At 42.4% G+C, this 72,089-nt stretch overlaps 2 protein-coding genes across 4 annotated transcripts; both read right to left on the bottom strand.

Annotated features, from left to right (window-relative positions):
- Nucleotides 1-21,158: 21,158 nt before the first annotated feature.
- On the bottom strand, nt 21,159-29,186 carry LOC143438154 (CD209 antigen-like protein B). Of its 2 annotated transcripts, none has more exons than XM_076923761.1 (10): nt 29,082-29,186; nt 28,894-28,980; nt 28,284-28,373; nt 27,757-27,843; nt 26,619-26,702; nt 25,718-25,804; nt 24,477-24,563; nt 23,834-23,985; nt 22,555-22,664; nt 21,159-21,461 (listed from the first exon to the last, which is right to left on the bottom strand). In XM_076923761.1, the coding sequence occupies exons 1-10, from the start codon at nt 29,125-29,127 to the stop codon at nt 21,311-21,313; spliced, it is 981 nt and encodes a 326-aa protein (XP_076779876.1). In that variant the 5' UTR covers nt 29,128-29,186; the 3' UTR covers nt 21,159-21,310. The 2 variants fall into 2 exon arrangements, with proteins under 2 accessions (XP_076779876.1, XP_076779877.1); XM_076923762.1 differs by having other exon boundaries at nt 28,894-28,977; nt 29,082-29,184.
- An 8,160-nt stretch (nt 29,187-37,346) lies between these two features.
- On the bottom strand, nt 37,347-44,974 carry LOC143438153 (CD209 antigen-like protein C). Of its 2 annotated transcripts, XM_076923758.1 has the most exons (7): nt 44,850-44,974; nt 44,663-44,749; nt 43,593-43,682; nt 42,833-42,919; nt 42,029-42,180; nt 41,214-41,323; nt 37,347-38,853 (listed from the first exon to the last, which is right to left on the bottom strand). In XM_076923758.1, the coding sequence occupies exons 1-7, from the start codon at nt 44,893-44,895 to the stop codon at nt 38,703-38,705; spliced, it is 723 nt and encodes a 240-aa protein (XP_076779873.1). In that variant the 5' UTR covers nt 44,896-44,974; the 3' UTR covers nt 37,347-38,702. The 2 variants fall into 2 exon arrangements, with proteins under 2 accessions (XP_076779873.1, XP_076779874.1); XM_076923759.1 differs by lacking the exon at nt 44,663-44,749.
- Between the last annotated feature and the right edge of the window lie 27,115 nt (nt 44,975-72,089).

The following is a 72,089-nucleotide window of genomic DNA, read 5'->3' as shown; positions in this document are numbered from 1 at the left end:
GACATCTGAGACCTCGATTTTATCCTGACAAGAAAGGAGATTTTGATATAACTGCAGCCCTTATTGCTGCTATTACCATCCCTACAATTGCAGCTGTGACAGCTGACTCAGACATGGTTAATCAAGTTACAGCAGCTACTGTTGTTAATCAAATTTCAGAAAAAACCTCTGAGGCTTTGACCCTCCCACAGAAAGTGGATGTGTTGGTCAATCAGAGAGTTAATTTGCTCCAAGCCCATTTGAAACAGCTCTCGGATGTGGTTCAAATGAGCTGTGTCTCAGAGACCCCACATCCAGGTATTTCACCTCTGAGATTTGTGAATGATACATTTATTTAAAGCCACAATCTTTCTGCTTATTTAAAAGGAAAGTGGAATGGGAAGTTGGACCAGATACAGCAGTAATTGCAAGCCCGGATTTCCAGCGGATGGAACCTGCTGCCCGTGGAGATTTTACTTCTTAAATTTCTTCTGCCTTTTCTTTCTTTCTTTCTTTCTTTCTTTCTTTCTTTCTTTCTTTCTTTCTTTCTTTCTTTCTTTCTTTCTTTCTTTCCAAAGAGCTGGAATAGGCCTGCTTGATACAGCCCTATGATGTGAATTAGTATTCATAGATGGTTGGTTTGTAAGCTCAAAGCCCAACAAAAACGTGACAAGGTAGCTTAAAGCCTAAGCACGCGCAGCCTTGGAGCAAGCATCCCTCCCTGAAATTTGATGATCTAGGCTAGAAAATAGCCTATGACAGAGACCCTCTCAGTCTATGCACCCCAGGAGCTCAGCTCATTGCACTGGGTTAGATGAGAGGTCTAAGTCCAGTCAGCCCTTGCCTGAATAACCGGTACCTGAGCAGTTAGAGGTGTTTGCGAGTGGGTACTCGACAGGGAATGTTCCACGAGTGTGGATAGATTTCCCAAAAGTATGCCTGATTGCACAAAGGTTTGATGCCAAATACCTCCCCTGGTGGCACCCCAGGGTAAAGGCTTCCTTTCCCCGTCAAAAGGCATAGAGATTGGGTATGGGAATTAAACCCATTACAATATCTCATTTTGCACTGGGGATCAGGCCTCTGCTTTCCCTCACTGAGTTGGTGCTGCGTTTAATTGGGCGAAAGGCTGTTTTATATTAATAATTTAAACAGGGAGAGATGTAGTGAGCCGCTGTTTTAGTGGCTACACACGTGCATTTTCCAAGATGGCTCTGGTCTCATGTTTCCCCAGCAGTAAACAATCATTCTGCGCAGCTGCTAGGCAGAAAGAGCGCCAAGTCACTGGCCTATCCCGAGGCGTAATATTGGGTGGTGAGCGAACAGCCATTCAGAAGTGAATACGTCACTCTAGGGTGTATTTAAGGGAGCCTCTTCTGGTTTCTTCCGTCTTTCTGCGTTACTGTGTGGAATAGTAAAGTTCCTCGTGGCAGTACACCCGACTATCGCCTCCTGTCCTTATTCGCGGGCGAAAAGGGATTTTGGGGGCGCTCGTTTCACAGCACCATTTAACAAAGATTCTTTTTTCCATTGTATAATTTTGACTTCTTTGTAAAAAATTAGGTATTCATAAGTATGTGGATTTATTTTTGGGTATTTGACTTGATTCCACTAAACAACATGTCTATTTTTATGCCACTATTATGTGGATTTTATTACCATTGCTCTGTTCTACAGCTTGAAATTAGGAATAGTGATATCTTTAAAAGTTCTTTTATTGTACAGAACTGTTTTAGCTATCCCTCTGTATAAAGATGAGAATTGCTCTTTCAAAGTCTGTAAAAAATTGTGTAAAAAATATGTAGATTGCTTTTGGTAAGATGGGCATTATTCTGGGCAGACTTGATGATTTTACCTGCTCCAGCAGCAAAGTCACTATGTCTGCCCAGAAAGCTCAGAAAGCTAAATGAATATTATCCCCAATGCCTGCCACCTCAGTCTTAATCAGTGGTGGAAGAACGGTCTCAGAACTGTTTGTCTCAATTGGCTATTTAATAATAAACTACTGGTTACTAATAACAAGGTATTGTAAAACCATCTGAAGGAAAGAAGGATGTTTTGTGGACCATTTGTGTGTGTGTGACAGCTTTAAGTTATTAGTTTTCAAAATCAGCACTTTTTAAATGGAAGCAATGAACAAAAATCTGTCACAGAATTTTGAGACCCATTAAAGCAAGTTTAATGAGAGAAAAAAAAGATGGTCATTTTTACTGTTACTCAAATTGATCCATGAGCATGGGAACTCTTCACATTTTATGTCTTCTTCAATTTTCTTCTTTAAATACTTGAAGTTTTTTTCACAGCTCTTTCACTTGCTTGGTTAGAGTTACACCAGGATATTTTATATTATTTGTGGTTATTTTGAAGGGTGTTTCTTTTCTGATTTCTTTCTCAACTTGTTTGTCATTTGTATATAAGAGGACTAGTGACTTTTTTATTTTTATGATTTTTTTGTATTATTTTTGTATCCAGCAACATTGCTGAAGATGTTTATCAGCTATAGGAGTCCTCTGGTAGAATTTTGGGGGTCACTTATGTATACTATCATATCATCTTCAAATAGTGATACTTTGACTTCCTCCTTTCCAATTTGTATTCCCTTGATCCCCTTCAGTTGTCTTATTGATCTAGCTAGAAACTTCACGTTCTATATCGAACAGATACAGAGAGAGTTTACAGGTTTGTCTAGTCCTGGATTTTAGTGGAACTGTATAAGTTTCTCTCCATTTAATTTGATGTTCACTATAGGCTTGCTGTAAATTGCCTTTATTATGTTTAGGTGTATGCCTTGTATCCCTTATCACTCCAAGACTTTTACCACGAAAGAGTGTTGAATTTTGTCAAAGGTGTTTTCAGCATCTAATGAGATGATCATGTGTTTTTCTTTCAGTTTGTTTGTATGACAGGTTTTGGTGTGTAGATTCATCCCCCTGTCTCTGGAAAGACACCTATTTGAACATGGTAGATGAGCTTCTTGATGAGTTCTTGAATCTGATTTGTGAATATTTTATTGAGTACTTTTGCATCCATGTTCATAAGGGATATAGGTCTGTAATTTTTTTTCTTTGCTGAGTCTTTGTGTAGTTTGGGTATCAGGGTAACTGTGGCCTTACAAAATGAATTTGACAATGTTTCTTCTGTTTCTATTTTGTGGAGTAATTTGAGGAGTATTGGCTGTTGGGGTCCAGGAATTGCCTCAGAAATCACACTAACACCCAGCTCAGCCAGACAGGGATAGTTTATTGAGTGTATGCCACAGAACTGATCAATCAGGACCATGGTTCAGATTAGGGAACTGAACCATAAATGACCTTGAGCTAAGGTCCTAGAGGGGTTTTAAGCTCCAAATCCACAAACATCTGTGCCAAGTTATTTCACTAATTGTGATTTAAGGATACGGAGTTTTCTTAGGAACATGTTTCTATTGTACATTTATCCTGCTTCCATTGGTTTGGGTATACAACTGACTTATCTAACATTCATGTCTTAACTTGCCAACCAGGATGTCAGTTACCAACATACACATCCTCTTCTGCCAAGTAGCCTGTCAGTTGCAGGGAGGTCTTGGGAACTTAAACTTTACTTGACCGTGACTCAAAATGGAAGTCTTATTCCAAATAGTTTATTATATTGGTGCAGGTGTCTCTCTTATGTTGGTGTCCATCCCAGGAACAGCTTATACCATAAAAGCATATGAACAGGTGCAGGAAATGCTGTTGGTTGGTTGGTTTGGGTCCAAGCTTATTGTAAGTAACTATACAAAACAGTTCTACTGAATTCTATGGTGATTGGTTTTCAAGGGCACAAAACGTAATACGAGCACAGATATTTGTTCATTCAAGTTCATTGTTGTTCTATTCACAAAAGCTATAAAAAGAATCAGCTTAGATGTTTATCAGCTGATGAATAAATAAGGCAAATATGATACAAATACATAGTTGAGTTTTGGTCATCTGTAGAGAAAAGTGTAATTATGAGATTCACAGGTAAATAGATAGAACTGGAAATAGTATACTGTATAAGGTAACATAAACCTAGAAAGACAAAGAGCACATGCTTTTTCTTGTCTGCAGGTCCTAGCTTCAATTTTTAGATAGCTGTATTGAGATTGTGCTTGTATAGACCAGAAAGGTAGGAAGGGGCTACTGGATGGGGGAAAGAACATTAACAAATGGGGGATAATAGAACACAGAGAACATTAAAGTGGGGGAATATGGGTGGTAATAGGGGTCACATGAGGGTGAGAATGGAGGGGTAGGGAGATTAGAATGGGAGGTAAGGGATAACCAAACCAAAAGAGGTTGAAAAATTCCACATACAATTGCAATAATTTGTAAGCTAATTAAACATATAATACAAAATGAGTTTGAAAGGAGACATCCAGCATGGGTAGGTAATGATTCTCACAGAAACCATTAGTTATTAAGAAAAATTTCCAGTGCCAGATTGGGATATGGAAACAGGAGTTGGTGGGCCAGACATGTGGTTCAGGTAAAGGGACATGCTGCCAAGCCTGACAACCTGAGTTCCATTCCTGGAAAGAAGAGAACCGACTCCTGTAAGTCATTCTGTAAGTCATTCTTTAGTCTTCACTTGAGTACTGTGGAATACTGCCCAGTACAGGTATCTACACACAAAATAAATAAATAAATAATGTACTAAGAAATAAAGGAAATAAGAGTGGGGCTTGTTGGGAAGAAATAGGGTTTGTTGGGAAAGTGAAGGGATAAGAGAGGACAATGGGCAAAAATATGATAAAAGTACATTGTGTGTGTGTTTGTGAGTGTGTGTATGTGTGTGCATGTATACATGAATGTGTAAGTGTGAGTGACTGTGTGTGCATGAGTGTATGTGTGTGTTTGGGTGTGTGTGTGTGCGTGTGTGCCCAAGACATAGGAGAAGTAAATTTTCTTTTTTTTTTTTTTTTACCATATGACTCTCAGATATCAAACTTATGTCATTGGGTGCTGCAGCAGGCACCTTTACCTGCTGAACCCTCTCTAGATTGTGATAAGACTATGATGAACAGATTGCTTCCTGTGAATAATCATGTTAAAACAAATGATGAATAGCATGAAAAAAACAAAGCTATCTATTATAATTGCAGGAGAGAGGGAAATATCTCATACTAGGCAAAGGCCGAGGAAGTGTCTGATGGCTCAACCATTAAACAGAGAAACAGCTGTCAAGATGACTCCAGAGGCAGGGAAGAAAAAGGAGAATACATAGGTACAAGGCCGATTTGTGGTGGAAGCAGATGCACTTATAAAGGGAACTATCTGACTCAAGTGAACTGGTGGGAAGGTGTGCAGAAGAGTTCCCCAGGTTCCAACCAGATGAAGTTCCCAGAAGTAAGATGGAGAGTGAATACCCCTTAACAAAGAAGGTATTTGCAACTGACACCCACTTGCAAAAGGAAAAATCAGTTCTCTCCAATGGAATGTTACTGAGTCTATAAACTGCCCTCTAGGATAATGTCAGGGGAAGCTTTGCCTATATACTGAAGGCCTAACTAAAATCAGCCATAGGCCTAAGTCAGCCTGCTAGCACAAAGTCTTGGTCTCTGTGGAAAAACACTGAAACAGAAAGCTATGATATTGTAAACAGACAGCTTTGGTGGAAATTTGCCAGCTTGGGTTGTCATAGACCTTGTAGATAAATAACCTTGATGGATAGTACCAACTTAGACAAGGACAAGTGAATCATAGGTGGAGTCATAGTGTCCTGTCCCCTGAATCTTCACCCAGCTGACACTCTGTTCTAGAAGACATCTGTACTCCCCCTGAACACCTATGCTCCTGTGCCATCCCCTTTCCCACATCCTGCCTTTTTGTGTATATAACCCCTGTGTGAAAAAGTAAAAATTGTGATTTGATCACACTATAGACAGATTACTATTCTTTGTGTCTTTGCCTGTTCCCCCACCCCAATGCTCTCTTTCAGGTGACCTCCCTGGACCCTTGTTTAATGTCCTGCTGGACAGGACAGGATAATACATTGCTTGCTAGCATTTGAAATCTGATCATTACTCAAGGTCTGGACTTTAGAGGTAGGGAGAGAATTTGTTTATAGGGTCTGCCATTCCCAAAGCTCTTAGGGACCAGGTTTCAGGAGAGGCATGTTATGATGTGGTTTCCTTTGTTTTGTGATTGCTTCTTCCCTTTGAGTTGGTTTCAGTTTTCCCCACAGAGCTTGTCAGCTTTAGGAGAAGAGGGGGTGGCCTGGTTTCTTTAGGCTGGAAGACCTTAAAGTATCTTAAAGGTACAGGTTCAAAATCTAACACAAACCAGCCCCATGGATGATACCAGAAGGACTACTTGGGAATGAAGAAAATGATAAGTACATCCAAGTGCCACATAGAAAAAGTAATGCTAACACATTTGTTAAGAAAAAGAGGAACTAAGAAACAGAAGACTGCAGCTTTGTCCCACATACCTGAGTTGTCCCAGGCATGAGTTTCTTGTTGGAAAAGGTAGCTCCTTATATCAGAATCTAAGCATTAACAGATTGACAGGTCACAGCTGGCTCTGACAGAATGTCCAGTAGCAGGGAAACCATGTTCTCTTCTGACGAGAAATCTTGGAGATCCTCTCAGTATCCACCATGACATCTCCAAGACAGGAAGCAGCTGATATAATATATATGCACATACATATACTTATATATAATGACATACAATATATGATAGATAATATATATAATATATACAGTGTGTGTATGTGTGTACCTCACATAAGTTCACGTAAGAGGGTGATAGATCAGCTGATCTGCTCCCCTGTGGAAGTGGCGTCCAAAGGCATCATAGAGAGGCCACAGACCACAGAGCTGCAGGTAGGAGCACCCACACACTACCCTAGGCCCCAGAGGCACAACTGGCAGTAGGGAGCCCCCAGAGTGCACCTGGCATCCAGATCCCGCCCCTGCAGAATACCACCCCCCTTCCACCCCTTGTCTGGATCCCAGTGACTGGATCTGCTCCCCTGTGGAAACCATGTCCGGAGGCATCCTAGAGCAGCCACTGCCCTCAAAGCTGCACACATTCTTGAGAGGCCACTGCCCTCAGAGCAGGGGACACCATATCCTGAGGCATCCTAGAGGAAGGACTACATTCAGAGCAGCAAACACCTAGCTGTTCTACTACTATGGAGACACCATATCCTGAGATATCCTAGAGGAGCCACTGTACCCAGAACAGCTGGAGCTCAGGATCATAGAGACATCCGGACCCCGAGGAGTTCTGACACAACCAAGATAACTGGAAAGGCAGGCTCCTGTCAGAACCAGTGAGTGCAGGTAGCACTAGAGCTAACCAAATGGTGAAAGGCAAGCATAAGAATGTAAACAACAGAAATCAAAGTTATGTGGCATCACCAGAACCCAGTTCTCCCATCATAGCAGGTCCTGAACACCACATCACACTGGAAAAGCAGGATTCAGAATTAAAATCACTTCTCTTGATGATGATAGAGGACTTTAAAAAGGACATAAACAACACTCTCAAAGAATTTGAGGAGAACGAAGGTAAACAGATAGAAGCCCTTAAAGAAATGCAAGAAAACACAACCAAACAGGTGAAGGAATTACACAAAACTGCCCAAGATCTTAAAATGGAAGTAGAAACAATAAAGAAATCTCAAAGGGAGATAGAAAACCTAGGAAAAAATCAGGAGTCATAGACACAAGCATCACCAACAGAATATAAGAGATAGAAGAGAGAATCTCATCTGCAGAAGATACCATGGAAAACATAGACACAATGGTCAAAGAAAATGTGAAATGCAAAAAGTTCATAACACAAAACATCCAGGAAATCCAGGACACAATGAGAAGACCAAACCTAAGGATAATAGGTATAGATGAGAGTTGAAGATATTTACTGGCCCAACTTAAAGGGCCAATATGTTGAAGATATTTACTGGTCCAACTTAAAGGGCCAGTAAATATCTTCAACAAAATTATAGAGGAAAACTTCCCTAACCTAAAGAAAGAGATATCCATAAATATACAAGAAGCCTACAGAACTCCAAATAGACTACACCAGAAAAGAAATACCTCCCATCACATAATAATCAAAACATTAAATGTACAAAACAAAGAAAAAATACTAAAAGCAGTAAGGGAAAAGGGTAAAGTAGCATATAAAAACAGGCCTATAAGAATTACACCAGTCTTCTCACCAGAGACTATAAAAGCCAGAAGATCCTGGACTGATATTATACAGACCCTAAGAGATCACAAATGCCAGCCCAGACTACTATACCCAGCAAAACTCTCAATCACGATTGATGGAGAAACCAAGATATTCCATGACAAAACCAAATTTATACAATATCTTCCCACAAATCCAGCACTCAAAGGATAAGTGTTGGAAAACTCCAACACAAGGAGGGAAACTTCAACCAAGAAAAAGCAAGAAAGTAGTCTTCCAAAAACCCCAAAAGAAGATAGTTACACAAACATAATTCCACCTCTAATAACAAAAATAACAGGAAGCAACAATCATCTTTTCTTAATATCTCTTAATATCAATGGACTCAATTCTCCAACAAAAAGATGTAGACTATCAGACTGGATACATAAACAGGACTCAGCATTTTGCTGCATACAGGAAATGCACCTCTGTGACAAAGACAGACACTACCTCAGAGTAAAAGGATGGAAAACAATCTTCCAAGCAAATGGTCCCAAGAAACAAGCTGGAGTAGCCATTCTAATATCAAATAAAATTGATTTGCAACCAGAAGTAATCAAAAAAGATAAGGAAGAGGACACTACATACTCATCAAAGGAAAAATGTACCAAGAAGAACTCTCAATTCTGAACATCTATACCCCAAATGCAAGGGCACCCACATACATAAAAGAAACTTTACTAATGCTCAAAACATACATTGCATCTAACACAATAATAGTGGGAGATTTCAACACCCTACTTTCAGCAATGGACATATCATGGAAACAAAAACTTAACTGAGACACAATGAAACTAACAGAAGTTATGAACCAATTGGACTTAACTGATATCTATAGAACATTTCATTCTAAAACAAAAGAATATACCTTTTTCTCAGCATATCATGGTACCTTGTCCAAAATAGACCATATAATTGGTCACAAAACAGGCCTCAACAGATACAAAAAGATTGAAATAATCCCATGTACCCTATCAGACCACCATGGACTAAGGCTGGTCTTTAACAACAACAACAACAACAACAACAACAAAACAATGGAAAGCCCACATACACGTGGAAACTGAACAATGCTCTACTCAGTGATGAATTGGTCAAGGAAGAAGTAAAGAAAGAAATTAAAGACTTTTTAGAATTTAATAAAAAGGAGGACACATCATACCAAAACTTGTGGAACTCCATGAAAGCAGTACTAAGAGGAAAACTCATACCTCTAAGTGCCTAAAAAAAAACTATAGAGAGCATACACTAACAACTTGACAGCACACCTAAAAGCTTTAGAAGAAAAAGAAGCTAATATATCCAAGAGGAGTAAACGGCAGGAAATAATCAAACTCAGAGCTGAAATCAACCAAGTAGAAACAAAAAGAACTGTACAAAATATCAACAAAACCAAGAGCTGGTTCCTTGAGAAAATCAACAAAATAGATAAACCCTTAGCCAGACTAATCAAAGGGCACAGAGACAGTATACAAATTAATAACATCAGAACCAAAAAGGGAGACATAACAACAGAAACTGAGGAAATTAAAAAAACATCAGATCCTACTACGAAGGCCTATACTCAACAAAATTGGAAAATCTGGATGAAATGGACAATTTTCTAGACAGATACAAGGTACCAAAGTTAAACAAGGAGCAGATAAACCATCTAAACAGTCCTATAACCTGTAAAGAAATAGAAGCAGTCATTAAAAGCCTTCCCACCAAAAAAAAAAGTCCGGGACCGGATGGTTTTAGTGCAGAATTCTATCAGACCTTCAAGGAAGACCTAATACCAATTCTCTTCAAACTATTCCACCGAATAGAAACAGAAAAAACACTACCCATTTCATTCTATGAAGCTACAATTACGCTTATACCTAAACCTCACAAAGACCCAACAAAGAAAGAGAACTACAGACCAATCTCACTTATGAATGTCGATGCAAAAATACTCAATAAAATTCTCACAAACCAAATCCAAGAACACATCAAAACAATCATCCATCATGATCAAGTAGGCTTTATCCCAGGAATGCAGGGATGGTTCAATATTCAAAAATCCATCAATGTAATTCACTACATAAACTCAAAGAAAAAACCACATGATCATCTCACTAGATGCTGAGAAAGCATTTGACAAAATTCAACATCCCTTCACAGTAAAAGTCTTGGAAATATCAGGAAGTCAAGGCTCATACCTAAACATAGCAAAAGCAATATACAGCAAGCCAGTAGCCAACACCAAACTAAATGGAGAGAACCTTAAAGCAATCCCACTAAGATCAGGGACTAGACAAGGCTGCCCACTCTCACCCTACCTATTCAATATAGTACTGGAAGTCCTAGCCAGAGCAATTAGACAACAAAAGGAACTCAAAGGGATACAAACAGGAAAGGAAGAAGTCAAAATCTCATTATTTGCAGATGATATGATAGTATACTTAAGTGACCCTAAAACTTCCACCAGAGAACTCCTAAACCTGATAAACAACTTCAGCAAAGTGGCTGGATATAATATTAATGCAAACAAATTATTAGCCTTCCTCTACTCAAATGATTAACAGGCTAAAAAAGAAATTAGGGAAATGACACCCTACACAATAGTCACAAATAATATAAAATATCTTGAAGTGAATCTAACCAAGCATGTGAAAGATATGTATGACAAGAACTTCAAGTCTCTGAAGAAAGAAATTGAAGATGATCTCAGAAGATGGAAAGATCTCCCATGCTCCTGGATTGGCAGGATTAACTTAGTAAAAATGGCCATCTTGCCAAAAGCAATCTATAGATTCAATGCAATCCCCATCAAAATTTCAAATCAATTTTTCATAGAGATAGAAAGGGCAATTTGCAAATTCATCTGGAATAACAAAAAACCCAGGGTAGTGAGAACCATTCTCAACAATAAAAGAACTTCTGGGGGAATCACCATCCCTGACCTCAAACTGTACTATAGAGCAGTAGTGATAAAAACTGCATGGTACTGGTACAGAGACAGGCAGGGAGATCAATGGAGTAGAATTGAACATCCAGAAACGAACCCACACACCTATGGTCACTTGATCTTTGACAAAGGAACTAAAACCATCCAGTGGAAAAAAAGACAGCATTTTCAACAAATGGTGCTGGATCAACTGAAGGTCAGCATGTAGAAGAATGCAAATCAATCTATTCTTATCCCCTCTACAAAGCTCAAGTCCAAGTGGATAAAGGACCTTCACATAAAACCAGATACACTGAAACTAATACAAGAGAAGGTGGGGAAGACCCTTGAATACTTAGGCACAGAGGAAAAGTTCCTGAACAGAACACCAATGGCTTATGCTCTAAGATCAAGAATCGACAAATGGGACTTCATAAAATTGCAAAGCTTCTGCAAGGCAAAAGATAATGTCAATAAGACAAAATGGCAACCAAGATACTGGGAAAAGATCATTACCAATTCTACATCTGATAGAGGGCTAATATCCACTATATACAAAGAACTCAAGAAATTAGACTCCAGACAACCAAATAACCCTATTAAAAATGGGGTACAGAGTTAAACAAAGAATTCTCTACTGAGGAAACTCGAATGGCTGAGAAGCACCTTAAGAAATGCTCAACATCCTTAATCATCAGGGAAATGCAAATCAAAACAACCCTGAGATACCACTTCACACCAGTCAGAATGGCTAAGATAAAAATTCAAGTGACGGTAGATGCTGGTGAGGATGTGGAGAAAGAGGAACACTCCTCCATTGTTGGTGGGGTTGCAAGGTGGCACAACCACTCTGGAAATCTGTCGCATCCCTCTCGACCAGCAAGAAAGATACGACTCTGGAGCTCTTCTTTTAGCAGTTTACTCAGGAACCTTGAACAATCTTCTCATCCCCCGGGGAAAGTCCGCCCACAGGCTAAATACTCCTGGAGCAACCTACCCTGGCAAGCCACGTGACGGTGTCAGATAGGCACACATAAGGGGAAGCGGCATGAACCATCAGCCTTATCCATATTAGGACTTGTTTTTCTCTGAGAGCACTGGCCATGGGGCAGGTGGGAGGTGGAAGCCAGCACCATCTTTAAGGCACAGCACATCGCAGCTCTCCACAGTTCCCCCTATTTTGTTTTAAAGACAAAACAGGTGAGGTAGAGGTCTAATCTCTGAAGCAAGCATAGAAAGACATTGTACAGGCTCTTCTGCAGGCTTCAGCCCAATTCAAGCCTGACCCGTCCCATGCCAATTTTCTCAGAGGCGGGAAAAACACTGGAAAGTACTGGGGTAAGGGTGGCACAAACGTGCATAAATCAGACATGCTCCTCTTGTGGCTGCCAGCAGCAAATGGCATGCCTGAAGTGCAGTGCTTAGCCATGCAACCTGAACGGGATGATCTATTCTTTCATGGCAACCAGCCATGCTTGGGGGGAAGACCCAACTTCTACAGCTGTAAAGGCTTGAATGATCATGGCCACATTCCGTCTCTGTGAGGCTTTCATCTTGCACACGCACCACAAGCCTACCAGGGAGATCAACATCAAGAGACCTGCCAAAGCCTCCATGCCCGCCCATTACTTAAGGTGATTTATAGTGGTCGTAATCCATGAAGCGAGTCCGGTAGCCAGTCCTGGATCAACGTGAATGGAGTTCACTGTCGTAATGGACAGTCTCATCCCTCCATGTTTTTATCAAGTTCTGGTGACCAGTTTCCTAAGAGGTATGGCATTGGCCTTGGAAAGATCGACAGGAACCCCCATCTCGGCTCTACATGTATTGGAGTTCCTCTCAGGCAGGACAGCATCAGTCCCAGTATCAGCAGGAGCATCTTCACGATCTGCCTTCCTTGTTAGTCGCTCTGGCATCCACAACGGGTCTTGGTGATCCTGGGGAAAAACACAAAGAGATCCTCTTGCCCGTGCCAACACCGGATCTGGGCCATGCCATACTCCTGTGAGCACATCTTTCCTTTTCACATAGCCCTTTAGGGATCCTTCCTGGCAACAATGACGATCAGCGGTGGAATGGCCATCCGCATCCAAATTTAAAAAATTAAGAGTAAAAAGGGCTAGGGATATTCTTTCCTTTGGGGTGTGGCTGTGGCCAATTCCCCCTTTTTGTTTTTGTTTTAGGGTGTGATGGGCCCGCTCCACAATACCTTGGCCTTGGGGATTATAGGGCAATCCATGATTAAGGTGTACTTCCATCTGTTTACAGAAGGAAGTGAAAGTCTGAGCCGTATAGGCTGGTCCATTATCTGTTTTCAAGTGTAGTGGCTTACCCCATGCAGCCCAAGCTTCCAGGCAATGTCCTATGACATTTCAAACCTTCTCACCACTCATGGGGGTAGCATGTATTATTTCAGAACATGTATCAACAGACACATGGATATACTTAAGTGTCCCAAAATCAGAGACATGTGTAACATCCATTTGCCAGAGTCAAAGTGGCAGTAAGCCCCAAGGGTTCACCCTGATGGTTGGAGGGTGATGATGGAGCACACATTGTGGACAATCCAACACTACCTGCCTAGCATCTGCCCTAGACAGGTGAAATTTATTCTGTAAAGTCTTAGCATTAACATGAAAAGTCTGATGAAATCTCCTTGCTTGATCCAAGGAAGATGCCAAAAATATGCATTCCATTCTGTTCCACTGATCAACTACATTATTCCCTTCACTTAATGGTCCAGGCAAGCCTGTATGTGCTCGAATATGTTGGATGTAAAAGCACTGCCATCTATGCCAAATTAACTCCTGTAACTTCTGTAGTAGAGCATACACAGGACTACTGACTACCGACTTTAATTGGACCCGCTGACTCCAGAATTTTTACTGCATTAACTACATAGGCTGGATCTGAAATCAGGTTAAATGCAAAATGTCAGTTTTTAAATACTTCAAGAACAATTTTCAGTTCCACTATTTGAGGAGAACCTGGCTGAAACTGACACAGCACAGGTTTCTGCTGTTCCACCATGTAGATCCCACAGCCTGTTTTAGAACCATCAGTAAACACATTGGGTGCCCCTGTAAGGGGTTTATCAGAGGTAACCTTTGGAAATACCACTGGATGTTCCTTTAAAAAGGACAACAAAGGATGTTTTGGATAATGATTGTCAATATTCCCAGCAAACCCACATTGCAGTATGGCCCAATCATCCAGAGTGCTGCAAAGGATCTTAACTTGTCGACTAGAATAAGGCACTATAACTGAGACTGGGGTGACTCCAAAAAACTGTAGGCACTACTGTATTCCTACCAATGCTAAGGCGGCAGTGGCCGCTGGATAATGTTCAATAGATTTTGCTGGGGATACTCTGGGATAGATCCACAACAAGGGTCCATCTTGCCACAAGAGTCCTGTGGGTTGAAAGAAGGTAGGGAAAATACACAGTGTGATGGGCTGATTATCATCCCAATGCTTCAAGAAGGCATCCTGTAACCATTTTTTACTTTTAGCAAAGCGTCCCTGGCCTCATTTGTTAATTTTTGAGGGGAGTCTAGGGCCGAATCACCTATCAAAATATCATATAATGGCTTTAACTCATAATTTGGTAATTTAAAAAAACACCAAATCCAATTAATATCTCCTAATAATTTTTGGAAATCATTCAAGGTAACCAGGGTATCTTTTCTCAATTCTATCTTTTGAGGGGTAATGCATCTCTTACCTATCCTAGCTCCTAGATAATTCACCACTTCATCCTTTTGCACCTTTTCAGGGGCAATAAATAGCCCCTTCTTCTCTAATAATTTAACTAGCTCCCCATAGGCCCTATCCAGCACTTCTTCACTTCTGGCAGGCAACAAGATATCATCCATATAATGTAGACAACGTAGCATAGGGAACTTCTGTCTGAGGGGGGGGGCGATGGCTGAACTCACATAAAGCTGACACATTGTGGGACTATTGGCCATGCCCTGAGGTAAGACCACCCACTCATATCTTTTATCTGGTTTCTCATGATTGCACGAGGGGACAGTGAACGCAAATCTTTCACTGTCTTGCGGGCACAGAGGGATAGAAAAGAAACAATATTTAATATCAATAACAATTACAGGCCAGGAGGCTGGTAATGATGATAATAATGGCAGGCCTCACTGTACGGGTCCCATAATTTGCATTCATTGATTAATTGCCCTTAAATCATGCAACAAACGCCATTTCCCAGATTTCTTTTTAATTACAAAAATAGGCGTGTTCCATGGTGATACTGAAGGTTTTATGTGGTGTAGAGACAGTTGTTCTGCCACTAAATCCTTAGCGGCTTTTAGTTTTTCAGAGGAGAGTGGCCACTGAGGAACCCATACTGGCTCCTCCATTTTCCACTTAATGGGAATCCCCTCCTCAGCAGCCTCTAGGAAAAACCCAGGCCCTGTTTGTGGCCTCTTGATTGAGGGGTTATGGGTATCCTACGCCCTTGTAGGTACTTTTCGATCCCCAAACCCGGGTGATATCTCATATCTTGCATCATTTTTTGAGAAGTAGCCGAGTACTCGTTACTTAGCTTGAACCCCATGTCTCTCAAAAGATCTCTTCTCCATAAAGAAATGGGAAGTCTCAACTCATAGGGTTGCATAATTCCAGAATGTCCTTCCTGATCTTGCCACTTTAACTGTCTTGCACTCATATCCGGGGCACTTGCATAACCTAACCCCTGCAAGGTCTGAGAGGAAACTTGTATTGGCCAGCCTGACGACCAGTCCCTTTTTGAAATTATACTTCTATCTGCTCTGGTGTCCAACAATCCAAGTCTCTTCTTTCCCTCTACTGTCAATTCTAACACTGGCCATTGTTCAAGATCAAGGGACAAAAATGCCAAATCTGTACCTGTTGAGCCAAACCCTCCTTCTCCTCTTTTCCTGGATCCTGCTTCATATCTGTCATGAAGGTTAGGCAAAAGAACCAACTGAGCAATTCTATCTCCAGGAGATATGGCAGTAATTCCTTTAGGAGATGAAACCATAATTTTGACTGTACCTGTATAATCTGAGTCAATTATGCCTGGATGTAACTATCAAGCCTCTCAAGGCAGACGAGGACCTGCCTAACAAAAGATCCATAGTTCCAGGCTCAAATGGTCCTTTAAAGTCAGTATCTATTAATTGGACCCCCATCTGGGGAGTCAATACAAGTCTGGTGGTGGAGCGGAGGTCCAATCCTGCGGACCCCGCAGTGGCTCTCCTCGGTCCTTCAGATGGCAAAGGGTTGGCCATCTCTCTTGCTCCTGGTTGCTCTGGCTCTCCACTGCCCCACAGCCTGTTTTTTGGATGGGCTCCACCATAACCCCAACTTAAGGGTTGGCCATTGATATCTTTACCCGAGTGGCATTCATTTGCCCAGTGGTTCCCCTTTTTACACTTGGGGCACAGGCCAGGCTGTCTTGGGTGCTGGCTGTTTCCTGTTGCTCTACCATTTCCTCATTCAGGGCATTGCCTTTTAAGGTGACCTAGCTTTCCACACCTGAAACACGCCCCTACATTTCCTCTTTTATTCTGAGACAGCTGAACAACTGTGGCAGCAAGGCCTGCATTAGTCAAAGGTTCACACGGTTCTCGACACACCTTCATTCATGCTTCCAACCCCTTGCTCTTATATGGGGTAATGGCAGCCCTACATTCCATGGTGCACTGCTCATAAACCAACTGCTTAATAAGTGGCATCGCTGTATCAGGGTCTCCGAAAACCCTTCCCGCAGCTTCAACTAGACGAGCCACAAAATCTGAGAAGGGCTCCATAGGCCCCTGAAGGATTTTCCTCAGGTTGCCACTCACTTCTCCCTTATTTGGCAGAGACTTCCAGGCTTTGATAGCAATTTGGTTAATTTGCGCAAACACTTCTGGGGGGTAGCCTGTCTGTTGGTTGGCGAACCTGCCCTGTCCCAACAGCATGTCCCGGTCCCATGCTGGATTTCCCGCATTTAGATTTGCAGCAGCTTGCTCACTGGCATATTCGATCAAAAATGCCTTCCAATCCAGATATTGCCCTGGGCTCAAGCAGGCACATGCTAAACTGCTCCAATCACTAGGAGTCATACAGTGTCTGTTTAAGGCCTCAACTTGTGATAAAGGATGGGGTTATGTGTCTGTTTAAGGCCTCAACTTGTGATAAAGTAAAGGATGCGGTTATGCCTGTAGGCCCTTACTGACTCTGCCAGGGATTTAATGACCTTAAAATCAAGAGGTTCCTCGTATTGGTTGCCCTGAGGATCCTGGAAAATGGGGTATGCCAGCTGCAACTCTGATCTCACTGCTTCCCACACTTCGGGGCAAAATGAGCGCCTTGAACTCTTAGCTGGGGCGCTAGGCTTATTACAAGGTGGAGGGGCCAAAGGGATTCTTTCTGCTGGCCCTGCTATGCTCTCCGGTCCCTTCTTTTTCCTCCTCTTCCTGCTTTCCTTTAAAGATTGTTTCTCTACTTTCTCTATCAAGGCCTGTAATTCTTCATCTGTATCAGACCAATCAGTACTGGAACTCTCCTTCCCTCCTGATTTTACAGATCTCTCCTCCTTCAGCATTTCTAAAGCTGTCTGTCCCTCTTCCACAGCCCTACAGCATTTCTGATCTTCTAGACAGCTTCGAATGAGCTTCCATACTGACCTAACCCCTGCTTTCAATGTGCCTTGATCCCAGGCAAAGTCTAGATCTCTCCCTAGTTTATCCCAACATGCAACTGTTAGGTTACCTGACATGGCAAACCAGGGGGCAACGGTATCACACTCATTCAAAAACCTCTCTATAGTACTTTTCTTAAGTTTTAAATTCTTAGACTGAAGTAGCTCTTGAAGAGCCAGAAAAATTGGGTGCGAATGTGAAGTGCCCATAGTAAGAGTTTAAGTTCACTTTGCTTTTGTACGAATCGATTTACTTTCGGCTCGCCGTTAAAGCAATCCCTCTTGTTCTTCCTCAGAGACTTTATTGCCACTTACGGTCCACGGACTTTACGGTTCCGTCTTATCTCGGGAACTTACCAGCACTGCCCTGACTGCAAAAAGTTCTGAGTCTCCCTGGTGGGTTGAGGAGGTTCCCCGTATGGGCCACCACTTGTCGAGTCCCTCTCGACCAGCAAGAACAACACGACTCTGGAGCTCTTCTTTTAGCAGTTTACTCAGGAAGCTTGAACAATCTTCTCATCCCCTGGGGAAAGTCCACCCACAGACTAAATACTCCTGGAGCAACCTACCCTGGCAAGCCACGTGGCGGCGGCAGATAGGCACACATAAGGGGAAGCAGCATGGGCCATCAGCCTTATCCATATTAGGACTTGTTTTTCTCTGAGAGCACTTGCCATCGGGCAGGCAGGAGGCAGGAGGCAGAAGCCGGAGCCATCTTTAAGGCACAGCACATCGTAGCTCTCCACAGAAATCAGTCTGGGGTTCCTCAGAAAATTGGACATAGCACTACCTGAGGACCCAGCTATATCACTCCTGGGCATATACCCAGAAGATGCTCCAACATATAACAAGGACATACACTCCACTATGTTCATAGCAGCCTTATTTATAATAGCCAGAAGCTGGAAAGAACCCAGATGCCCTTCAACAGAGGAATGGATACAAAAAATGTGGTACATTTACACATTGGAGTATTACTCAGCTATTAAAAATAATGAATTCGAGAAATTCTTAGGTAAATGGATGGAACTAGAAAATATCATCCTGAGTGAGGTAACCCAATCACAAAAGAACACGCATGGTATTTACTCACTGATAAGCAGATGTTAGCCCACAAGCTTGAAATAGCTAAGATTCACCTAAGTGACCACATGAAGCTCATGAAGAAGGAAGACCAAGTATGCATGCCTTGGTCCTTCCTGGAATGAGTGACTGAATGCTCAAGAGAGCAAATAAGGTGACAACGTGTGGGACAGAAAGTCAAGGAGAGGCCATCAGGAGACCACTCAACCTTGATATCTGTCCCATGTGCAGTCACCAAAGATAGACGCTGATATGGATATCAGGAAGTGGATGCTGACAGGAGCCTGATGCAGCTGTGTCCTTGAAGGTCTGCTGGAGTCTGACATATCCAGAGGCAGATGCTTGCAGCAACCCATTGATCTGATCAAGGGTTCCCAATGAAGAAGTTAGAGGACTGAAGGAGCTGAAAGGGTTGGTGGCCCCAAGAGGAGAGCAACAGTGCCAGCCAACCAGAGCTCCCCAGGGTTTAAATCACCAGCCTGGGAGCACAAAGGGAGGCACCCATGACTTCAGCTGTATACTTAGGGGAGGAAGGCCTTGTCAGGCATGGGTGGGAGAGGAGACCCTTGGTCCCATGAAGGCTAAACACCGAGTGGGGAGGAAATTGAGGGTAGGGAAGGGGAGTGGGGGCACACCCTTGTGGAGGCAGGAGAGGGGATGGAATAGGGGGTTCCTGGGTGGTGGGGTGAATGGGGTGATGTGATAAAACCTGAAATGTAAACATAATATCCAATTAAAAATATGAAAAAAGAGGGTGATAGATCCCTTGCAGCTGGAGTTTCATCAGAAATGGGTGCTGAGAGTTATGGTCCTCTGGGAGAGCCATGAGTGCACTCTTAATGCTGAGCCATTTCTCTAGCACCTGAGCTGAAATGTGTGTATAATAATGCCTGGAAGTCATAGATGGAGAAGAAGAATCATCTCCCTCATCATGCCTTAGTTTTCATGATGAGCTACAGAGGCCAGGAAGTGTTCCTAACCAAAAGTTTTTAGGAAGGTTGATGGAAAGTGATCAGATAGAATGAAAGTATACAGGGATAGGATCAAGTCTCGGGACAAGGCAGATATGATTTGATGTGATGGTTAGCTTTAGTTGCCAGTTTGACACAACCTAGAAAAATAGCCTCAACAAGGAATTGTCTATTTTGGGTGGGCTTGTAGAAATATCTATGGGGCATTGTCTTAAGTCAATTCAAGAGAAACTCATTCTAGCATGGCAGTGTCATTCTCTGGAGTTGGGAGACTGTATTGCGGTAGAAAAAGTTAGGCAGCACACAATTTATTCTCTCTGCTTTTGAACGTAGTATGATTAGCTGACTCAAGTTCCTTCCTCGATAACCCTTCAGGGATGATCTGCAACCTGGAATTGTAAGGCAAATAATACCTTTCTCTCCCAACTTACATTTTGTCAGGACTTTATTAAAGCAACAGGAAACTCGACTACCTGACAATGGATAAAGGGCTGGGGAGATGCCCAGTGTCTAAGAGTGTTGATGTGCAAGAAAGAGGGCCTGAGCTTAGAGTCCTCGTAATTGTAAGAGGCCATGCATGGCCACACGTTCCTGTAACTCCACTTAGCAGGTGAGTGGAGACAGGAAAATGCTGGATCTTTCAGGTTGCCAGCCTTGCTGAAAAATAATGAACTCTAACTCCTGTCTCAGGGGAATAAGGTGAAGAGCTATCAAGGAGGACACCAATGTCTTCTTCTGGCCTTTGAGTGTATGTATATCAGCAAGAAAGATGGAGTAGATTAATAGAAAACACCCAGGTCCTGAATGCATCCCACATCAGGTGACTACAATGAAATGGGGGACAACATTGAACCCTAAGCAGGAGAAATCTGAAAGCAAAAGGACAATAGCGAGCAAGTTTCTTTGTGACAGCTTAACTGTCAACCTGACACAACCTATAGTCTCCTGGGAAGAGGCTCAGTAGGGGATTGCTTGCATTGGGTTGGCCTGTGAACATGTCTGTGGGGGATTGTCTTAATTAAGTTAACAGAAATGGGAACATCCAGCCTACTATGAATGGCATGTTGTCCCCCATTTCCTAGACAGGGGTCCTAAATTGTAGGAGTAGAAAAATGGAACCGAGAATAAACAAATGAGTGAGTTAGCTCACACACACTTCTGTATGCTCCTGACTGTTGATGTGATGTGACCAGTTGTCTCAAGTTCCTGCCATCCTGACTGCCCTGCAGTGATGGACTGTCATCTGGATGTAAGGTAAAATAAACCCCTTTCTCCCTTAGTTGTTGGTTTTTTTTTTTTTTTTTTTTTTTTGGTTAGAGTATTTTATCACATCAACAGAAATGAGACTAGGATAAACACAGAGGATGAAGAATATGATAAAAGAAAAAAAATAATCCCAGGGCTTTTACAACATCCTGAGGCCAACAGTCAGGGAGAAGCAGCTGACATGAAGGTGAGGCACGTCCACCCGCCTGGCAGAGTAGCATGAAGGTAGAAGCTAAGATGAGCTAGCCTTCAGTGCATGGGGTTGCAGACTTCTTGCAAATCCAGAACTTTTTGAGGTCACATTTGGAGTCATTCCAGCCATCCCCAGCAAATTCGACACAGTCTTCTTCACCGATGTTGTTGGGCTCCCCTCTATTCCAATATTTCTGGAATCTGCAAAATTAGTCAAAAAAAGTCTCCTCCAGCGGCATGCTCTGAACCATGCCGCACTCTTAGCTTTCTGAAACTCAATGTCTTTACATCCTTCTAGAATGCATATTGTAGATGGGCCTTATTCTGGAGACAGGGGAGTGCCTGGGTCAGTTGGCTTTGGATTCTGACTCTTGTTATGTCCTACATTGAAGGAGTGTGGTTTTTCTATGTAAACCAACCAATCTGGATTCCACTTTCCACACTGGGTTCTTGCACTCTGGTCCACAACACATCTGTCCCATGCCAAGCACCAGACAATTAGGGATCAGAACGCTAACATGGTAAACTAATAGATGCTAAGCCTGTCTCTCCTGTTCTTATGCATGGACAACAAAGTAACTGTTCTTTCTCACAGTGGATCCTTCCTTTTTATTGTGATTGGTTGAGGTTCTTCTCTAGAATCTCTATGTTGTGCTGTGGAATCTGCGAGCATCCTTAGAAACTACCTCTAAGCTATTGTTGTCCTTGTTTCCTTCCTTACATTTCCTTCCCTACTGGCTTTTCTCTTCCTTCTTCCACTTCCTTCCTTTGTAGTTTTCCTTTTCAAAACATTTTTTTTTGAGGCAGGGTCCCATGTAGCCCAGGCTAGCTCAGAACCCATTATGTAGCTGAAGATAACACTGAACTTCTGATTCTTTTCTCTCTACCTCCCAACTGCTGGGGTTACAGGCATGAGCCACCATAACAGATTATGCTGTGCTGGGGCTCAAACATTATACCACTTTAGGAAAATACTTATATCCCCAAGCCAACAAGCCATCATTCAATGTTAATAGTCTCCTCACCCTGTGGCCCTAATTATTTTGTATTTTCTACTAATAGCTTACATTAAAATCAACATCCCTCAGGGGGAAGTTTCTCTTGTTCTCTGATGGTGGGATTTGCTGGTCTGATATTCTATCTGTGCATGGGTACGAAGACTTCCCTCCATCAGCAAATATGGGCAGCTCTTATTCCTAAGAGGCCAGGGAGAGGAGGTTGAGACCCAAAGGTAGCTATCAGAGCACCAGAGACCTGTCTGGACTCCACTCTTCTGGTTGTTCTCTGAATATACCTGGATGACAGAGTAGAGCCATCTACCCAGAGCCATGTGGCTTCCTTCTTCAGGTCTGACAGGCCCATCCAGGTTGCTCCTTTAGCCTTAGAAATCTGCTGTAGGAAGGTCTGGAGAGTAGAGGAGGAGAGTCAGGGGAGACTCTTTCCTAGTTTCAGCTTATCTCCCCAAATGTTTGCAGAAACTTCTACTTGCAATCTTATCTTTTCCCTTCTTCTCTATCAGGCCCTGAACACTCACGTGTGCTTAGATAATGTGAGTTATTTTTACATCTGTAGCCTATGGCCACGCATTCACGTGGAACAGGGCGGTTCCCAGCTACTCTGTTAATGTTGCTGGATGGCTCTTAAGAATTCTGAGTCTATAGAATGAGTCTATAGAATTTCCTCATGACTGGCTTTAATATGGATAGAAGAAGGTCATGCTAATTTATGCTTACCTAAGATGCATACCCCTTCTTTTCAGTACTTAAATGACATCCCATTATAAACTTGAAATTGTCCATGGTATGAATATTTACACCCGGGGAATTGGCAAGCACTATACATCATATCAGGTTATGTGTGAGTATGTGTGTTTAGCTATGCATGTGTATGTGCCTACATATATGAATATGTACATGTGCATATGTATATGTGGGTGTATATGCCACAGCTCAGATGTAGAGGTCAAAGGACAATTTGTAGGGGTTGGTTCTCTCTTTCCACTGTGTGGGTTCAGAGGATAAATTTCAGGTTGTCAGGCTTGGCAGTGAGTGCCTTCACCTGCTGAGCTATCTGACCCTGTTCTTCTTTATCTTTGGATTTGAACTCATGGCCCTTAAGCTTGTGAAGTAGGCCCATATCAGGACTTAATTTTTTCTTATAATTACATAACGTCTATGTCTGGATGGGCATATGCCACAGTGCAGGTATGTCTGTCAGAGGGCAACTTAAAGAGTCGGTTCTTTCCTATTACCACAGGGCTTCTAGGAATTAAACTCAGGGTGTGAGGCTCAGAGGCAAGCAACTTTGCCTGCTGTGCTATCTAAGTGGCCTGCATACCAAGACTTTCATCTCTCCCAGAGCAGGCGGCTAAATAGTGACCAGAACAGAGATGGTATCTACTGCATTTTAGGTGTCCCCAAAGCACTCACAAATGTTCAGTACATAGTTCTGTGCCAAGGGCTCAGGATCCCCTTCTCTTCTTTTCCTCACATAACTCTGGCAAATTATCTTAGTCCACATGATCAGGAGCCAGGCGCATAGACCAGACAAGGGTTGAGTCCCACCAGATGTACCTGCTCTTCATCATTATTGATGATGACTAGCTGAGCCTTCACTTCTTTGCAAGCTGTGACAGCATCATTCCAGTTACGTTGGGACTTGGAGAAGAAGTAGCAGTTTCCTAGGAGGAATGTCCAGTCCCAGGGGCAGAGTCTACACAGGCGGACTGTTGGGGAAGTGGGTTAGGACAGACTTACATCTGGATGCCTGTGATATTGCACCTGGTTAGCCTTCAAACTCTCCAGAGTCAGGGCCTTCCTTTGACACAACATCCTGAGGAAGCATTTTTTTCCACTTTCTACAGCCCTTTGAATCACTAAGGGAACTCAAGAGTCATAGATCTACTTCCTTTAGACTGGAAGAAGTAGGGGATAAAGTTCAGAACAGAGGGTAGGAGACAAGCTCATGGACTTTGTGATTACTGAAGTGCCTGAAGTGTGCACAACTATGAACACTCAGTGTTCACTGTGTACACAGCCCCTATTATCGCTGAGTGCCTGCTGTTTGCACAATCCCTGTAAATACCAATTGCTATCCTTGCTGCTACATTATAGACCCAATTTAGAGAAGGGGACTGAGGTTCAAAGATGTCTGAGAACTCAAAGAGATTGACCCAAAGTAATAGGGGTCTGAGGCCTCTGGTTTCTGTTCACTCACGGAGTTCAGTCTTCATCTGTACCAGCTCTTGGTAGATCTTCTCCTGCTTAGACTCATCCTGTACCTGGAAGTTGGGGATCTTGGAAACTGGGCCAAGAAAAAAGAGGGGAAACTGCAGCTATTAAACAGCTACCATGCACATTGACTTGAACTGCTTCCCCAGGGACATTCCACCATTTCTCTTTTGAGATGGGACTCACTGTTGAAACCTTTCAAACTCCTAGGCAAAAGGGCACAGCATCCCTCGGCCTCCTGAGAAGCTTGGATTTCAGGCAAGTGCCACAATCCAGGGTCAGGGACAGTTCTCCTCTATAAAGATTCAGAGACCTAACACCCAGAAGTCTTGCCTCCACACTTCCTCTCCTCCATAGTGAGAAGTAGAAGGCGTAAAGTGCAGAACAGAGGCCAGTAGTCTGACTTAACTGAGCACACAAATTTGGTGAAAATGGAGTCCCTACTGTGCTCATGGCACAGTTGATGTTAACATGATTTATCTGGAACAAACCAGGAAACAAACCTTAGGGCAGGACTGTGAGGGCATTTATTGGAAAGATTGACAGGATAAGGAACACCTTCCGTTCTTGGCCCAGAGAGAATGCAGCTGAGGGGAAAGCAGGGCTACTGTTGTCTATCTTCCCATCAGCCTATTGCTGCCTCTGGTGCATCCTTTGCTGACGTTGAACCTCACTCCTTCAGCTTTTTATTGTGGCCTGATGATCTGTGCTTTCCAGGAATCCTCCAGCCCCAGATCAGGACTCTGAGGCAACCAGACTCAAGGACTGGGCATCTATCATGTTCTCAGCCTCTGCAGGACATAGCCACTGTGGACTTGTCAGGCCATATTGTGCAATCTAACCTAGTAGAGTCTTTTGATAAGTATTCATTCTATAGACTTTGTTCTTCCAGAGAACCTGACCAATGAAGGCTTTGTAAATGTTGAGAGCCTACTATGTATATGGTCCCTATGAACACATAATACCTACTGTATGCATGATCCTGTGAAAACTGAGTACCTACTGTATGCATGGTGCTTATAAACACCAAGTACTTAGTGTATGGTTCTTTTCAACCCTGAACACCTACTGGGTGCCTGCCTCTGTAACATCAAGTGCTATCCTTGCTGTCATTTGTGGCCTGAATTTACAGATGAAGAAACTGAGACATAAATAGGTCTTATGACTCAAGAAAATTGACCCCTGTAGTGACTTGGGGCCTCAGACCACTGGTTTCTGACCACTCACGGAGTTCAGCCTTCAGCTGCGTCAGTTGCTCAGAGATCTTCTCTTGCATGGACTCATTCTGCCCCTGGAAGATGGGGATCCTGGATACTGTGCAAGAAAAAGAAAGAGAAAAATAAAGACCTGCCACGATTAAATACCTACCATGTGCCACTGCCTATCCCTGGGAGATCTTATGACATATTTTATGAACTTCACCATGTCACAGCTTGTCACAAATTCTGACACAAACGAGAATCCCCTTTTAAGTTCCCCAGTGGCTAGGACTGCAGGCACAGGTTGCCACCCCAGCTTCTGGGATGGTTTCTGATTGATGTCATGTTTACTCTCCTTTGGAAACTGGGGAAGTAAACATTCAAAAGGTCTAATCCTGGAGCTGGGGTTGGGTTTAGGGTGAGCTCACACTTGAATGCCTATGTTCCTTTTCTCTTCAACCTTCAGGACCTCCAGAGTAAAGGTCCTTTGACACAGCACACTGGAGAACTATTCCCTTCTCTGCTTCCTAAATCCCTCCCCAACCCCAGGAAAGCCCAGGAGTTCCTGTCCACTTCCTCTGACTGGAAGAACTATATAGAATTCAGAATAGGAGCCAAGACATTGGCTTGAGTATCTACTGTGTGTACAACACTTTGAACATGAGTGTACACTGTGCATATGACCACTGTGAACATCCAGTGCCTGATGTATGCATGGTCCTTCAGAGCACTGAGCGCCCACCCTGTGAACAACCACTGGGAATGTGAGTGCCTACTGTGTATACAGTCCCTATAACGAACAAATAGCACCCTTGTTGTTACTTTGTGGTTTCAATTTATAGATGAGGAAACTGAGGCTCAAAGAGGTCTGATAGCTCAAAATTAGCCCCTACAGACCCAAAGCCTTGGACTGCTGGTTTCTCACTCACGGAGTTCAGTCTTCAGCTGCGTCACTTGCTCAGTGATCTTCTGCATAGACTCATTCTGCCCCTGGGAGATGGGAATCCTGGACACTGTGCCAAGAAAAAAATGCCATTATTAAATATCTGCTGTGTGTCACTCCAGGGACATTTTAAAAACTATTTATTTATTCTGTGTGGGGGCAGGAGCATGCATGTTTGTGTGCATGGAGGTTACAGGAAAACTTGTAGGAGACTCTCTTCTTCTACCATGTGAGCTCAAAGGACTCAATTCAGGTCATCAGGCTTGGAGCAAGTACTTTTGTCTGCTAAGCTATCTCACTGGCTGTGTGCCATTTTACTTTTTAGACAAGTTTCATTTGGTGTCAATGCTTTTTTAAAATTCCTGCACATATGGTTATCCCTCCTTCAGCTTCCCCAGTATTTCAGACTACAGGTGAGTGCTACCATCCTAGCATCTAGGACAGTTTCTGATTGATGTTTTGTTTGATCTCCTTTGAAGATTGGAAATGGAACACCTAGAAGAACATCTAAACCCAGGGGAGGCAGATCAGGATAAACCCACCCTCACATGACCATGTTCTTTGTCTACTTAAACTTCAGGCCCTCCAGAGTGGCACAGCATTCTAGGAAAACATTCCCCTCTTCACTTCCCAACACCTCCCACCCCAACCCCCAACCAAGGAGTCTGAAGTATTATCCTCTAGACTGGGAGAATGTAATGCTTAGCAATCAGAACAGAGGCCAAGAGAACTGTTTAGTTGAGTACTGACTGTGTGTATGACTCCTGTGAACATTACATGTGTATATGGCCCCAATGAATCTGTAGTGTTTGCTGCATGCAGAGTACATGTTGTGAGCCAAGTATGTGCATGTTCTCTGGGAACACTGAAAGCCTACTGTGTATATGGCCCTTGTGGCTATTGAGTGCTTACTGTATACACAGCCCCCGTAGACACTGAGAACCTACTGAATGTACAACCCATATTGATACCAAGTACCATTTTTTTGTCATTGTTAATCTTGTGGTCTCAATTCATAGAACTGAGAAAACTGTGGATCAAAGAGACCTGACAATTTAGGAAAACTGACCCCTTTCCCCAGAGCCCTCTTGAGTCCATGACACTTCTGGTTGTTGGTCACTCACTAAGTTCATCTGTCAGCTGGGTCAGTTCCTGAAGGAGCTTCTCTTGCTTGGGTTCCTCCTGCCCCTGGGTGTTTGGGGTTTTGGAGACTATGAGGAAGAAAAAAAAAGAATTTTATTATTAAATACTTCCTGTGTGTCAAGTCCTTCATCAAATAGAGAGTCAACTTTTTTTTTAGATGAGTTTCCTTTTGTTGTCAAGGCTTTTCTTATTCTTTGGTAGAAAGGATCATCGTGCCTCAGCTTCCCCAGTAGCTGGGACTATAGGCACACTGCAGCACTCGAGAGTCTGAGACAGTTTCTCACTAATGTCTTCCTTAGTTCTGTTTGAAGACTAGAAATCCTACCACTCAGAAAAAGCTGAGCCATAAAGAGAAATGGATCCAGGATCCACCCATGTCTCTTTTCTCATTTTGTTCTACACCAGAGATGGGGGCATTCTTTAAAGACATGTCATCCATTTCCCTCCCAGACCTAAAAAGGCCCTAGCTGAAGGTCCTGCAAGAGCTGGGCCCTTCATTGTGCCTGACCTTGGAAAAGAATGATCATCAGGAGTCCAGCCAAGAACAGGAAGGAGAGCAACTGCAGGACCAGGGGTACTTGGCTGTGTCCCAGGCATCCTTTCAGGAAAAAAGTGGACATTTTAGTAGCCTGGTTCCAGCACTGAGGATCCACATCCTCCTCCCAGCTGGCATGTGAATCTAGACTCAGATTCTACCTCCCCATGGGCCATGGTTTTGTTCCCTGGCCTCAATATTCTCACAGCCTGTGATTTTTCTGCTCCAACCTCTATCTACCTACACTCTCAGTTTCCTAGCCCAGTTTCTACTTCCCCAAGACTCTTAATTCCTTGCTGCACCTTCCATCATTCCAGGACCCTCAATTCCCTGCACAAACTTCCAATGTATCATAGCCCAAGTTTTCGTGTCCTACCTTCCACTTTCCCATGGTACATGATTTCCTTCCCTAGCCTAGGATGTCTCCCCTAGCCACCTGCCCAAGCCTTCCCAGTGGCCCTCTATTCCCTGTCCAGCCTCTATCTCCTCAGATAGAGGAAGTTCAGAGTCCTAGCCTTCAACTCCTGAGGACCCACTTTGAGGAGGGCTATTCACTTTTCCTCAGCCCCTCACCCTGTTGTACCTGACAAACTCTTGATTCCAGAATTTGATCGTTGTCTTGAGCTTTTAATAGAATACCTGCTGCCACTGACCATCAACTCGTCATCTTCTGAGGGAAAAGAGCACCAGTCAAGCCTGGGTGGGCTCAACTCTGAGCAGATCCCTCTGACTTCCCTCCCCTATGCTCCCAGAATCCCAGCCCAGTCTTACCCAAAGAATTAAGAGGCTGCATCCTGGCTTCTGTGGAGCCACTCATGGTCACCGCTGTCCCCTGGTGCGTGGAAATGCTGAAGACCACAGCTTTTATCTCCTGATGTTCTCTAAATGTCCTTTCACTCCGGAAGGGGAAGAAGCAAGCACATGGTTGCAGAAGAGTCTGGGGAGGGCTGCACCTTTGACACAGCCTATCTTGTGTCAGTTAACTCAAGATTTAGTTGTTTGTTTTAAGGGAGGGTATTGAATTTTAGGATTTTGTAGCAGAAAGAACTGGTGCGTTCATGGTGTAACCAAATTATCAGTGCCATTTTAAAGCCAATACAATACATCTTTGTTATGCCCTCTTCACTTATGCTGAATGTAGGAGAGCAATATCCCATCTTCCCAATTCCTCTACCAGTCTGACTCCTGGCTATCTTGCTTTTCTATGTCTTAATCAGTGGAGATTTCTGCTGACTTTGCTGTTCTCGTGTACCTGTCTGTTGAGTACCTGCTGTTGTCAGGACTTCTGACTGCTGGGTGGGATCATTCCTCAAACCTCCTTGCACTGTGCTAGCTGGGAAACTATATAGCCAGAGTAGGCAACTGTCTAATAATAGCCAGACAGTTGGTTCGCAGTGAAGAGGAGAATTGAACAAGGGTAATTTGTGTCTATGTTGTAAACCAAGGAGAATGAAATAGTTCCAAGGAAGAAATGAAAAGTTCCCTAGCTGTATCAGAATTGTAGAATTTTGAAAAAAAAAAAAAATCAGGCCGGCAAGGTGGTTCACTGGGTAGAGTGCTTGCTGCACAAGCATGAAGGCCGGAGTTCATATCCCAGCACTCAGGTAAAAAGCCAGACTTGCCAGCACTCACCTGTACTCCAGTGTTGTGAGAAGTAGAGACAGGATGATCTCAGGAGCTCATTGTTCTACTGACCTAGTCAAATTGATAGTTCCGGGTTCACTGAGAGACCCTATCTCAAAACATAAGGTGAGCAACATGATAACCAAGCCGGTTAGAAATAAGCTAACTTTACAAACATTTTGTTCACCTGGATATAATGGCTATTTGGCTTCATTCCCAGGACAAAGGAGACAACAGTGATCTACAACCATTAAGCCCGTCCTTTATGTCATGTCTCTGGACTCTTCCAACTGCTGATCACCAGTCCAGACTCTTGCAGGATGGGGTAGGGCAAAGAAGTTTAGGTCTCAACCAAGGTGCCACCCTACAGGATGAAAGAAGGCTCTGAGCAAGCCCTAAGGGAGGGAGCTTTCTAGTAAAGCCAACAGGTTGGATGTGGCAGGCTTCTAAGGAAAGCTGACAGTCAGGTTTTCCATTAGGAAAACAATGGGAGGGAACATCTTGTAAGCTTCAAATGAGTAGTGAGTGGTTGTGAGGCATGCTTCTTTGTCAGAGAACTCTATGCTGTGGAGACCCACTGTGTGGGGTGATGAGGATGAATTTGCTTTGAGAAAACCCATTCAGTAGGACTGAGCCAGATAAACTAGGTTGTATACTCACTTTCACCCTGAAGCTTGGACCATCTATGCTGAGGGCTGAGTTCTGTCCCAGATGACTTCCCTCACCCCCTGACAAAAAAGGTCCAATTAAAACCTGGGGCCACTTCTGTAAGAAAGAAGGAGCCCTATTCAGTATCCTATATCTCTAAAAAGAAAAGGATTCATCTATGCAGCAATGGGAAAGCTGTTATACATACTGGGTAAAGACCCTAATGAAAAAGATATTGCCTAGCACTGAATCCCTTTCAGGAAAAAAAATCTCATAATGAATGGCAAATTTATTGCTATTGTTTTTTACAGTAAAAATTTTAAATAGCTTGATCAAAGAGATTTATATGTAAATACTAAGGTGGCTGAATATTTTTGATCTAAAAATGTTTTTTTCATCTTGAAATAATCCTTGTGAGAAAGATACAAACAACACATTGATCAAGCCAATTAAGAGGAGTGGTGGGTGTTGTCCCTGCATCTGTTGCCTCTTGTGGATGGATACCCTTTCTTGACCTAGACACCTTGTCTGGCCTCATTGGGAGAGGATTCTTCTTCTACTACAGTGACCTGATGTGCTGGGGGTGGTGATGGGCATAGTGATTCCCAGTTGGGCTCCTCTTTCTCAAAGGAGAAGAGAAGAGGGGAAGGAAAGTGGATATGTGTGAGGGGACATATGAGGGGCTGAGATTGGGATGTAAAGTGAATAAATAAATAAAATTCAAAAATTAAAACAAACAAACAAACAAACAAACAAACACCCAGAGTACCTGAGTCAAGCAGGGCACGTTGGGCTCACATAAACAAGCAAAATCCAAAACAACAATAACCAAAAAAAAAAAAAAAAAATACATCCTTCATTTCGTCTGGAGACCAAGAGCAGAGTCACTTCTCAGAATCTTTTTGTGTCAGAGCTCAGTAGGTAGAATTTTTAGAGGCAAAACTCAAAACTGCAGCAATGTCAGATGAGGACCAGAGTAATTTTGCAACATTTAGCAGAACATTGTAGTCATTGCCGTTGGTAAACCAAGGGCCACCTATCCCACCTAGACCCACCTCATCACTAACCTCTAAACTTGACATTTCTACTGTTGCCATGAGTACTGTATTCTCCCTATGTGAATGTGCTATATCCCTTTAAAAACTCCCTGCCATCATGGCATATTATCTGTCTGTCTGTCTGTCTGTCTGTCTGTCTGTCTGTCTGTCTGTCATCTCCACCCAGAGATGGCCTTTACCTCACCCCCAATAAATCTCTCATGTGAGATCTGTTTTGTGGTGTCATCTCTGAGGCCCCATCCACCAATGTACTCTCCCAGCTTCTAAACCCTAGCAATTTCAGACACAGAATAACAATTAATTTTGATTTATAGCCTTTTCTGTTATTTTAGGTCATGTTTAGTTTGTATAAACATTAATTGCTTTGGCTCATGCATCTGGACCATTATGGAAATCCCAAATGTTTTGCCAAAGTAGGCATGGCTGTTGCAGGTAGAAGGCTGAAAGGTATCTAGGCAGATACAAAATGGAATCAGGATAAGGCAGCACCTTATGTGAGAGCCAAAGTTATGTTTTTAAGTTTTAATTACTGTGCCTAAGAGATCTGTAATACAAACATACCTCTAACATGTTAGCTTTTTGTCCAAGGGCAGATACTTCCTAAGATGCTGGATGCTGCTGTTCACAGAAGATAACAAGCTACATATTTCTACTTTCCTAAACAAGTTTGGTCCCCCAAACTGCACCAGATGGCTTTGGTCACATTTAGGTGGGAATTATGTAGGTAGGATGTACATTGGGATGTACACTTGCCCTCAGTTGGAGAAGGTGGGAAATACACAGTCTTCTGGGTTTGCCTTTATAAACACCTGGTCAATGTAGCTTGTGGTCATTCTCTGGGAATCCCAGGTATGTATCTAGCCAGGGTCCATCTGCCTGGCCAGAATTTAACAAAGCTTGCTTTAAATTTGGCTCAAAAGTTGTCATGGTGTGTTTTCTTGCCTGGTGGAATTAACACTTAGTCATTTCTCTCTAAAACTGTAATTTCAAATGTTCAGGTATCTGGATAGTCAGGTTTGATCATTTGTGTTTATGAAGAATGTTCTCCCATTCAACGTTGTTGGTATTACTAAAGGTCTTGTTGATTTGTGAAGTTTTCTCTCAGGCCCAATGGGACCATAAGAAAGTTACAAAAGATATAAATGTGAAGTGATAACATAAAACAGAGTCTCTGGCACAGGGCCAGACATATTTACCTAGTAAAAGTGTTAAGCTATTGTAGAGAGGATGAATTTGATAAAGATGGTGACAAACCCATAAAAGATTGAAGCCAAGTCAGAGAAGGTCTGAATATGTCACATGCAAAGATGACATTCTTAATGCTGAAAATTAAAAAAAAAGTTCCTGTGGATAGAGACTGACTTCAAGTTGTGTGTTGAGTCATTTATGTCTTTGCTAACTTTGTTAAGCTTTTGCTATTTGGAGAAACTGAGTCATGTAAGAATTGTGGTAAAAATTAACTGTTCACCTTTTTATTCTCACAGATGTTTCTGTAATGAGAAGCAACCTTATTCTTCTGTCCTTTAATTGTATCGTCTGTGCTAAAATGAGCTACAAACAGATCTGTAAAATTGATTTAGTCTTTGCTAAAGTATACTATAAGGGGGTCAGGAGACTGAGGTGCCAGATTATCCATGAAATATGTATATGGTTTAAAACCTATTTTAGTACTAAAAAAGTTTCAATTCAAAAATTATAAATTTTAAAGCTCAAAGTTTTTGTAATTTAATTTTTTTATTTACTCACTTTACATCCTGCTCACTGACCCCCTTCATGTCACCCATATACACAGTTCTTCCCCCTACCCTCTCCCTTTCTTCTCTGAGTGGGTGGGGGGCTCTCTGGGTATCCCTTCATCCTGGCACTTCAAGTTTCTGCAAGGCTAGGCACTTCCTCTTCCACTGAGACCAGACAAGGAAGCCCAGCTAGAAGAATCCCATGTACAGGGAACAGCTTTTGGGATAAGGCTCAAAATCTTAACAGGGGTAAATTTCTACAGTTTATAAATTCTAATTTTATGAGAGTTGCTAATATACTGTAAACTGTTGAAACAAAGGTAATTAAGCCATAAAGGTAAGTAATCAGCAATTACGTATGTCCTTAATGTCCTTAATGCCTCAGAATTATATTTGTGACCATGTTTACTGCAAATGGAACTTACTTACCAGGACAAGATTGGAGACAGAGATCAAGTTATATCTCCCATTATATAGTCATTCTGCATATGTTGTTAAAGTTAGGCCTAACACAGGTTAACTGAAAACAACTTTAAATGTAAAATTAAAGTTTGTTTGATATAAAGGAATATTTAAAGTCAGGTATATAAAAACTAATTATTGAGAATTCAATATTCAAGTAAAATGGGTTGTGTTTACAGTAGATTTACATGGCAGGACATCTCCAGGCTCAAGCAGTACCTTTTCCCTTGGATGGGACACAGACCCCATCAGAGTAAATTTGCATACAGGATAAGTATTTTCAGAGACATAAGACTGGACAAAGCCTGCTGCTCTGTTTTCTGGTGTGTATACCTGATCAGGAAAACTTTCTCCCTATCTATAAGGAAGATAAATTATTCCTCATGTCTCACATGGTAGGTGGACAAATTCTCTGTCACAGTACTCATATCTTAAATGTGTCAAGCAATGGAGGCAAAAAACAATCACATTGCCCTCAGTGTCTCTCAAACTGACACATGACCATATTGTGAAGAGGGCAATCTTGTCTAAGCCTGCCACACAAATAGTATGGGACCTGCATGAAGCAGAGTCCCCCCCCACCCCCAATTAATTTAAACATTAATACAATAAGAAGCCTGTGATTGGACAGGGAAAAGGGAAGTGGAGCTAAGAGCTTCAGGGACAGAGACAGAGGGGATGGGGAGAAGGAAAGAGGATGGAGGAAGAGGAAGATGATACAGATTCCAGTGGCTTTAAATAAATAGCCACAGGTAGCTATGAATATCTTATAAGGGATGGATAATTACAAGACAGTTTGTCTTATCTAGGTGGACTGTTTATATTAATATCAATTGTCTCTGAGTTCATTGTGTGGGTGCTTTGTGAGGTGAGAATTTATTGATATAAATCTCACTTATAAATTATAAGTCTCTGAAGTTTTGATTTTATTGGGTTACTGGGATTTGGGACCACTGACCACATGGGATGGATGGGTGGGAATGTGAGTGGAATCCAAAGCAAGAGAACCCTGAGATGGGAGATCACTGTTTGTGGCTAGCCATGGAGGCAGTGGGGACGCTGGGGCGAGGCTGAGAGTAGCTGACAATAGCATGTGATGGTATCATTTTTTAAATATTTCACTCAATACCTACATACTGGTTCACTCAGCCATATCCTTTCCCTCAGCTTTCCATTCTCTTCCTTTTAACAAAGCCATGCCTGAGACTGATATCTGATTCTGCATGAAGTCCCCAGGGGAATTTTAGAGCCTCTGTCCTAGGGCCAGTCAGCACACCAGAATGAACTATGGGCCCTCATTAAAACTCTAGGTCCTGTGGACCCACCATGCCTGTGTAAAGAAAGCAATGCCACCTGCACAGGAGATCTGGACTATGAAAGTTCACCCAGATCAGTCCTTTCAGAGACAGGAAGACTGGTTCTTCATCTCTGATCAAGTTGTAAATCTGCATGTCAGCAGGTCTATATACTGCAGAAAGTTGAGGAATTCAGCAGGGGACATTTGGAGATGAGGATAATGGTGGCCCTCCCTCCTTTTGGTCCTGTGATAATTTTGTCCATTATGCTTTTTATAGTGCTAGCCATGATGGCTCCTCAGGATTGGACTCTGACAAAGAATTTTACTAGTAGTGATATATTTAGAAACATATAGGTTTACAAAAAATATTACCTGATTACTTTAACTATACCTGCCTATGAATCCAAATAAAAAGTTATATATATATATATATATATATATATATATATATATATATATAACTTTTTATTTGGATATGTTTATGTTTCTTGAACTTGGATAGAGCATTCCAACCCTGTAAAAGGCTAATTCTGTCAAGTGACAAGAAAGGGGGTTACGTGCATACTTGAAAGAAGGATGTTGTTACTATCTAACAAGCCAGGAATGGTTTAAAACATGGTGGACCTGGTAAGGGAAAGTAGCCAGCAGAAGAGAAGCCCTAGAGCTCTGTGTATTTTGGAATGGCTGATGGATTTAAAACTTGTCTAACGTCTATTATAGAGCCCTTCCTTCTGGTTGTACTAGGACTGTGACTCGGGCCATGCCTTCTGAGCTGTTTACTGGTTTAACAGCTCCTGGCTAGAGGCCTCAGAGCCAGTTTGGTGATAAATCAGGAGGATACTGAATATTCAGTTCCCTATAGCACATGATTTTAAATAGAGCTTTATAAAAGATGTTTAATACCTTTAACAGGTGGGAATGATGTAGAAGAAACTCCAAGTGATTAATGCGTTTACCAATGATGAATTTACCCATAGATTTGCATAGGAGACATTAAATCATGCAATGTAGAATTCAGCTAAGGGAGAGCTGTCTGGTGCTCAGGAAGATCAGAAGAGGGAGATGGCTCCCCTGGAAAAGAAAATCCAGTGAAACAGCTTGTTAGGAAATTCCATCATGATATCTAATACCTAGTATTTTAATTTAAATGAAAACTGTCAAGGTGCTTTTGACCCACTCATTTTTATAAGTGCCTCTAACGAAGTCACAGGTCCATTGAGGTAGACTTGAGTGGAATTGTTTCTTTAATTCATCACAGTTGCCGTACCTTGGGTGAATAAAACTCCCAGAACAGTCTCCCAAGCCTCCTGCCATTGGTGCTGTTGTTAGTGTGTTGGGTGCCACACCCTACCCCAGACTGCCATTCTTATCATGTCCTTATTCAGAATCCAGGCACCTGAGTGGCCAAGGAGGCAAAGCTTGATGCACTGACTGATGTGAGAGGGTATGTTTCTTCACATACATTCACCCTGAACAAACCACCAGTCTTTAACTTGTTCTTTGGTAATTTCCCATAAATATATGTTGTATTTAGATCATATTCATACTCCTCTTTTTCCTGTCAACCCTTCCTGAACTCTCATTTCCTCTCCATTTTGTCTCCTCCTGTCCTGTTTATAACCCACTGACAGTTGAAGTTGACTAGATGCCTGGGTATGGCCCTGTAATATTAGTGCTGGGAAGGACTGAAGATAGGAGGATGGTTGGGCATCCCTGGATGCCAGTCTAGCTGAAAAAAAGAGCTGGTCTACATTCAGTCAGAGGAGACTTTGGTTCAAAGGCATAAAGCAGGTAGTGGTAGAGGACACTCGACTTCTTCTCCTGGCCTCACATACATGTGCATGGGCACATGCACCTGCACACACGGAAACCATAGTGAGCCTCATTCATATTTCAAAATTGTTACCAGCATTCTCCTTGAAATCAGGAAGAGGAATAAAGAGAAACTCACAGATGGGAGAAAACGCTTACACATCATGAACTCTGTAAAGAGCCATATCCTCAGGCTAGGACATTGCTTAGCTGGTAAAGTGTTTGTCATATGAGCACAAGGAGTCAACTGCAATCCTCAGAACTCATGTGGAAAGCCTGGCATGTTTATAATCCAAGGCCTGGGAAGGCAGAGATGGAGGATCCCTGGGGCAGTCAGGTCAGACAGCCTAGTTGACAACCAAACATAACCACCACACATACAATGGAATATTTCCCCCATTAATTTATTTATTTATTCATTTTACATCCTGATTGCAGTCCCCTCCTCCCAATATTCCCTTCATACATTCCCTCCCTCTATGTTCTCTCTCTTTCTCCTCTGAGAAAGGGGAGACCTTCCTGGGTACAAACCTTCCCTGGCACATCAAGTCACTGCAGGACTGGGCATATTCTCTCCCTATGGCCAGATATGGTAGCCCAGTTAGGAGACTAGGATACACAAACAGGCGGCAGAGTCAGGGACCCCCCTCCAAACACACACACACTTCCATGTTCCAGTTGTTAGGAGATTCACATGAAGACCAAACTACATATCTGCTACATATGTGCGCACATGTGTGTGTGCGTGTGCGTGTGCGTGTGCGTGTGCGTGTGCATGTGTGTATGTGGGGGGGGTGGCATTCCAGCCCACAGTGGAATATTATTTGGAGGTGAATAAGACAAAAGTATGATAGACTCCACACTGTGGGCACTAGGGATACTATGGCAAGCAAAACAAGCTAGCTGTGGAAAGAAAAGGGTTGCAGAATTTTGTTTGCAGGAGAACCCTAAAGTGGTCACTTTAACAGAGACATGAAAAGGAATGGAGATTTCCAGGGGGCTGTATGGCCTGTTGCTTAATGGATCCAGCCTTATTTTTGTTCTGATTAGGATATAGAAGCATATAGGGCAGGAACCCCCAATGTAACAGTTTCTAGAATGTCATTGCTGGGGACCAGGAATGAAGGAAGGGAATTCTGTGTCCTGGTTCCTTCTTGTCCTTCACCCTTATCTGGAAGCTGTGAGGACCTGGCTGAGACTCAGAGGTGCCTAATGCCTCATGGGTGGGCCATCTGGACTGATCAGCTCACCCTCTCCTCATGCCCCACTCCAGCTTCTGCCATATGTCTTTTAAAAGGCCCCCTACCTAGCAGTTCCACTGTACCCCTATTTCAGGGGATCCCTCCTGCTACACAGTAGCCCCATCATCACTGTCTCTTAAGCTCCAATCTGTGACTCAAACCCACATTTTAAAAGGCCTAGAATGGTGGCCATCCAAGTGCTGAGGAGGCAGAGAGGAGGATTACTGGGCTGCCAGTCATTCCTAGCAAAGTTGGTCCCTATCAACAAGGTGAAAGTGCAAAATACAGAGAGAGAGAGAGAGAGAGAGAGAGAGAGAGAGAGAGAGAGAGAGAGAGAGAGAGGAGGGAGGGAAGGAAGGAAGGAGGAAGGGAGGGAAGGAGGGGACAAATCAAGAGACAGCTGCAGTTAAGATCTTCATTTCACAGAGGAAGGAACTGACACACATAGATTGAAGGTTAAGTTCAGTCACCCTGCAGGGTCATTTTGGCAACAGGTGTTACAGACAGATGACATATCATTTTTCAGGGCAGGACATAGCAGACTTCTTGCAGATGGAGTATTTCTTAATTGTACATGGGGCATCATTCCAGCCATCGCCTCTGAATTCTGCACAGTCTTCTTCCTGTTCATTGTTGGGCTCTCCTTTGTTCCAATATTTCATGAAACTGCAAAACCAATTGTGATGGTTTGAATGACAATGGGTCCCATAGGCTCATATGTTTGAATCCTTGGCCCCATTAGGTGCAACTGTTTGGGAAGGATTAGGAGGTGTGGAATTATTGGAAGAGGGTGGGCTTTGCAGTTTTAAAAGGCCATACCATTCCTAGCTACGTCTTTGTCTTGTGCTTATGAATTAAGATGTGAACTCTTAGCTACTTCTCCAGCACTATGCCTGCTTTCCTGCTGCCATGCTTCCTGCCATGATGCTCAGGAACTCTACCCCCTGAAACCATAAGCACCAATTAAATGCAATTTACTACACTGACTTTCTAGTGAGCATCAGATCCACTATTTCTGCCTTCCCAGTGCTGAGAATACAACCACATGCCAAAACACTTGGCTTTATTATGTGGGTTTAGGGGATTGAATCAGGTCCTCATGCTTGCGCCACATGAGGGTTAGCTTTCACTGTCAACTTAATGCAACTTAGGGTCAACTGCAAAGACAGTCTTAGGGATTGCCTATATTGGGTTGGCCTGTGAGTATGTCTATGGAGGATTTGCTTAGTTATATTTAAAAGATGTGGGAATGCTGAGCATACCGTGTGCAGCACCCATTGCCTAAGCAAGGAGCCCTGAATTGTGTAAGAGTGGAGAAATCCAGCATGGACCACCCCAGAACCCTATGGATATTCCATAATGGCAAGTCCTAAGCCTGGAATACAGCTATAATCTTTTGTTCCCTTGGACACCAGAATAAGAGTTCTTGCCTTCAACCTCCCCCACTCCCACCCTGACCCCACAGCATTTGACAAGACCAGGTACTTCCTTCTGGGACACCTATGACATGATGTCTGTCCCTGAATTTGGGATCTGTGAGTTTAACAAGTGATGTTTCCCATGAAGACAAGAAATTTTACTACCAGTGATGGCTTATACTAATCATCAACTTGATAGAATCTAGGATCATCTAGGAGACAAGTGTCTGCACATGTCTGTGAGAGAGTTTCTAGATTGGGTTACAGAGGTAGAAAGAGCCAGCCTTAATGTTGACAACACTTTTCCCTGAGCTGGGGCCCAAGTTTATAAAAAAGATAAAGTAGTGATCTGGGAAGACTGCTTAATACATAAAGTGCTTGCTGCATAGGCATGAGGGCCTGTGTTTGGATTCCCCCCACCCATCTAGTAGCTGTGTGTTTATAACCCAGCACTGTAGGGTGGGGTACAGAGATAGGAGGGTCCCTGAGCTTGTTGATCAGCCAGCCTATGTCAGTAGTGAACTCCAGGTTTCATGAGGAACTCTGTCTCAAACTATAAGGTAGAATATAATCTGCAAAGATAAGAGAGGTTGGCTTCTGTTCCTATTCTCATACATGTGCACATATACCAACCCCACACATGTACACATGTACCCACCCCCACATGCGCATTAAACCCTCCCATACATGCACACATGCACCCATCTTATACATGTACACACACACCCACCCTACACATGTGCAATGTACTCACTCCACACTTGTGCAATGCACTCATCCCACACATGTGCACATGGACCCATCCCTACATATGTGCACACCTCACATATATACACATACAATAGAGAAAGTAGGTTGGGTCTGTTTCGTTTGTTTTTAAAACACTCATTTCTCTTCCTCTGCTTCCTGTCTATGGATGCAGTGTAACTAGTTTCCTCAAGCTCTTGCCAGCATGCCTTTGCCATCATGGATTGTACCCTCAAACTGTGAGCCAAATTAATCATCGATTTATCAGCTATTTAGTTACAGCAACAAGAATACATTATCACATAAATTTTTCTGTTAATATACTGCATTTAAATGACTCCTGTAGGCTGCAATCCCTCCTCCATCTCTGACTGTGGATTTCCATGCACTTGGCATCTTATTAGCATATGGTTATGAAGAGCTTCTTCCTCCATGAGTAAATATCTTTTATGGCTAGAGGGCTGGAGTATGGAGACACATCTAAGGAAGGACTCTAGCCAGCATTTGCTAATGCCACCTTATTGTAGTTTGACTGTGATATGTCTTTCACAGGCTCGGTGTTTGAACATCTGGTTCCTAGCTGGCACCATTCAAGAAGGATGTAGAACCTTCTTTAGGCACTGGAGGAAGCAGATCACTAGGGTGGGCCTTAAGCTTTAGAGTCTGGCCTCGGCTTCCTGGTTGCTGCTGCCATGTGACTACCTCAGCTCCTGCTTCCATGCCATCTCCACCATAAGAACTATGTCCCCTGGATCTGTGAACCAGGTAAATAATTTCTTCCTTAAGTTATCTTTATCGCAGTAACAAAGTAAGTAACACACCACCTAGTGCCATAAGCTGCTCCCCTTCCCCTGGATCTACCTGAACAGCAGATGCGAGCCATCCACCCAGTGCCATGTGCCTTCATGCTTCAGGTCTGACAGTCCCATCCAGGCATAGCCTTTCTCTTTAGAAGTCTGTTGCAGGAAGCTCTGGAGGGGCAGAGAAGCAGTCAGGTGGAGGCTACATACCTTGTATTCCATTTATTGCTCTCCTGCCTTAACTCTTAACAGGAAGTTCTGCTTGCAGTCTGATATTCAGCTTTCCAGGGTACCACAAGGTCTCATGGCTCCCACATCTGTATCCTGTTTGCTCTGAGCCTTCTCTCACAACACACGTTAATATTGCCTATCTGTCTGCCTTATATAAGAGGCGTGCTGAGCATGGTCAGGTGGATTAATTCACCACTGGGTACAAATGCTGAAGACAGATTGTACCAGGTTTTCATTTTTGATCATACACTGGACTTTCTTTGAGCTCTGAATTGAAGGATATCCCATTGGTAATTTGAATTTCAGGATGGCAACATTTACATGAGGAGAATTGGCAAATGCTAGATATTGGACTTTTTAAAAAGCCCAATAAAGGAAGTCATTCAGTGCTTTCCAGTGTGTCAACAGAAACCATTTACATTTTGTGTGTTACCTAAAGCACCCACTCATGTTCAGATGCTGTATAACAGTGGTGGTGGTGGTGAAACACTATGCTTGGTATCTTTTTATTTCTACTCCTTTTTTTCTTCCCTTTTCATGTGAAGCAAGTAACATTCATCCACAATCCAACTAGCAAATTGTGTCTCCTCAGATGCCTGTGGCCAGGTACATGTACTAGAACAGTTTGAGTCCCTCCAGATGTACCTGCTCATCATCACTTTTGATGACTACTAGTTGGGCATCCAGTTTTCTGCAGGCAGTGACAGAGTCTTCCCAGTTCTTTTGGAAGTTGGAGAAGAAGTAGCAGTTTCCTTGGAAGAGTGTCCAGTCCCAGGGGCAGGGGCGGCACAGGCGGTCTGTTGGGGAGGTCAGGTCAGGATGGTCATGTTCTTGGATGCCCATATTTCTGTGCCTGCCCAGCCCTCAACCCTAGCAGTGGTTCCTGAGACATAGCATCCCAGGAAAGTCATTCCTTTCTCTACTCCCTGAGAGGGTACCTCATACCAGGAGAATCCAGAAGTCTTGGCACACCTCCTTAAGACTGGAAGAAGTATGAACTTAGAGTTCAAAACAGATCTTTGCAGTTTGGCTGAGTGTCAACCATGTGCACAGTTCTCTATGAATACCAGCTTCCATTGGCCTTAATTTCAACCAACAGGTTAGTTAATTAACTAGCTAATTAATTAATATGCATGTGTGTCTGTGTTTGTAGTTATGCCCATGCCATAGCACGTATATGGAGGTCAGCGAATAACTTGAGAGAGTGGGTTGGTTCTCTCCTTCCATGTTGGGAGTCACAAGAAGCTAAGTTAGATCTTAAGGCTTGGTGGTAAATGGTTGTAACTGCTGAACCATCCTGCCACCCCTTCATTGTTACCTTTATATAAAGTTATCAAATCAAATGAGGAAAAAGTGGAGGTTCAGAGCTGGGTAGTAGCTGAAGCCAACCCATGTAACATGGAGATGCTCTGTTGAGTCCCTGGGGGCTCTTGCCTTCTAGTCACTCACTTATTTGAGGCTTCAGCTGCGCCATCTCCTGGTATACCTTCTCCTTCTTTGCCCGCTCTTGTCCTTGGGCATAGGCAACATTAGAGACTGTAACAACAAAAGCAATCTGTAATTATTAAACATTTTTCCTATGCCACGGCCTGAACTTGTCCACCAGGGGCATTAAAAAACAAAACAACAAGTATCATGTTTAATACATCTTTTAAAAAAACTGTAGGCGTGTGTGCATGCACATGCACATGTATGTTTGTGACTGTGGACCAGCTGTCACATACTGGAGGAGTCAGGGGATAGATAGACAGCTTTGGGGTCAGTCCTCACCTTTCACTTTGTTTGATAAAGGGTTTCTTGTCTACCACTGTATATGCCAGATTAGCTGGCCTGAAACTTTCCAGGATTCTCTTATCTCTGCTGCCCATCTCACCATAGCTAGGGCTACAGAAACATGCCTACCATTTCCTGCTTCACATACATTCTGGGATCCAAACTCAGGTCCTCATGCTTCTTTGACAAATGATTTCATTCAGTGAATCATCTTTCTAGATGCTGGTTCAATATCTTTTGAAGATGAAGAAATTTGATATTCAGAGAAAACTGAAGGCCAAGGTTAGAAGATCCAGGACCCTCTTCTACATCAGAGGCTGGAAGGGTTCTAAGAATTGTCTAAAAGTTCCTAAGCTTTAGTCTACTTCTCTCATGGGCCTTGGTACCTAGCTGAAGGGTCTTACCAGGGAGCCCCCAACCCTCAGACCTGCCTGACCTTTGACAAGGATGGCCAGCAGGAGAATGGTAGACAGTGTGAGGCAGATCAGCTGGAGCACAAAGGGGCCAAGACCATGGCACAGATACCCTGCAGAAGAGAAGGTGGAAGTTTATCACACAGTGTCCCTGACCAACTATGACCCACAGACTCCAGCATCCTCTTTTCAGATCTATAGCTCCCACCTCTCTGGTGTCCATTTTGCCTGTATTCCAACGTTCGCTTCTCTAGGACTCAAGATTCTTCTCTGACGTAACACTTCCATAGCTTTATAGTCTAGTCTTTATTTTTTTTATTCTTCCTAGGACTCAAGCTTCCAAAACCTCAGTGTCTATGTCTCTCAAACCCTAGTACTTACATTCCTTTCTACTCTGAGCAACATCTCAGCATGTCCTTCTTCAGGACCCAGAACCTGACCATTCTAAGTTTTTAGCCTTAACCACCCCAGGACCTAGGAGTCCAGAGCCTCATATTCCACCTTTCCTGGATCCAGGATGATGAATGTCTCCAGAGTATAGTTTAATCTTTCCAGACTCAATCGCCCTAAGACTTAAGATCCCAGCTTTTCATCCTTGAACATTTCAGGGCTCAGTTTGAACCTCTGTCTCCCTACAACCCAGGAGTTCAGTCTTTTAGATGTGGCACCCAAGGACCCAGGACTCTATACACTCAGCTTCTACTTGCAGAGAACCAGGACTATAAACACACAATCTCTGCTTAGTAGAGATGCAGAGTCTAAGTTTAGCATCTAGTTCTATGGGACCCAGGAGACTAGCTCTCAAGATACATGTCCTCAGGATCCAAGATCCTGTTGTCAGTTCCCACCTCCATTGGACTGTGAAGTCCAGTTTTTAGTTTCCAACTCCACAGTACCCCCAGTGCTCTCTTCCTTAAGACTTTAGTGCAATCCTCAGCCTCCACTCATAGGACCAAGGAGTCCAGGGCTTAGCGTTCATCCTCCACAGGACCCAGAGGTCTAGTCTCCATCCTCCTCTTCCCTCACTCTTCTATTTCCCCCTTCCCCAGGACACAGACAACTGAGGAAATCTGTCCTTCCCCACTCCTTTTACCTGTAGCTTTCTTGAGGACACAGGGTGATTGAAATCTGAAGCCTTTGAGGGAGTATCTGGTGCTGCTGGTTATCAGGTGTTCCTCATCTGAATGGACAGAATGTCAACCAGATCCTTGGCAAACTGAGATATAAGCTGGCACCACTGAAACCTCTCCCCAAGTCCCTAGAACTCAAGCCAGCCTTACCCAGGGAGCCCAGTTGCTGCACTCTGCCTTCCTCGGAGTCATTCATCTTTCACTGCTGTCCCACTGAGCCAGAGACCGCTGGAGACAATGGTATCTATTTGCCATCCACCGTTGCTCACTCTTTGAATCTATTTTGAGTCAGGAAGCAAAACAAGGAACTGCAAGACGTCAAAGGAAGATGATAGAGGGAAGTGGTAGAGCCTCTGACACACCGTTTCATACACCCAGCATTCCTGGAATGGATGGGCATGTGATGGCTCTGCCGTTCCCAGAAACATGGTCCTCTCTGATCTGGTAATTTTGCTGTCTTGATCTGAAGGTGTCATTACTTTTAGTCCATTTCTGCTGACTTGGGAGAGGCTGTTTGTGATGCTTAGTTCCAACTATGAACTTAACACAACCTAGAATCCTCTGGAAAGAGCATCTCAGTGAAGGATTGCCTACACTGGGTTGTCCTGTGGGCATGTCCATCAGTGACTGTATTAAGTTAACTGAGCTGGGGGAAGACCCAGCTCATTATGAGACATACCATTCCCTAGACATAGTGGTCCTGCATTATGTAAGTGTGGAAAATAGAGCTGACTGCAAACAAGCATGAATTCATTTCTTCCTGCTCTTGACTGTGGATGTGACTGGCTCTCAAGCTCTTGTTGCCATGACTCCCCACAATAATGGACTGATACCTGTAACTGTGAGTGATGTGATTCCCATATGTACACAGCCTGATACTCTGCAAAAATACTGTTTGTTATGGGAATAAGTGGGTACTGAAGAAGGGCTCTGCTCTTCCTGGCTTGCCCACTGGTGGTGTGCTGGGTGACCATATTTAGACAGGTGTTATAATCAAGCCCCTCGACTCATAAGAACAGAAGCCCCTATATTTGATTTCTCTTAATATCCTTAGAACTTACTCCCCAAAGTCTCCCATGCTGGTTAAGCAAGGGACCACCCTAAGGATGAAGAGGTGTGAGTCCCAGGGCTGAGGAGAAAGCACAGGGGGTACAGTGTTTACCTTGCAAATGTGACAACCTGAATTTGTTCTCCAAAACCCATGTCAAAAAGCCAGGAATGGTGGCATGTGCTTGTAATTTCAGGAGGGAGGGCAGAACCTGGCAGATACCTGGTCTTTACTGGCTAGCCACTCTAGTGCCATTATGAGCTATTGACAGATCCTGTTTTTTAAAATTAATTATTTATTTTATGAATATGAATACACTGTAGCTGTCTTCAGACACACCAGAAGAGGGCATCGGATCCCATTACAGATGGTTGTGAGCCACCATGTGGTTGCTGGGAATTGAACTCAGGACCTCTGGAAGAACAGTCAGTGCTCTTAACCACTGAGCCATCTCTCCAGGCTGAGAGATCCTGTCTTAATAAGCAGGGTGGTGGTACTTGTAAAACAACAGTGGAGGTTGTCCTCTGACCTCTATATGCATGCACACTCACAAGCATGTGCATGAACACACACACACACACACACACACACACACACATGAACGTGCATACTGCATATACATGCATGCATTCACAGTCTTAATTAGATTTGCTATATCTGTGTTAAAGCACCATGACTAAAAGCAATGTAAGGAGAAAAGGGATTATTTCACCTTAGTCCATTACAGAACGAAGCCAGTGCAGGAACCTTCCAGGCAGGAACTGAAGCAGAAGCCATGGAGGAGCGCTCCTTGTTTGGCTTTGATTCTTATGGTGTGCTTAGTGTGCTTTCTTGTACACCCCAGGAACATCTGCCTAAGGATGGCAGCACCATCAGTGAGGTGGACCCTCCCACATCAATCACCAGTCAAGAAAATGCTCTACTGACTTGCCTATAGGCCAACCCTGTGGCAGCATTTTCTCAATTGAGATTCCCTCTTTGAAAATGACTGCAGCTTGTGTCAATCTGAAATAAAACTAGCTCAGAGAGAGAGAGAGAGAGAGAGGGAGAGAGAGACAGACAGAGAGAGAGACAGAGAGACAGAGAGACAGAGACAGTCACAGAGAGGCAGAGACACACAGAGAAAGACACAGAGAGAAACAGAGGCAGGGAGAGGGGTGGCCCTCGGAAACTGGTTAGATACAGACACAAGGGCATAAGTCTGATCAATGAGAAAATAGGAAGCTGGAACTGATTCCATTGTTAATGCAATACAAACCACAACAAAATACCCCTATCCGTCAATCCTACAGCTCACATCTCAAATGGAGTAAGAGTTTACTCTAGAACCAAACATGCATGAGCATGTGACCCAGGAACACAGATTCAAATTGCCTCAATCACCGTGTTCCAGTAGTAACTACTACATGAGGTTTTTAAGAGTGCCAGGACAAAGAAAGTCGTAAGTTACACTCGCTGAGGGATACGGAACAGCTGGGAAATCATGGTCACAGTCCTCAGAGGCTAGCTGATGACATTCTTAGCCTTTGGGTTGACAGAGCTCAGGTCTTTTGTGTATATCCCAAAAGGATTTATGTATAGCTATGAAGACATCAGGTTACACACATAGACGTGTATACTTGGCAAGTTAGCAGGCTAAAGATAGCTCCAGACAATTGGCTCCTCACCTGTAACATTCCAACTCTCCACAGATCATTCAAATTCGAATCAGTCAATTAGATTTATACAATATTTAAGTTGGTGTGTCTTTGTTTTTTTTCCTTCTCTTTTTCTGGGAACTTGGGTTCACATCAGTATCCATGGGGCACTCTGAATCACAAGATCCCACTGAAAGTTGCCATGCCTGTGACTTACTGTGCATTCTTAGTAGCCCAGAGACACTTGGTGGAACCAGTTGGCAATTCCCTGTGCCTAGGCTGTAGTGGCTGAGCATCTCTGGTATGAGGGGACTTCAAACAAGCAGTCCCTGTGCTGAACCAATAAGAGCAGCTGAAGTGTTCCTGTCCCTCCTGTCTGAATGCATCAGGAGGCATCAGGGCCAGTCTGGGAAGGCTGACAGCCCAGGTGGCATTCACAGGCTCCCCTCTTCAAGCTTCCAGAGTCACACAGTCTCCAGGCTTGGTCTGCTACTGCTGGCTGGAATTCAACCCAACCGTGGCCAGGAGCAAGGGAGCCCCAGCCTCCAAACAGCCATTCATTTGGTCACTGCCCCCTCTGCTGCCCATTGAGGAAACTGCAACATGATAAGCCTAGGGAAAACCCAGCTTCATCTGGGTTGTAACTGATATTCTCTCTCTGTCTTTCTCTCTGTCTCTCTCTCGATCTCTGTCTGTCTCTGTGTCTCTGTGTCTCTTTGTCTGTCTCTGTCTCTCTGTCTCTCTGTCTCTCTGTCTCTCTCTCACACACACACACACACACACACACACACACACACACACACACATGGGCGACAGAACCTGAGGCTTCATGAATGCCAGACAAGCATTCTATCACTGACTTCCACCTTCCCTCAATCTTTTTACTTCTGATTTTCAGACAGTTTCCACCAAACTCCCCAGACCGGCTTTGAACGTGCCATCCTTCTGTCTCAAAATCCACGTAGCTGTGATAACAAGTTTGTGCCTGCAACAATTTGCCTTTTGTTCTTAGAGTGGCAGTGGTGACTGAGCCCTCAGGATAAAATTGTTCACTAAATACAGTCCTTAATGGGACTCTATATCACTTCTCCTTCCTTTAGGGAGAAGAAGGAAACACCTGAGAGTCAAGGCAATGTCTAGGGTGTTGGTGGGGGGCAACAAGGCAAGATTCTACAACTAAGCCAACCAGTGCTTATAAAGCAGCCTAGCTGTGCTTCAGAGCCTGCAAAAGTCCAGGCAAGACAGAGCCCAACACTGCCACCTGCAGTAACCTGAGAAATTCTGAAAGACCTGCATTCAGAGTGACTTGGTTGCAGATGAAGCAGCATGAAGTAGAGTAGAGGTAACTAGGAAGAGGTGTGCATGTGTGCATGCATGTCTGTGTGTGTTTGCATGCATGGCTGTGCATATGCGCGTGTGTGGGCATGCGCACGCACATGCGTAAGGTCAAATCATTGATTTGACACAACCTAGACTCACCTGGAGAATTTCGGTGAAGAACTGTCCACATTGAGTTGATACTGGGCACGTTTGTGGGGGTTGTTTTAATTAAGTTACTTGATCTGAGAAGCCCAAGTGGATTGTGGGCAGCAGTGTTCTCTAGGCAGGTAATACGGGCCGCAGACTGCTCAGTAGTTAGCAACACTTGCTGCCTTTGCATAGGTCCCGGATTTCATTCCTGGCATCTACATGGTGACTAACAAATATCCTAAATTCCAGTTTCAGGGGTTTTGGTGCCCTTTTCTGTCCTCAGAGGGTACCAGGCACTCACATGTAAGCCAAAAGCTCATAAAATACAAAGCTTTTCTTTTTCCTGGTAATTCTTTTTGTTTGTTTGCTTTTTATTTACTTTTTACTTATTCACTTTTATATCCTGCTTATTGCCCCCCTCTTGCTCACCCCTTTCCACAATCCTTCCCCAACCCCTTCCTCTTTTCCTCAGAGCAGGTTGGGACCCTCTGGGTATCCCTCCACCCTGGCCTTTCAAGTGCCTGCGAAACTAGGCCCATTTTCTTACACTGAGGCCAGACAAGGTGGCTCAGCGTGATGGGGGAGCCTCCCCAGGCTCCATATCTTCAGTCCTATGAGTCACAACTAAGGACACCCCCATTGTTTCTTGGGCACCTCCCCTATCCCAAGTCTCTGTATCTTCCTGAAGATACTCCTTACCTCACTCCAACAGTTGCAGATTTCCATTCATTCTCATGGCCATCCTGCCATTTCCCCCTGCCCCTCCCCACATTCAACCCTGAACACCTCCACTCCCCTACAGATCACTTCTCCCACCTACTAGAAGTTAGGTCAGCAATATCAGTAGAACTTCGTGAGCCCCTCCCTATTCCATGATGAGATTTTATTTGCCTTGAATTTATGTAGGCAGTTGCTGCCAAGTTTTTATGTGCAACATTTCTAAAATGTCCAGACAACACTCTAGTTATTGCAATATTGCTACCCCCTCTTTCATGATAATTCCTGAGTCTTGGGAGGAGGGTGTTTTGATGGTAGTTCCACTCCTGGGAGGGGTTGTGGAGGAGGAGTGACTCTTGTGAACCTTCTGTCCAATTGAATTTGTAAAATAGAGGCTAGAGCCAGTGATTGGGCAGTAGAAGGCGAGGTGGAGAAAAAGACTTAGGGGAGGAGTCGGAAGAGGAGGAGTCAGAAGAGTAGGAGTTGGAAGAGGAAGTTGATTGGCAGAGAGGCTACGGAGACGACGGAAGAGCCAGAGGTGGAAGGATAACAGAGGAGAAGAACATGGCCTAGAAAAACCGCAAGTTGTAAGGGATTTCATAGCTGAGGAATAGAGTAATGTAATGGTAAATCTGCCCAATCTAGGCTTGCAGTTTATATCCATAAATATTGAGTTGTGTTTTCCTTGACTGGACTTATTTGAGTCGGAGATTTACCACAACAGGAGGGGTTGATACAGATGTCCCATTTAAAACTGATCGCCCTGCAGTCTCTTATTCTGTGCACATTAACCAGTTGTGTAAATTCTTTATATTTATCATATATGTTATGTATATGAATACACATACACATATATATTAATTAAAATAAAATTATATACCTTTCCTCACTTTCCTTCCTAAGGCCCCTTTCCAGGTACCCTTCCTGTAACCCCTCCATGTCTTTCCTACTGCCAAATCAATAGCCTCTTTTCTTTTAGCTATTATTGTTGCATGTATAAATATGTATATATGGACAAATATATAAGTACATTTTGTTGTGTGTATGTGTTTTCATGGCTGACCACTCTGCACTGGACAATAAATAAGGGGGTTGGATCATGCTGGGTGATGTCTTCCCCTCCAGCAGTCAATAGTTGCCTGTAGGTCAATAGTTGCCTGTAGGTCTTTTCCTAGACATGAGACCTGGTGAAATTTTATCCCCTCCTATGTTAGCATTTGTATGATATTGCCATTGTTCTAGTCTTGTGTATGCAGCCATTTCTAGAAGAGACTCTTTCACAGTAGCTGTAATATAATGTATCTGTTGGTTGGGTTCCCTGTGATCCATTGGTCTCTGCATTGTGTCTAGTTGTGGTTTTCTGTGATGGTCTCCGTTTGTTATAAATAGAGGATTCTTGGATGAGGAATGACAGTTACACTTATCTGTGGGTATAAAGATATGATTTAGAATGTAGCCAAGTAGTGCAGTAGTAGATAATTTTTAAAGTAGATTCTTACTTTCCATATTAATGATTGAAAGGATGCATAACAGGCCAAGGAGGGCTGGGCGTGGTCACATTTAACTCCATTAGACTTTTCCCAGGCTGGTGATGGAACTCATGTGTGGTGGATAATCTTGTTTGTGAACTTTGTTGCCTCTGCGTGTGTCTGTGAGGGTGTTCCTTCGAAGGCTTACTTCAGGGGGAACACTTGGCCTCAGTGTGAGCAGCAGCCTAAACATAAGGAGGTAGGAGGGTGCAAGCTGTGGCTTTCTGTGCCCTTCCCAGCCTTGAGTAGGCTGAATAGACCTTGACCTTAGGGTGTGTGTGAGTATGTATGTGTGTGTGTGTGTGTGCATGTGTGTGTGTATGTGTGCGTGTGTGTGTATGTGTGAGTACATGTACATATGTGCATGTGTGCGTGCGTGTGTGTATGTGTGTGTGCCTGTGTGCATGTGTGAGTGCGTGCACGTGCATGTGCATGTGTGTGCATGTGTGTGAGTCCATGTGCATGCATGCACATATGTGTGATAATAACATTTAAAGAAAACTAGGCCCTTTAAGGTGGGTATAGTAGAAGTTGAAGGGAGGAAAGGATAATGATGTAATGATGTCATTATAATTTAATTCTTACAACTTGAAAATATACTGTCAACCTTAAAGTTATAATAAGAATAGACCTGATGCTGCACTGTATTTGCTTTGTACTCAGTAGTACATACACAGCAGATAAACATACTTCATAAGCTATACACTTACTTTACCTTAGCTATTTACTGAAATAAATTGAATCCAGCATTGCATCTCAAATACACCATTTCCCTATCCTCTTTCTTAACACTGCTTCTCATCTTTTGCTATACTAACCTTTTATTGGGCTGGAAAGATAATCCAGTGGCTAAAAGAACTTAAAATCTACCATGACTAGAATTCTGATTCTAGCATCCAGGTAACAAGCTGGGTGCCTTGAAAATGCCTGTAACTCCAGCTCTGAGGAATCTCATATTATTTTCTGGCCTTTCAGTGTATACACACAGACACAGACACACACACACACACACACACACACACACACACACACACACACACAAATTTTATAGTAATATTTTGGCTATAAAACTTTTACCAACATCATTAGGTAAGTCATATTTTTATATTATATAGTAGTTGTGATTTACATTCTTTTGCTCACAAGTGTTTCAGTTATACTACACATATTTCTCGGTTAGCCTGGGCTATAGAGTGAGACCTTGTACAAAAAAAGAAAAGAAAATTAAAGATTTTAAATTAAAGTAAAAGGCAAGACAATGAATATATAAAAATATACCATTATGAAATATACCATAAGATACTTACTGGTTACACATAGAAAAGTTGTTTGTTTGCTAGGAGAAACCTGAGAGATAGCATTTTAAAACAGACAAGGTAAATGTCACCAACAACAGAAAAATTCATTATCATGTATCTTCTGACACGAGACCTAATATTTCTATAAAAAAGTCATAGTTTGAATCTCATCCTGATGAAAAGTTAGATACATCCAAGCTGAATACATTTTGTTGGTTCCATGCTGTTTGAAACCGTAAACATCAAGAAATGCAAAGGAGAGTGAAGAGACTTGACAAAGGCAATGCATGACTCAGGACTTCTGCTTCATAGGGCACTACTGAGATAAATGTAGGGAAGTGGCTATGGATAGCAAAGCATTCAGGAGTAAAGGGTACCATGTCTTCAGTTAGTTCTGAGTGGCCCACAGGTAGAATCAGAGAGATAGGAGAATGCAGGGATAGATGGGCAAAGCAGATAGGGAGCTAGATGTAAAGACCTTTGGCAAGTACCTTCACTAGTGTCAGCAGACAGTCTACAAGTAAAAGGCATGAGGGGATTGCACTGAACATCACTAGAGCACATCAAAGGAGAACATGAAGGAATACTTGTGGCAGAGACTAACCTTTTCACTTTGGTGTAACAAAGCTGTCTGGGCAGGGTGTTTACTGCTTCTATAGGGAGTATATTGAGGTTGAGATATTAGGAAAATGTGAATTTTCAAATTTTTACAATACTCTCATTTATGACCAAATTTGGTAGAAACTCTTTAAATCCTAAGTAAATTGTAAGAGTACTTGAAACTACCAAGTTCTCTAAATATTTACATTAGATATTATTTAATCAAAACTCCATTATTTACTAAATTTATTTTTTCTGGCAGATTTGAAGCATAAAAAACCCGTGGTTTGATCCTAGCTTGAAGGAGGCATAATTTATCAGAAATCAATATAGTTGAAAAGCTTCTATTGGCATCATGGTTCACTTATATGTATCTCAAAATAAGTATTTAATCTGTGGTAGATTTTTTTTCTTAAAACTAGTTCACACTTCCTAACCAAGGGTCAGATGTAGCCATTATCAACCCGTTATCCATTTCTGTTGTGGTTTCTTTCTTTGAACACTGTATATTGAGGAGCATAAGCTGTATTTGGGCTTTTGAATTTCCTTTTCCAATAATCATAATTGGAGGTTCATTTAACCATCAATTTTACTGCATATTATTTGTGGGTGTGCTCATAACTATGTAACACATTCTTATATACTTAATTTTAAATATCTCACAACTGAAGAACTTATCACAGCCTCCAGTTTTAAAATGTTGCAAGTAACAGTTGTTAAAAGCATCTGTGTACATGTTTAAAAAATCACTAGTTTATTTTTTAAATGATGTCCTGTTGTGGATAGCCCCAGCCTCTTGTTTTGATGGTAGTTCCACTCCTGGGAGGGGCTGCTGAGGAGGAGTGAATATTGTGAACCTTCTGTCCAATTGTATTTGTAAAATAAAGGCTAGAGCAGGTGATTGGGCAGTAGAATGGGAGGTAGAGAAAAAGGCTTAGGGGAGGAGTCGGAAGAGGAGGAGTCAGAAGAGGAGGAGTTGGAAGAGGAAGTTGGTCGGGAGAGAGGCTACGGAGGTGATGGAGGAGCCAGAGGTGGAAAGACAACAGAGGAGAAGAACGTGGCCTAGAAAAACCAAAAGTTGTAAGGGATCTCCTAGCTGGGGAATAGAGTAGTTCAATGGTAAATCTGCCCAATCTAGGCTTGCACTTTATATCCATAAATATTGAGTTGTGTTTTTCTTGACCAGACTTATTTGGGTGGGAGAGTTACCACAACAAATTGGTGCTCAACTTATTACTTAGGACTCAACTAACCTGAGATAAAAGTTCATTGCCCCCCAACCTTTGAATACGGCTCAGGCAGCCTCCTAGGCTGCATCAGCGTGTATTGAAAGCTGAGTGGGTCTGAGGGCCTACAAAGTACCACAGAGAGGCTTCCTCTCCCAACCCCCAGACACAGAGCTATGGCCAGGGTCAGGAGCAGCACTCAGCCTGCAGCTGGGCTTGCTCAGTGCCCTGTAGAAACTGCAAGGAGGGACAGGTTATCCTAGAACACAACTGCCTGCGAGGTCATTTTTCAGGCAGAAACAGTGAACTGAGGGCTCCGGACCAAGTAATTCTTTGATATAAAAAAGATACATAACCTTTTGATACTTAATGATGACCAAAACAATGAATATCTTTTGGGCTTTATGTGATGATATTTTGAGCGGTTTGACAGGAATCGACTTAGGGAAAATAGACACCTTATCATTTATTGGTATTGTAATATTTATTCTCTTGATTTACTATGTTTTCTCAAAAAACAGGGCCCTAGATAAAAAATTCCTTGCCTTGGAAGAGAGATTACAAGTAACACTAGAACTAAAGGTACAGGATTTTATTGGTCAAAATAAACAACAACAAGGAGATAGAGATAAAATTTGGAAACAAGGTCTAGAAGATAATTTATTATGGTTAGCAAATCAAAATAAGGCAGACGCTGCATTATTACCATTGCAACATAAAGAGAAGCTAAGATTATGGAAGCAGGGCTTAGGACAAAAGATACAGGAAATTATAGAGCACCATGAACATCAGAAAGAGAAATTTATGACTTGGCAACAAGGCTTAGAGAAAACAGTAGAAAAAAGAAACAAGAAATTATAGATCAGAATAAGAGACAGAAACATGAAAATAAAGGTGAAAGACAGATGCTTGAAAAGATGATAGAACAGAGGATGCAGCAGCTCACAGATCAGACTGAGCAGCAGAAAGAAAATGATGAGGAATGGAAGCAAGACTTGGAGAATAACCTTGTAAAATTAATCAATCAAAATAAAATGAACAGCAAAGTATCAGAGTTACAATATAAGGAAAAATTCAAAATGTTGAGGCAGAACCTTGAACAGAGACTACAGGAACTCAAGGAACAGGAAGAGCAACAAAAGGAGAGATACAAAGCATGGACACAGACCTTAAGGGAGGAATTTAAAATTTTAGTTAAGGAAAATACTCAGGTAGAGACAGAAGAAACTAGAGAAAATCAATCAAGGGTTATCAGAAAACACACTTTAGTCTATCTGGTTAATATACAACAAAGATCTCCAGACATTGTTTATCCATAGGGTTATGAGGAATTTGAATGGCAACCCATGGATGTGTTAGATCTGAGAAAATTGAAGAAAAGTCTCACTAATTTTGAAATGCACTCACCATTTGTAAAGCAAATCCTGACTTCTTGGGCTATTAAAAATAGAATAATACCCCAAGACTGGAAAGATGTGACAAGAGCAATACCTGCTGCAAATTTACAATAGGTTGCATGGTGGAGAGATGAGGCAAGGGAGATAGCATGACAAAATAGAGCTAGGGTAAGAGAGATTTCCATAGACCAACTGCTTGGTGAAGGTTGCTTTGCTGAAATAGAGGTGCAGGCTGTATATGATGAAGAAACTCTGGCATTGTGTAGATTGTCAGCCTTAAAGGCCTGGGACAAAGTTGTAGAATCTGGGAAGAGACTTGAACCATTTACTCAAGTCATACAAGGTCCAAAAGAAACTTTCCCTGACTTTTTACAAAGGCTAACCTCAGCTGTTGAAAGGAGTGTATCAGATTCAGTAGCAAGAAAGGCAATAATTGAGTCTTTAGCCTTTGAAAATGCAACTGCTGAATGCAAGGAAGTAATCAGACCACTGAGGGCAAGGTCAGCATCAATAGAGGAGTGGATTAGATACACAGCTGATGTTGGATCTTGCTCAGCTGATATGACTGTAATAGGAAAAGCTGCCACTAGACACCTAGAGATGACCCAAGATTTCAAATGTTTTAATTGTGGTAAATGGGGCCATCTCAGAAATGACTGCAGGAAAAACCAAAGTAATACAAAATGGGGGCCTAGGCCTTCTGGAATATGCCAAAGATGTGGCAAGGGCCAACATCTGACTAGGGAATGTAGAGCAACAACAGACAAATAGGGCCTCCCTGCCAAAAAACTTCCAGGGGGGCCTCTCACAGGCCCCAATGCCAGGCATGGAGAGTTCTCTTCCTCAGGACAATTAAATGTCACTGCTTCAAAAATAGATGTTCTGAGACCAGATAAGGCTGAGGAAAGTTTTATAGACAATTCAGAAGGCCTAGCAGGGAGCCAAAAGCAAATATTTTGGCAAACTTCTATAGAGGATCAAAGACCAAAACTAAGAATACTAGTGAATAATACTGAGATTGAAGGGATGGTTGACACTGAAGCAGATGTCACCATTATCTCTTCAAATACTTGGCCACTTCAAGAAGTAGACATCCAGTTTCAAGGACTTGGGACTTTATCCAAAATAAAACAAAGCACCAGATGGCTTAAATGTATAGGACCAGAAGGTCAGGTAAGAAAACTGAGGCCATACGTGGCTGATATAGCTATTAACTTATGGGAAAGTGATTAACTTACAACAGTGGAAAACCCAAATTAATATCCCCTCAGTGTCAGTGTCTAGTCATGAAACCCATCAAGTTCCTAATACAAATTTAAAAGTAGTTAGAAAATGTTATCAAAGGCAGTCACAGACTGTCCAAGCTGTCCATAAGCAAGATATGGCAGAGGCCGACAATTTAGCTCTACCCCAAGGAGCCATTGCTGCCAAGACACCAACAGCCTTACCATTAAGGTGGTTGACTGATCAAACCATTTGGATTGAGCAATGGTCTATGACAAAAGAAAATTTACAGGTATTAGACAGCTAGTCCAGGAGCAGCTGGAGGTTCAGCATATAGAAGAGTCTACCAGTCCTTGGAATTCTCCAGGAATTGTCATTAAAAAGAAATCTTGCAAATGGGGGATGTTGACAGATATCAGAGCAATTAATAAGATTATTCAGCCTATGGGTTCCTTGCAGCCTGGTATCCCATTGCCTTCCTTGTTGCCTAAGGAATGGCCCATCATAGTGATTGATCTGAAAGATTGTTTCTTCACAATTCCTCTACATGAATGTGATAAGGAAAGGTTTGCTTTCTCAGTACCTACCTTCAATAGAGGTCACCCAGTAAAAAGATATCATTGGAAAGTCTTACCACAAGGAATGGTAAATAGCCCTACCTTGTGTCAATACTTTGTACAACGGCCATTGGAGATGATTCACAAACAATTTCCCAAATCCATTATTTATCATTATATGGATGATATTTTGTTGGCTGATACAGATATCATAGAAAGAATGTTTGATGAAGTAAAAAAAACCTTGCCTTGCTGGGGATTGCAAATAGCCCCCGAACAAATACAAAGAGGGGATTCTATTAATTATCCAAGGTATAAAATAAGTCTACAAAGGGTTAAGCCACAAAAGATACGAATCAGAAGAAACCAGTTAAGGACCCTTAATGATTTTTCAGAAGCTACTTGGAGCTATCAACTGGTTGCAGCCAGCAATTGGCTTGGCCACTCAAGAGCTGAGTAATTTATTTCAAACGTTACAAGGCGATAAAGATTTAAATAGCCCAAGGAAACTGACACCTGAGGCTGAGAAGGAGTTAGCCTTGGTAGAAAGAAAATTGCAGGATATACATCTAGATTGTATTGATCCAAAGATGGCCTGCATTTTATTTATCTTACCTTCTACTCATTCTCCTACAGGAATTCTTAATGCAGAGAGAAGATTATATCTTAGAATGGATATTTTTAGCTCATAAACAGAGTAAAAAGTTAAAAACCTACATTGAGAAGGTCTCTGAATTGATACTAAAGGGAAAAATGAGACTTCGACAATTAGTTGGAATGGACCCGGCTGAAATTGTTGTACCTTTTACTAACGCAGAAGTTGCCTCGTTGTGGGCACAAGATGAACACTGGCAAAGAGAGTGCAGTAACTTCTTGGGAGAGATTAACAACAGATACCCTAAAAGCAAGCAGCTTCAGTTCATAAAAAGAACTAATTGCATTATCCCTTGTATATTAAAGGGAACTCTGATATCTGGAGCCCCTACATTTTACACTGATGCTAGTAAATCAGGAAAGGCAGGATATAAATCAGAAGACATAAGTAAGGTGGCTGAGAGTCCCTATAAGTCAGTTAAAAAATCTGAATTATATGCAATAATCATGGTGTTATCAGATTTTTCAAGAGTCCCTTAATATAGTAACTGACTCTCAATATGCAGAAAGGGTTGTTTTACACATAGAGACTGCTGAACTTATTCAGGATGATTCTGAATTGACCTCACTATTTATTCAACTACAACAAATTATCAGAAATAGGAGTTACCCTAATATATATATATATATATATATATATATATATATATATATATATATATAACTATATATAACACACATAAGATCCCATACAGGTCTACCAGGCCCTCTAGCACAAGGTAATAATGATATCGACCAGCTATTGATAGGAAACATGCTAGAGGCTTCAGAATTCCATAAAAACACCTTGTTAACAGAAAAGGTTTAAAGAAAGAGTTCTCTATTACTTGACAACAAGCCAAGGAAATTATGAGGCAATGCCCTACTTGCTCATTATAAAACCAAACTCCCTTGCCTACAGGAACTAACCCTAAGGGTACCCAAAGAAATGACATTTGGCAAATGGATGTCTTTCATTTTACAGAGTTTGGTAAAATGAAATATGTGTACCATACTATAGACACATATTCGGGATTTCAATGGGCAACTGCCTTGGCATCAGAAAAGGCTGACTCTGTAATTACACATTTGTTAGAAGTCATGGCCATTATGGGAATATCCATAGAAATTAAAACAGACAATGGTCCGGCATATATCTCTAACAAGATGAAGAAGTTTTTTACATATTATAATATAAAACATGTTACAGGCATATCACACAATACTACGGGACAAGCAATTGTGGAGAGATCTAATTGAACTCTAAAGGAGATGCTTAATAGGCAAAAGGGATCAATAAGAACCCCTAAAGATAGATTACATAGTGCTTTATTAACCTTAAATTTTTTGAATGCTATTGAACAAAACACCACAGCCACTGAGAGACATTGGATGGTGGGAAAAAACTACTGAACTAAATCAACCTGTTTATATTGAGGATATTCTGATGTCAGAATGGAAAGTGGGAAATGTGTTATGCTGGGGGAGAGGTTATGTCTATGTTTCCACAGGAAAAGAAAAGCTGTGGGTTTCTTCCAAGTTGATAAAAATCAGACATGACAAAGGGAGACCTCCTGAAGACCTTGTCAACACAGAAGAACACAACCAACCAAATAGGTGATGTATATATGGTGTTGTTAGTGTCTCTTATATGGAGACAGCTCTGGAACTGGCTGGGACTAAAATGTCTATACAAAGCCAAGAGTACTTAATTGGGTACTAATTTCTCATGACTTAATACATGCCATCCTTTATGAGGGCATGTATACAAAGTTATACTATAGTTTGATTAAGTGATTAAACTAACCTGAAGGACAGTTGCCTTTCTTTATTGATCTTCATTGACCAAGCTGTGTCCCCTGCATGCTCCATGTGAATGTCTTTATAAAACTACCTGCTGCTTTTAAGTTTTATATGATGCAGAATGAAAGAAGAGAAAGACAGCCCTAGCAAGATTCATACTTGGGGATGCTGAGACTTTGGGACCTTCTATTCCAGCTTCGTGCTTGATTCTACTGCAACTACATTGAAAATCTCTGGGGGCTAAATTGTTAGAGCCCGAACTGCCCTAAGCTGCTCCAGTCTGCAGGTCGGTGTTCAGCAAGAGAGAGAGTGAGGACAGATGTGAAGAAAGGAGACCAGATAGAATGTGATCGAATCCTGTTTATTCTTCAGTCTCTCCTCTTCTCTCCAAGTCCCTAGTTACAAGTCCCTAGTTCCTAGTACCAAATCTCAGGTCATAATCCTTGTTCCAGTTGTAATAAGTCTCAAGTCCTTCTTCTAGTTCTAGTCCTAATTCTCTGTTGCTAGTCTATTTCCAAGTTCCAAGTTCTTCCAGCTCCAAGTCTCAAGTACCAAGTGTCTAATCATTTCTTCTGTCTGCCTCTCACCTTTTATATATCTCACTTCTAAGCCACATCTTTAAGTCATGTCTTTAAGTCTTATCTCTAAATTACACCTTTAAGTCACACCTTTAAGTCTTGGCTCTAAATCACACCTTTAAGTCTCACACACCCAAGGGAAAATCCTGGGTATTGGCCAGACCCAGCTTTTTGTGGTCCCTGGCCTACCAGTAAATTTATGGGGGAGAGATATACTTTCTCAGATGGGAGTCTATATGTGCAGTCCCAGTGAGGTGGTCACCAGGCAAATGCTGGGGATGCATTACCTTCCAGGCAAGGGACTTGGTAGGGCAGAGTAAGGAAAAGTGACCCCACTACAGGCCAGCCCTAGAAGAGGCCATCAGGGATTGGGATTTGAGGGGTGGAGCCATTTTTTCTAAGGACCACTGATCCTCCTGCACTCCAGGCTGACAAAATCATTTGGAAATCAGACTCACCTGTCTGGATTGATCGGAGGTCCCTCCCTGAGAGTAAGGTCAAGATTGGTGGCCATAAATTTACTTGAAAATTGCCCTAAGAGGCAGGGAAAGGGCCTGTGCAAGGCGCTGGCCAGAGGTAACAGTGATTGGGTCCTTGGAGGCAGAGACTAGAAGCTTAATTTCCTCCTTGTAGTCACTATCTACTAGGGATGGGTGCACATGGAGACCACTGAGTGTGGAGGAGGCACGACCCAAAATTAAAAAGTAAGTGCCCTTGGGTGGAGCGCCAAATACACCCATAGGTAGAATGGTTACTTCTGGCTCAGGGGTTAATATTGTATCGGTGGAGGCACACAGGTCCAGCAGGAGTGGCTCAGCAGAGCAAGGGCCCAGGGCGGTAGGCTGGTTGTTCCCCTGGGCTTGACGTAATGGTAAGTGTTGTGGGCCCTGAGAAGGGGCCCTCAGCCCGTTTCCCTGGACTGCAGGGAAGAGCTTTCCATCAATATCTGTTTGTGCCTGACACTCGTTTGCCCAATGTCTGCCCTTCCTGCAATGTGGACACGGGATGACAGGTCTAGGCTGAGTGGAAGGTCCCCCGTTCTGGGGACTGGGGTACCCGCTCTGGCATTGTCTTGCGAAGTGTCCAGGCTGACCGCACTTAAAACACTGTTGACTAGCGGCACTCCCTGAACCCGAGCCTGAAATGCCTGGAGCCTGGATTGCGGATCCAATAGCCAGAGAAACTGCCTTGGACATTTGATGTGTAAAGAGGTCAGCATCATTACACAGGCGAATCATGCCGTGCAAATCAAGGCTTTTTGTGCACCCCTTCAAGACAGCAAGACACACAGCATTCACGTTCTCATATGCAAGCTGTTTAACAATTTTACTTTCAGTGTCCTCTGGCCCCAAGATGCGTTCAGCTGCTTCTTGAAGCCTTGCAACAAACTGTGAGAATGATTCCTGAGGGTTTTGAACAATTTTACTGAGGGGAGTGGTAATGGAGCCTCTGGTAGGGATAGCCCTCCAGGCTCTGAGAGCTGCCTCTGTGGTCTGAGACAAAATGCCAGGGGATAAATTATGCTGCTTCAGTTCAGAAGCAAACTTTGCCCTGGGCGCAGATTTTATCAGCAGTCCAATGCCCAGTTGAAGGGCTGGAATGGTTGTGGGCAGCGAGGGAGTCTCCTCGATCAAGGAATTCAGCCTTCCAGCTCAAAAATTCTCCTCTCCCCAGGACGGACTGAACTACCCTAGCCCATACCCCGGGCAGCAAATAACTGCCTGTGTCGAGTCCCTCTAAAATGGCCAGTGTGAAGGGCGCATTATGACCGTAGTTTTTCACTGTGGAATGCAGATCTTTTATTGCCTTGAATTTTAATCTTTTATACTGGGTCTGCAGCTCTGTCCCTTACTCCTGTTTGGAACCCTCTCCCTCTGATACATTCTCATCCTCACTGCACCCTGATCTCCTCTCTGTCTTCCTCACTCTCCTCAGGCTTCTCCTGATTGGATGACCTGCCGTTGGGTTCTTTCTCATCTCCAGACCCACCCTGAGATCAGGTTATGATGGGAAAAGTCAACACCCTAGGGTCCTTATGTGACTTTCGAGAAGCCTGACTTGTTTTCATTTTTTGGGGGCGGGGAAAGACCACCCTGAGTTCTGCCCGCAGGGAGGAAGCTTCCAAAGTTAAAGCAGAGAGTTCCTTCTGTATTGTCAAAACTTCTCGGAGACCCTTAATTTGGGACTGCAGTTGAGATTTAGCTTTAAGTAGGGGGTCAATTAAAGGGGGCGGAAGGACCACCAGCATTTTTAGATTATAGGGCAGGGGCCGGGTGTCTGAGTGGCCAATCACAAAGGTTGCAGGAGGATTCCAATTATATCGGGTAGCCTCCTCCCCTAAGGTGGCCGTGTCTCCTGGGTCCAAAGGCTCAAAAGTCTAAGATCAGGGTAGAGGGGAGAAACTTGCTTTTCCTTCTATTTCTTAGAATCCATGTTTTTCTTTTCTTTTAATTTGGTGTGAGTCCTGACCTCTGATGTTTTTAGTGGCGTGGCTTCCGGGAGTGTAGCCTTGGGATCCCCAGGATCGCCCATATCAATGATAACGGAGGAGCTCTTACTCCTACCTCCTCCACTGCGAGAAGAGGCCCGGGAGGCGGGTTGTGACCTGGACAGTCTCTCAACACAATCCTGGGCAACTGCTAAAAAGCGCATCTGATATCCGCCCCCATATTTTGTATCAATACTGTCTTTTATAAGATCATAGAAAGAGAACACTGTGTTTGGCACTGCCTCTGGGCTGTCTTTCAGGATGATATCATTAAGATCCCTTCCAACCTTATTCCTGGCGGATGGTTGTATTTGTGGTCTCAAAATGAACCAAGGACATTTATCATCAATAAAACAAAAATATCTCACCAAGTCTTTCTTTTTTTACCCTGACTCCCTTCTCTCTGAGCAAGGCCTTATTATCCCTAATAAACTTTTCCTCTTTCGACAATGAATGGCCCATGGTAATTGGAACAGCAATGACTTACCTCTCTGTTCTAGCCCCGTGGGCGAAGGGGTCTGTGGAGTCTTGAAGCTGTCACTTGGCCGAGCTGTCCTCACCTTGACCACCATGTCTGGGTGCCACATGACCCAACCCATGGGTCCTAGTTATTTGTGGGTATCAAGGGGGACCTCACCTGAAAAGGAACATGGGTGAGAGAAAGAAGGAGATCAAGCAGGCGACTTGTCAAGGTCTGATTTAATGCAAAAGCAGGTCTCAACTTATACAGTTCCTAACAAAGAAATGGGGATGGAGTACAATACAAGGAAAAAGGAGCATATCGAAGTTAGCCATCTGGGGGAACATCCTGTGGTTTTTTTCTCCTATCGATGTCATCCACCCGATGGGACATCCTGTGTTTTTTCTTGTTCCGGTACTCTGCTGTTCCATTATCAGGAGCAGGCAAGCTGCACTTCCTTGTGGAAGCTGCTCTCCCTCAAGCTTAGACGAAACATCTGTGGGAAGATTTCAACTAGTCTCCAGCAGGGTATCTTAAACAAGATGTTATCATAGTGTGCTCAGCTGTTGTAGGCTATTGTAAACAAGTCTCTTGTCAGGGTATATGGCTCAAGAGGGCTGCAAGGATGATAGCTGCCTTCTGTCGACTCCCCACACACTGCTACAATGGCCAAGAACCTGAGACTAGATAGGTCTTGGATCTTGTGAAAACATACTGCTCTAATTCTGTTAAAGGAACATAACAATAAGGTGACTCCTAATGGTATATTGTTCTACCCATAGATTGGTTCCTTGTTCAATTCACCTCAAAGAAGCTCCTTTAGATGATGTTAATTGAGAAAGGGATCCACAGCTAGTAATGTGCAGGGAGTGACTCAACCCTCAAGGCTCTGTATTCTATGGGAAAGAGAAGGCAGAAATATTGTAAGAATCAGTGGCAGTTGATGATTCTAAGGAAACAATGTGTTCCATAAAAAATAGAAATGATGTACATATGAGTGACTGTGGAACCGTGCACATGACCCACACAGGCATCCAAACACTGAGAGGAGTATGATCAGACTGGATAGAATTCAGGGATTCCTGGGGAATATATCACTATGTCTGAGTCTGGACTGATCATAGACATTGGGTCATACCCACTAACTAAGGAACTATCTGCAGTTGCTATAAGTTGGTATAGTGAAAATCAGTTTCTCTAATAGAGTTCCACTTAGTGTATCATCTATATTTTAGGGCAGGCTCCCTGCACAGAATTAGATACCCAGAGAAAGTTGGGTTCTTTTGTGGAAACAGTTTCCTTCATTTTGTTTTAACATTTTTTTTATATTATTGTTTTTTGTTTGTTTCGATTTTCATTTTGGCTGTGTCTCTCTCTGTGTGTGTTTTATTCTTAAAGATCAAGTACATAAATCTGGGTGGGTAGAGAGATAGAATATGGGGAGAAATGAGGAGGGTAAAACATGATCAAAATGACTTTAAAAAATATTTTGTGAAAATGACTGTTTTTCCAGGTTTATATTTTCCTCCATCTAAAGTAATTCCTTTTGCATTATTGACTCATTAAATTCAGTGTTTATAGTCCCTATTGATTCCATCTCTTCAGGCCATTTGCTGACACGTATAAGGGCAGAGAAAAGGACGCTCTTCATGAATAAATGAGTAGAGCCATCTTCTGTAATTTGCCACTGGGCACAGTTGGCCTTAACACTTACATCTTGTCCAGTCAAGTCAGTGTCTTGCTGAAATAGAACCCCGACGTTTGCAGGTAATGAAATGCTTTCCCCACAGTCTGGACAGGGTGGTGTAGGTCCCCAGGAATCTGGTTTCTAGCTGTGTTTTATGCTTTTAACTTTCCAGCACCTGGACTCTATCTAGTCTGACTCTACCCTACTACACACAGATTTCTGATTTGGAGAGGCTTCTGGGAATACTCAGCTAGATGAGACCTTTGGTGATGGGATTTCTCTCACATCTAGTCAACAGCATTAAACATTAAGCAGGTGATTTCATCAATAAGCAACTGCCATTTTCTTGAGGTGGTACACAGGAGCTTTAGCCTCTTTAAATGCTAAAGCTGTTTAAAACCTTTGCCGTTATTTTGTTTCAGAAAAGGTTTTTTAAAAAGACTTAGAAAGGAGCAGCAAAAATTCTCTAGTCATACAGACTAACTTCTTTTAAGTCACATAAAGAAAATTCTATTTTTTATACTACTAAACTGTCAACCCACAAAAAATCTTGTCCATCATTATTTTTTGAAGATGTTTTTTGAGATTATACTTTGATTACATCACTCCTAACTTACATTTCCTTCATCAACCTTCCATATATCTACTTTCATTCAAATTTATGACTTTTTCTAATTGTTATTGCTTGCATATTTTCATAAAATATTTTATACATAATATATACATAATATATATAGGAATATTCCTTTAGAAGATATATATGAAAAATGAGTTTTTTCCAGGTTTATATTTTATATATATATGTGTGTGTATATGTGAATATATATAAATACATATATGAATATATATAGGAATGAATATATATTCATATATATATTCATATATATATTCATATATATTCATATATATATTCATATATATATTCATATATATATACACATATATATGAATGAATGTATATATTCATATATATACATTCATATATATTCATATATATATGTATATATACACATATATATGAATATATATATATATGTATACATATATATATATGTATATATATATGTATGTGTGTGTATATATATATATATATATATGAATGAATGTATATATTCATTCCCATATATAACCTTCCATGATGTTATTTGAATGGTTTTAGGGATGGCCTTTTTGGCATCATCCCCAGGGAAGATCACCCCTCTTTCTTCCTTTGAACTCTCCTCAGTTGACAGTAGTTCTTTGTGTAAGCTGAAAGCCTTATCAGTTTGGCATGTTCATTAATTGATGTCATCCTTGTTAAGCTCACATTTAAGAAGAGATGTGGGAGAAATTTTATAACCTTCTTGTTTATCTTACTTTTACTGTCTTCCTGCCCCTTCTTCTGTGATGTTGCCTGAGTCTTAGGTGCAGAAGTGTTTTGGAGATGTGTCCATTTAGACTAGGTTTTAAAAAATCTCAATTATGATTGATTGTGGATTTCTGTTGTGGTCTCTGGTAGAAAAGAGAAGTTTCTTTGATGAGGACAAACATGTATAAGAACAAATAGTTTTCACAGAGCTTTCTAGTTTGGTAAATTAGGTTGTATATTTCTGAACATTAATAATGACTTCACTATCTTTGAGTAATCATTTTAAGTTTCCAGCATCAGGTATGGTTTACCTTTTGTTGAACTAGACTTTAGTCAAATTAGAGAGCTGTTGGTTACCACTGAGTTTTGTTTGCCACTACAGCACCCTTTAGGTAATTGTGCCACACTGGTCATTGAAGTGGTTCCTAGATATTATAGCTTGATAGGACTGTTGATCTCCCTCCTTTGGCAATTTGATTTTGGCCTTTTGATACTATGAAAGCTAGTTATGCAGGAGCTGCATTCAGGTCAGTTCTTGTTTCTAAAACTTATGGTGTCTTAAGCAATAGGAACTTACCTTCCACCTCTGAGGAGTAATCAAGTGCAACATTGTTGTGGTAAATCTCCAACCCCAATAATCCTGTGTAAAGAACACACAACTTAGGTATAACATTTATAAGCTGCATATCTAGATAGGGCAGAAACATTACTACACTACTCTGTTTCCCAGCTATGAGATCTCTTGCTACTTGTGGCTTCTTCAGGCCATACAGTTCTGTTCCATCTTTCTTCCACATTCTCTTTCTCCATCCTCCTCTGTCTCCTCCATCTTCTCCTCTCTCGCCTTTTTCCTCTCTCTCCCTCTCTGAAACCTCCAGCCCCACCTTTCCCTTCTACTGCCCACTCATAGGCTCTAGCCTTTATTTGACCAGTTAAAATGGGGAGAAGGTTCACACATAAAATCACCTGAGTACGTGATCCACGACTTGTTGGGGCAGCACCTCTTGATGATGCAGAATTAGTATCAAAATACAAGCAGCACCAGGGCAATCCATAACACAACAGAAATAGGCTTTATATTTCGGCAGTCCACCAGATATCCAACCTTGCCAAACAGACCTACCTGTCTATCATTTTTTAAAAACATACTTTATACTGATAATGATTAAAAATAGATTTTCTCTGTTGTGTTTTGGTCTGTTGTGATGTATTATAATGGTAAATACTGGCCCTTATGGTCTGAATGCCCCTAGGATAAGGAGATCCTCATGTTCATCAAATGATGCTATGTAACCTTGCTCCTTAATTTAAAGCTATTGATTGAATAAAGATGCCTACAGCCAGTAGTTTTTGGGTCTGAGGCAGAAACCACAAGGAAAGGAAAAAGAGAGGTGAAGGAGGAAGAAGATGCCACGGAGTAGGTGAATCCTGAGACTCTATCGAGTCTGTATGGAAGAGACATAATCCAGGCATTTTATTTACAAACTGTAAGGCTAGTTTGGGCAGGTATAGAGCTATACTAACTTAGTCCCCAGCTGTGAAGTCCCTTGTTACTTTCTGTTTTTCCTGGCCACTTGCTCATAGTCCATCTCTGAAATGGAAGCTTAAGGGCTCTTTGAAGAGTTAGTTGTGTTGTATGGCATTTTGCTGGGGGCAAACACATGAAGGAGTGTTTTCCTGAAGTGGACTCATGTGAAAGACCAAGGCAGGCTTCTGAAGGGATGTTTAGCTGAAGGAGACACAGGAGAGTTGTTCTGCTAAAGCAACTATGTAAAAGAACACACGATGAAGGATTCTTTGCTAACAGCACACATGTATTGGTCTGCCTTACACTGCAAGGTTGAGCTGCATTTGTTGGGACTCCATAAAGAGAAACACACCAAAAAGTTCTGGTGGTGTGCTGCAGACTCTTGCCGATTCTGCAGACTCAGGGTGATTGCATGCACATGATGAGGCAAGACACATTCTGAGACAAGACACCTGGACGACATCTCTACCCAGCTGTGTGTTTTGCCAGGTTTAGAGAGACGGGGAGCAGCAGGCTGCCTCTACTTCTGCAAAACAAAAGGTTTTGCTTTGGTTTTTTTTGCACATCGGGATGTCTTGAGACTGTTTTACCATACACCCAGTCTTCAGCTCAGATTCCAGTGCTGGCAGACACCAAGCTGATTAGCCCTCTTGAGCAGGCAGGGCAAGGTCAACAGCCTCTCTCTCTCTCTCTCTCTCTGTGTGTGTGTGTGTGTGTGTGTGTGTGTGTGTGTGTGTGTTTGAAAGATTCATTTGAACCCTGGGTTTTCTGTGTAAACAATCCAGCTCATTCCTGTTGTTCAAACTTGTCCCAAACATGTAAGGCTATTGTCCAACACAGTTCTAGGATAACATCATCAGGTATAATCTTTACTCTGAATTCAGACTATAGACCCTTGATCCTTGACAACAGCTATGCCTCTGATCCTAGTTCATTGCTCCATGATTGAAGCCTCATCTCTCCACCATGTTAGTCACTGTAATTGAGGGCTAGACTCTAAAATGGCTGTCATCAAATCTCTCCAGTGGTTTGGAATTCTACATTTTTTTTCATGGCCCAGTTATTAAGTATCTGCTTGATATATGGTAAATGTAAGCCATAGGTTTTTATTACTTCTTAAAATCTTTTAAAATCTTCTATCTCTTTAATTTGCCACTTGAATTCTTGACAATCCTGTGGAATTTCTTAATCAAGACTTTATCTTCCTCATTTTTACTCATAATTTTTTCTAATATTTTCTTCTAAGTTTATCTCCATTTTTCATCTTTCTTTTTATCCCTAACATCCCAGGAACTTCTTTATTCTTATTTATAATCTTTTCTATTTTTTCTTCTCAGATTTGTCTCCACTTTCATTTTCTCCTCTTCTTGTCTTTCTAAATCCCCTTTCCTTGAGAAGAAATGGGCTTTAGAAGATGCCATCATGGCTATCAGGATTAAAGTAAGGATTACCAGTGCAATAATAATCATAATTGCACTGGTAATCCTTACAAGTAGGCCATTTATGAATTTGTCTTTTGTTTCTATCTTTAAACCATTTAAAATTGCATTATATAGAGTCCTAAGGGTCTGTGTGATTATTGTCCCTCTAAACTTAATGTTGCTTATTTCTTTAAATTTATTTTAATTCTTTCTCTAAAAACTTTTCTTTTTTCTCTATTGTTTTTAATTTTAATACCTTACTAGTTCAGAAGTTTGGGCTTTTCAGTCTGGGCCTGGCTTCCTTTTCCTTCAGTCATTTTCTGCCATGTAGCACAAGCCTTAAAGGGCCAGACCCACACCCAACCCCCCCACACCCCCACAACCAACTGGACAGGAAGAGGTAATCCCACCATGCTGAGTTGCTCACAGACTTCTCAGTGTTATCTGCCAGCTGCTGCTGCAGTAACTGGCCAAGGAACCTGTAGCTGCACCCACTATAATTGTGTGGACTTGCCCAGGAGACTGATGCTCAACTCAGGCACTTGCCTTCTGAGTGAGTTCACAGGTTCCATTCAAGTACCCTACAGCTGGCTTTATTGCAAAGCAGTAGTTTATCTTAAAGAAACCGTGCTTGTGAAATGCATTCAGTTTCAGCTGCCCATATCTACCTAGAAAACTGTTGTATTTCCAGGGAGTGCTTATTTGTGTCTTCCACCTAGAACTTTCAGATGCTAAGACTGGTCCTTTCTAAGTTTGGACTCTATGCCCCACATTAGGCACCATCTGTAACTGTGAACTTTCCATGCATATCCAAGTTCTCCAAAATAATGACTCTGGGACTGAATTATTATGAATAAATACCTAGGCCAAAAGCTAAGGCTTTTTTCCTGACTAACTTGTAACTCAGTTACCACATATATTTTATTCTAAGTCCTGAAACATGAGGGTTAGTTTTTCTCCATCATTGTTCATGGTGAATGCCTTCCTGCACTTTTCTTTCTCACTTGGATGTCTTACTAACCCACTCTTCCTTTTTGTTATTTTTCTTTTCTTTCTTTCTTTTCATTTATTTACTCACTTGACATCCTCATCAGAGCCCCCTTCTCCTCACAATGCCTCCTCCCACAACCCCTCTCATTCCCCATTCCTTCTTTTCCAAGAAAAGGGAGCCCCTCCCTTGGGACTAACCCAAACTGGCACATCAAGTCACTGCAGGGCTGGGCATATCCTCTTCTACTGAGGTTAGACAAGGCAGACAAGTTAGAAGAACAACATCCACAGATAGAGTTAGAAACAGCTTCTGCTCTATTTGTGGGGGCCCATATGAAGACTAAGCTTCACATCTGCTACATATGTGAGGAGGCTAGGTCCAACCCATGTATACTCTTTGGTTAGGGGTTCAGTATCTGAGAGCCCACAAGGATCCAAGCCAGTTGACTCTGTCTTCTTGTAAAATTTCTATCCCCTCTGGGTCCCTCAGTACTTCCCCCCAATTCTTCCACAAGAGTCTCTAAGCTTTATCTAGTGCTTGGCTGTGGGTCTTTGCAACAGTTTCTATTGGCTGCTGGGTGAAGCGTCTCAGAGGACAGTTTCACTAGGCTCCTGTCTGCAGGCATGACAGAGTATCATTAATAATGTCAGGGATTGGTTCGTGCCCATGGGATGGATCTTAAGTTGGGCTACTCATTGGTTGGCCATCCCATCAGTCTCTGCTCCATCTTTGTCCCTGCAATTCTTGTAGGCAGGGCAAATTTTTGGTCAAGATTTGTAGGTGGGTTGGTGTCCTTTTACCTCCAACATGAGTCATGCCTGGCTATAGGAGGTGACCACTTTAGCCTCAATATCTCCCAATGCTAGGAGTCTCAGCTAGACTCACCCTTATAGACTTCCTGAAATGTCACCTATCCCAGGTCTCCTGGACATCCTATAGATGCACCACCCCCATACAAGCTCCAATTTCCCCTCACTCTTCTGGCCCACTCTCCCCTCTCTTCTACCTCCTAATCCTGCCTAAACTCATTGACCACAGAATTTTTTATTGACGTGAATGATTCCACACATTGCACAAAACATCCCCTCTACAGAAGTCACAGCATCAGAAGCTTGAAAAAGCTGGTCACACCATACTCACAGTCAAGAACACAGCCATAAATGGACACTGAGCTAAAGTTTCTACTTTTATATAGTTCAGGTGCTCAAAGGAAGAAATGGTGCAATTTAGAGTAGACTGGGTATTTCCAACATTAATTTACTATCAAGACAATCACCCATTGACATACTCATAGGCCAGCCTGATTTAGAGAGCCCTTCATTGAGACACTCTTCCTAGTTGGTTCCAGGTTGTTGTTAGTTGACAGTGAGAATTAATCATGCCAACACTTACATATATTTATAATGAGTAGTGACTGATCAGGTGAAAACTAATCTTTTTTTGAACTTTCTGAGGAATCATAATTACAGAGATAGCAGCCAAAAATTCCAGATATGTTAGCTTCAACAGGAATAAAGTGAAGTCCTGATTCCTTAATCATTACATTGATGAGTTAAACCGAAATAACCTCACATAAAACAATTGGTGATTTATTCATTATTTTGCCTCCCTGCCTTTGTCTTCCCAGAATAATTACTTGAAGAATTGATCTTTTTCCTGTCTTGTGAGTTGTTTCTTCAATTCTTCCCTGGGTCTACAGCCAAAGACTTTTGCTCCTGGGTGTTGTACAACCATTATCCCATTCTATACT

Source organism: Arvicanthis niloticus, chromosome 24 (assembly GCF_011762505.2).
Source record: "Arvicanthis niloticus isolate mArvNil1 chromosome 24, mArvNil1.pat.X, whole genome shotgun sequence".
NCBI lineage: Eukaryota > Metazoa > Chordata > Mammalia > Rodentia > Muridae > Arvicanthis > Arvicanthis niloticus.
The sequence above is the reverse complement of the archived record's forward strand: the minus strand, read 5'-3'. Positions and strand labels throughout refer to the sequence as shown.

What these genes read in the sequence shown, in the direction of transcription:
- LOC143438154 (XM_076923761.1), bottom strand. Translation starts at nt 29,127, where the DNA reads ATGAGTGGCTCCACAGAAGCCAGGATGCAGCCTCTTAATTCTTTGG. An exon ending in GCAGCCTCTTAATTCTTTGG is followed by an intron (nt 28,981 to 29,081) that starts GTAAGACTGGGC and finishes CTTTTCCCTCAG; the next exon opens with AAGATGACGAGTTGATGGTC. An exon ending in GATGATCATTCTTTTCCAAG is followed by an intron (nt 27,844 to 28,283) that starts GTCAGGCACAAT and finishes TCTTCCTCATAG; the next exon opens with TCTCCAAAACCCCAAACACC.
- LOC143438153 (XM_076923758.1), bottom strand. Translation starts at nt 44,895, where the DNA reads ATGAATGACTCCGAGGAAGGCAGAGTGCAGCAACTGGGCTCCCTGG. An exon ending in GCAGCAACTGGGCTCCCTGG is followed by an intron (nt 44,750 to 44,849) that starts GTAAGGCTGGCT and finishes CTGTCCATTCAG; the next exon opens with ATGAGGAACACCTGATAACC. An exon ending in GCTGGCCATCCTTGTCAAAG is followed by an intron (nt 42,920 to 43,592) that starts GTCAGGCAGGTC and finishes TTGTTGTTACAG; the next exon opens with TCTCTAATGTTGCCTATGCC.